At 34.6% G+C, this 72,089-nt stretch overlaps 4 protein-coding genes across 24 annotated transcripts; 3 read left to right on the top strand and 1 right to left on the bottom strand.

The window, feature by feature from the left end:
• Nucleotides 1-14,589: 14,589 nt before the first annotated feature.
• Nucleotides 14,590-15,387, top strand: LOC126728102 (uncharacterized). Its single transcript, XM_050433972.1, has one exon. The coding sequence runs from the start codon at nucleotides 14,590-14,592 to the stop codon at nucleotides 15,385-15,387; it is 798 nt and encodes a 265-aa protein (XP_050289929.1).
• A 4,781-nt stretch (nucleotides 15,388-20,168) lies between these two features.
• On the top strand, nucleotides 20,169-29,999 carry LOC126725784 (protein SRG1-like). 8 transcript variants are annotated; one of them, XM_050430707.1, is made up of 5 exons: nucleotides 20,169-20,602; nucleotides 21,111-21,358; nucleotides 21,937-22,279; nucleotides 22,666-22,909; nucleotides 29,407-29,659. In XM_050430707.1, the coding sequence occupies exons 1-4, from the start codon at nucleotides 20,354-20,356 to the stop codon at nucleotides 22,900-22,902; spliced, it is 1,077 nt and encodes a 358-aa protein (XP_050286664.1). In that variant the 5' UTR covers nucleotides 20,169-20,353; the 3' UTR covers nucleotides 22,903-22,909; nucleotides 29,407-29,659. The 8 variants fall into 8 exon arrangements, 4 of the variants coding, with proteins under 4 accessions (XP_050286664.1, XP_050286667.1, XP_050286666.1 ...); XR_007655596.1 differs by lacking the exon at nucleotides 29,407-29,659 and adding an exon at nucleotides 29,661-29,999 and having other exon boundaries at nucleotides 20,170-20,602; nucleotides 22,666-22,969; XR_007655597.1 differs by lacking the exon at nucleotides 29,407-29,659 and adding an exon at nucleotides 23,153-23,837 and having other exon boundaries at nucleotides 20,170-20,602; nucleotides 22,666-22,969.
• Nucleotides 30,000-30,667: 668 nt separating this feature from the next.
• Nucleotides 30,668-37,313, bottom strand: LOC126725783 (pyrophosphate-energized vacuolar membrane proton pump). The gene is made up of 8 exons (XM_050430706.1): nucleotides 36,915-37,313; nucleotides 34,067-34,641; nucleotides 33,599-33,978; nucleotides 32,703-32,789; nucleotides 32,289-32,619; nucleotides 31,480-31,890; nucleotides 31,227-31,286; nucleotides 30,668-31,114 (listed from the first exon to the last, which is right to left on the bottom strand). The coding sequence occupies exons 1-8, from the start codon at nucleotides 37,162-37,164 to the stop codon at nucleotides 30,908-30,910; spliced, it is 2,301 nt and encodes a 766-aa protein (XP_050286663.1). The 5' UTR covers nucleotides 37,165-37,313; the 3' UTR covers nucleotides 30,668-30,907.
• Nucleotides 37,314-58,656: 21,343 nt separating this feature from the next.
• Nucleotides 58,657-69,011, top strand: LOC126725782 (pentatricopeptide repeat-containing protein At3g26782, mitochondrial-like). 14 transcript variants are annotated; one of them, XR_007655588.1, is made up of 7 exons: nucleotides 58,657-58,982; nucleotides 59,067-59,110; nucleotides 63,248-63,326; nucleotides 63,935-66,144; nucleotides 66,250-66,287; nucleotides 66,745-66,798; nucleotides 68,396-69,011. XR_007655588.1 is itself a non-coding variant. In XM_050430701.1 (5 exons), the coding sequence occupies exons 4-5, from the start codon at nucleotides 63,309-63,311 to the stop codon at nucleotides 66,035-66,037; spliced, it is 2,121 nt and encodes a 706-aa protein (XP_050286658.1). In that variant the 5' UTR covers nucleotides 58,878-58,982; nucleotides 59,067-59,110; nucleotides 61,573-61,617; nucleotides 63,248-63,308; the 3' UTR covers nucleotides 66,038-66,506. The 14 variants fall into 14 exon arrangements, 5 of the variants coding, with proteins under 5 accessions (XP_050286657.1, XP_050286659.1, XP_050286661.1 ...); XR_007655589.1 differs by lacking the exon at nucleotides 66,250-66,287; XR_007655587.1 differs by lacking the exon at nucleotides 68,396-69,011 and having other exon boundaries at nucleotides 66,745-68,088.
• The last annotated feature ends 3,078 nt before the right edge of the window (nucleotides 69,012-72,089 follow it).

The raw sequence follows: 72,089 nt of genomic DNA, 5'->3' as shown, positions 1-72,089 counted from the left end.
ATAGAAAATACAAAGGATTGTAGGGTTTAAAACATCAATACCTTTATGTTGATACACTTCATAATTTGTATTTGTATTTGTATTCCTAAGGGTGCCATATGCACAACCATTTTCACTGCCAAAAAAAAAAAAAAAAAAACCCTACTTACACACCAAAAACCAAAATGTATAGATATGAAATGCAAAAAGAAGAAAAGGAAAAAGTGAGTAGTGTTAGAAGCCAAATTTGTGGATTTTGAAATTTAGGATTTAGGATTTGAATTGAAATTTGTTAGGGATTAGAGAGGTGATAGTGATGGTGATGGTGACGGTGGTGGTGGGACTTGGGGAAAGAATATTGGTAAAAAAATCATTTAATCCACTACAAGAATCAAGGAGTGGAGTGGAATGGACAAGGCTTCTTCTTTTTTTACTTTATCTATTCATTTTTTTAGGATTGAGGATTTGAATTGAAATTTGTTAGGATTTATAGAGGTGGTTATGATGGTAATGGTGACGGTGGTGGTGAGACTTGGGGAGAGAGTAATTAAAAAAAAATTAATCCACTACAAAAATCGAGGAGTGTAGTGGAGTGAAGTAGACAAGGCCTTTTATGGCTTTATATATTTAATTTTTTTGAGTTTTTCTTTTTTTAGGATTCCCGCTCTACTTTTTCATCTGTCTCACACACTCACTCACTCACAGTAAGGCCTATCTATTAGAAAAGAGAGTGAGTGAACTTGTGTGATGGGTTTGTATGTGTATTTGACTATTTGTACGTATGTGTATTTGTTGTTTGCGTGAAAGATGGGAACAAAACATACCCAAGAAAATTTGTATTTGTATTTATATTTGTATGTGTTAGACATATATAATAAGTCCATAGTTGATGGCATGTGGAATATCCATTGGAACAATCAAAGATTGATCGGCTAGTTGCAAAATTATGGAAGTTGGTTTCAACTTGTATGTATGTGTATTTGTTGTCTATGTATTTGATCTTGGAGCAAGTGTGAATCTTTTGCCATATTCAGTGTATGAACAATTAGGTCTAGGCGAATTAAAACCCACTTTCATAATTTTGTAACTTGCCAATTAATCTATGATTGTTCCTAAGGATACTCCACATGCCATCAACACCCTTAGGGTCTAACACATAATTTGTATTTGTAATAGAAAATACAAAGGATTGTAGGATTTAACACATCAACACCTTTATGTTGATACATTTCATAATTTTTATTTGTATTTCTAAGGATGCCATCTACACAACCACTTTCACTATACACAAAACAAAAAACTACTTACACACCAAAAACCAAAATGTGCAGATATGAAATACGAAAAGGGGAAAAGGAAAAAGTGAGTAGTGTTAGAAACCAAACTTGTGGATTTTGAAATTTAGGATTGATGATTTGAATTAGATTTCTTAAGGTTTAGAGAGGTGGTGGTGATGGTCATGGTGGTGGTGGGACTTAGGAAGAGAGTATTGGTATAAAAAAAAAGCATTTAATCCACTACAAAAATCGAGGAGTGTCGTGGAGAGTGAAGTTGGGTGGACAGGGCCTTTTTTATGACTTTATATATTTATTTATTTAGTTTTCATTTTTTTTAGGATTAAGGAATTGAATTGAAATTTGTTAGGGTTTATAGAAGTGGTGATGATGGTAATGGTGACGGTGGTGGTGAGACTTGGGGAGAATAATTGTTTAAAAAAAAAACATTTAATCCACTACAAGAATCATGGAGTGGAGTAGAGTAGACAAGGCCTTTTATGGCTTTATATATATATATATATATATTAGTTTTTTTTTTTTAGGATTCCTACTTTACTTTTTAATCTGTCTCGCTCACTGGCAAATAGCGAAGCCTATCTATAAAATGAGAAAGTGTGTGAACTTGCATGATGGGGTTTGTATGTGTATTTGACTCTATATATATAGTTTTTCTTTTTTTTGGATTCCCGCTCTTACTTTTTCATCTATCTTGCTCACTGGTGAACAATGAAGCCTGTCTATAAAATGAGAAAGTTTGTGAACTTGTGTGATGGGGTTTGTATGTGTATTTGACTATTCGTATGTATGCATATTTATTATTTGCGTGAAAGATGGGTACAAAACGTACCCAAGAAAATTTGTATTTGTATTTGTACGTGTTAGACATATATAACAAGTCTATAATTGATGGCATGTGAAATATCCATAGGAACAACTACAGATCGATTGGCAAGTTGCAAAATTATGGAAGTTGGTTTCAACTTGTACATATGTGTATTTCTTGTTTGTGTATTTGATCTTGCAACAAGTGTGAATCTTTTGTTATATTTAGTGTATGAACAATTAGGTCTAAGCGAGTTAAAACCCACTTCCATAATTTTGCAACTTGTTGATCAATTTGTGATTGTTCCTAAAGATATTCCACATGCCATCAACACCCTTCGAGTCGAACACATAATTTGTATCTGTAATAGAAAACACAAAGGATTGTAGGGTTTAACACACCAACACCTTTATGTTAATACACTTCATAATTTGTATTTGCATTCTTACGGGTGCCATTTGCACAACCATTTTCAACTACCAAAAAAAAAAAAAACCCTACTTACATACCAAAAACCAAAATGTATGGATATGAAATGCGAAAAGGGGAAAAGGAAAAAGTGAATGGTGTTAGAAACCAAATTTGTGGAGTTTGAAATTTAGGATTGTGAATTTGATTGAAATTTGTTAGGGTTTAGAAAAGTGGTGGTAATGGTGATGGTGACGGTGGTGGTGGGACTTGAGGAGAGAGTATTGGTATAAAAAAATTAAATACAAAATTAATCCATTACAAGAATCGAGGAGTGTAGTGGAGAGTGGAGTTGAGTAGACAAGACCTTTTTTTATGACTTTATATATTTATTTATTTAGTTTTCATTTTTTTAAATTGAGGATTTGAATTGAAATTTGTTAAGGATTATAGAGGTGGTGGTGATGGTGACGGTGACGGTGACGGTGGTAGAGGGACTTGGGGGGAGAGTAATTGTAAAAAAAAAAATTAAAAAAAAAAGCTTTTTATCCACTACAAGAATTAGGCAATGGAGTGGAGTAGACATGGCCTTTCTGGAATAGTGACTCTGCATAGTGTTCTGGACTGTGCAGTGAATAGTGGTTTGTCTGCTTGCGGGTACTGTTCTGAATAGTAACCGGTTTCTTGCAGAAGTAGTTTCTGGGACTTCTTCCGGAGGCTGTTCTGGAGCGTCTGGAGTTTTAATCAGTATCATAGCCAGAAGGATAACCATCATAAGGATCCCATGGAGGATCATAGTTATGGTCATGGTACCTGGCAAACTTATCACAAATGCCGCAGAACAGGATAGGTTCATAATCTGCTTGTCGCATTACTATCCGTCCGGGCTCTATGTAGTCAATCCTTTGGGTATTGAGGGATTCAGAATACGGCCTGATGGTGAATACTGTAATTCTTCCAGTATTTCCAACAAAGTGGTAATTCTGCCATAGCTCGTGAGTGACATCTATGATCTCACAAAACAGAAATGAGAAACCTTAAGCAGGAATTAACCATCCTTAGGGTTGATCATAGTCTCTTAGGTTTGAGAGTTAAAAACCTAGAATTCACTTCTTCTCAAGGCAATGAAGATAAAATCTCATTACAGAACCCTTCTGATGAGGAAGTTGATGATACTGTTAATCCTACTGCAGATATGGTAGAACCTGAACCATCCACTGGATCGTTCTTGCAAACCATCAGTAGCATTAACTTTCAAAAATGGCATTCCAAAATCAAGATTGTCATAGGAAACGATTTTGAATTAGAGGTAGTTGCCCTAATGGATTCGGGCGCGGATCTCAACTGCATTCAAGAAGGAATCATTCCCCCTAAATACTTCCTTGTACCTGTCAGATTCCCTGATCTGTATCTGCCAAAAACCACTCTTCATGTCAAACTTACTGAAAACCACTGCTTTACTAAGCCTATTAACTAAGTCTTTCTTGTTGGGTATTGGATACCGAATCCATTCTAAATATATATATATATATATATATTTTTTTTTTTTTTTAATTTTCATTTTTTAGGACTCCCGCTCTACTTTTTCACTTGTCTTGCTCACTTGAGAGTTACGAGGCCTATCTATAAAGAGAGAGTGTGTGAACTTGTTTGATGGGGTTTGTATGTGTATTTGATTATTTATACATATGTGTATTTGTTGTTTGCATGAAAGATAGGTACAAAACATACCTAAGAAAATTTGTATTTTGTATTTGTATGTGTTAGACCTACATAGGTCCATAGTTGATGGCATGTGGAATATCCATAGAAACAACCATAGATTGATCATCAAGTTGCAAAATTTTGGAAGTTGGTTTCAACTTATACATATGCGTATTTGTTGTTTGTGTGAAAGATGGGGACAAAACATACCCAAGAAAATTTGTACTTGTACTTGTATTTGTATGTGTTAGTCCTATATAATAAGTCCATAGTTGATGGCATTTGGAATATCCTTAGGAACAACCACAAATTGATTAGTAAGTTGCAAAATTATGGAAATCGATTTCAACTCGCCTAGACCTAATTGTTTTTACACTAAATGTAACAAAAGATTCACACTTGCTCCAAGATCAAGCAAAGCTTTCTCTATTTTAGAATTACGAATCACACATAAAATAGTGCGACGACCTGGATCTTTAAATTTAGAAGGTCTATTGTTTTGAACAATTGCACTAACTTAATCAGTCAAAAATGTTTTCTTATCTTTGTTGCAAGCGACTATTACTTTAAAATTTTCATTATAATAGATTGCAAAAATAATTGGTATTAAGTTCTAGCAACAATTTATTCATTTTAAGTGATTACAATAAATTTTCCTAATGCGAGGCAGTATTACAACCTTTATTGCAAACGAAAAATTAAAAGTTACTTCAAGTAATTACTATTTATGCAATAATTTACCACTTTTAAGTTAATATTTCAATAAATTTTAACTTGTAAATGCAATATTGTGTTTAATACCATTATATTAATTTAAGTTGCATTAGCACTTAATGTCTCAAGTGTGGGAAGTACTGGTAATGAATAACAACCTTGTCTATCACAACAGTATATGTGCAAAAATATGTTATGTTTTCCAAATAATATTAATGATTTTCATAATTTTGTTATGTACTTAGGGTGTACTTGCAAATATGGAACTATCATAGAGGAAGCGCCAATTTGAAGATTGGAGGCACTTCTTTATTTGACCAAGGCAAAGGGTGCTAAGCTTGTTATAAGGTGCAATACATTGTCTCTATGCTCCCTTTGAAAAATATAACATTACACTCTTCATTTTTGTTGAGTTTTGTTATTAAAAATAAAGTCCTCCATTTCTCTTTTGGGATCTAAATGATCATCTTGAATTAACTAATTTCAAGTGAAATGTCTGAAAAATCTAATATGTTCAGGGAAATCAGTGACTATAGTCATCACTAATGAGTGCCCAAGTGTTCTATGTGCCTCAAAAATTGTTCATTTGGATTTAAGTGAAATTGCTTTTGGAGCTATGGCAAATCCTGGTCATAAAAATCAGTTATGTAATGTTGGTGTTTTACAACTTCAATATAAAAGGTAATTGTAGAGAGGGGCAGAAAAAATCATATATTTTGATGGTCAACTATGAGTATTTTAAAGTCTAGATTGCAAAATATGGCATGGTCTATCAAGTCAAGTGTATTATTGTTTTTTTCTCAAAAAATATTTTCTTTTCGCCATTTTACTATCCTCTTTTCTATAAAATAATTAAAACTATGGCTTGCATAGTCCTATGCAAAAATTTAGACTTGATAATAGCTTTTAAAGTTGACATGGGCTTTAGCTCTTATTACTTTGTGATTCTAATTAAATACCAAACTGGAGAAGATGTCTAATTAGCGATTGAACTTAAATAAACCCTTAACTTCAACACATGACTTCTCTATACATTGAAGGGAGATCACTTCTTATAAACACATCACCATGTGTTTCCCTAGGTGATGTGGGATTCTATGGATTGCAAAACCTCCTTATGGGCCTTTACAATCTACCCCCCTTATGAGCACACGCATCCTCGTGTGTGGAGTCTACACTTTCGACTAGGGCATGGCTTTGATATCATTTGTAACGATCACATTCCAACTATGTAAACATTGTCCACTTTGGGGTTCATACCCCTCACAGTTTTGTTCTCCCTCCAATGCACATATCAGTGGAAAATGCCTCTACAAATTAAAGAGAGATCACTCCTTATAAACACATCCTCATGTGCTTCTCTAGGCGATGTGCGATTTTATGGATTGCAAGTCCCCCTTTTGGCTGTCAACATTGAATTCAAGTTATGTGATATGTTGTAATTATATGGGCTTCTGATTTGTTTACATCATTAAAATTATTTCGAGAATTTTTGTATGTCTTCATTCAGATTCTTGTAAATTTTAGAAAATGTAATTGTGATTGTTTGGAATTTTATTTATATAGTTTGAGAATCTCTAATGTCATTTTGGGTATTTCTGTAGACATTTATTGACTGCTTTTGAAGGATTTGTTGGGTTGGAACAAAGCTTCAAAGAAGACACTGATTTCTGTAAAGTATGCTACTACATGAAATATTACTTTCTGTAAACATTTGAAAGTTAGATTTGATGAAAATGTATTGAGGAAGGCATTGGTCATTGGATTTAGTAATGGAAGTTTGGACTTATTTTGAAATTTATGTCCTTAATATGCTTACATGATTGAAGCCACTTCTAGTTGCATTAGAAATTTTTGTTATGTGCCACATATAATGAGTTATACAGATTACTTACCAAACATATTGCCTTCTATGAAGAATATTTAAAATGATGGAAACTTCTTTAAAATTAGACATTATATTTACTTACAAAGTTGAGATAGAAGGAAAATCTCCCTAATATATATATATAAACCACACAACTTACTAACATATAACCACAACTATAAAGCAACAAGTTTAGGCTAAAAATGCTTCCTCCACGTAATGGAACACCACATAAAATCGTTGACTCAACACCCTTTTCAAATGAGCATAAAAGAGAATCCTACAAGTGCAAGTATAATTTTTCATGCAGTATAACTCTTTTATTGTATAGATTTGAATAAATTATTTTGCCAAAATGTTACTAACTACGTATCATATTTTGCCTAATAGTTACTGTGGCCAACAAATAGAAGAGATGTTGGAATCAATGTACCAAGTTTAAAAAAATTAAGAACAAATGGTCGCATTCTGATAACTATACCTTCCAGGGCCTAAGGAGTTGTGGGTGATAATGCAAGTGTGTTTATTTGATGGGTGGGCTTCATCATTCGTGAACATGCTAATCTTATTTATGATTCTAGGTCTAAAGCCTTAGAAGAATATTGACAAATGTTAAAGTATTGTTTGGTGGTGAGTTGTAATGTTTAAGGTTATGGCATTTTGTAACATTGTTTACTCTTTTCTTAATTGTTTTATTTTAGTTTGATTTCATATTAGACCTAAATTGCTTTATAACCAATATATAGCGAAGTCATTGGCAAGTTGTTATGGTAACATTTGTAGTATGTATGATAAGAAATACAAGTAATTCCAAAAGGAAGCGGAAGCCAATATTTTGGAGAATTTGTCATCGTCTAAATGGATAAGTTTATGTGATTTATTTGAAAATAATGTTTGGAAGGTATATCATCTTAAAACTAAAATGTCAATGATTTTGAACACCAATATATTTTGATATGAAGATGTTATGATTTTCAATTCCCTAAATGTCAATTGCCTTTCTTTCTTTCTTTTTTTTTTTTCTTTTTTTTTATACTAATATTTGTTAGGGTAAGTCAAAACATAAAAAGGTGAATAAGGAAAAAAGAAATTTGGTCACACTTGTCAATCCAAATTATTTATTGCTTATTTAAAGGGGGTTTCAATAATTTAATACAATATTACTATATAATAATGCTAGTGTATAAATGTTGATTACAATTCTTTATGTGCAACAAAAACAAAGAGGGCAAGAGATCGAAAATATGGAATTTTATAAGATGTCCTGCACAAAAAAAGATGGCTCTTTTGTGATTGCGACTTATGAAGAAAAAAATGTAGCTAATTTTTCAGTTTTATTTGATATGGATAGATTAGATGGTGAATTTATATTATTGTCACTGGCGTAAATTATTTAATTAAAGTTTATGTTACTGGTGCATAATTTAATGAAAGAAAAAATAGCTAATAAAGAAGTTTTAAGCACTTAGAGAGAAATTTTTACATAAGTGCTATGGACAAAGTAGGGCTTTGTTAGAGGGAGGGGGAAATTTTTCATTCCTACCCCACCATCTTCTTCTCGTTTGCAATACATGTGGGCACAACGGGGTTTAGGGAATACGCCTTAAAGGAGTGGACCGGAGTGGAGAAAAAAATTGGAGCCGCCACCTAGATTAGGTCTAGGAATCATAAATATAGCACTCTTATGTGGAAGGACTGGTCTTACTACCAAAGTATGGTTTTAGACTTTAGGTACAGCTTAGGAAGGTGTTAGGCACCCAAGACCGCCTAACCCATGCGTCGGCTTCTACTCATTGTGTCTTATGCCTTAATCTTGTTAAAAGCATATTCAACATTGTATTCTATACTCACACACACACTAGCATATATCTAAGCATACAACATGGCATTTCATCCCAAACCCTAACATACATTTATCATGGCATTGCATCATATATCTCATATTTAAGGCAGCAACCAAACAAACATGTATCACATAGGCAAAAACATCACAAGACAGTTTCAAACATTATATTTTTGAGTCCAAGGCATGGCATATTGCACGTATACGTTCATCAAAAATTAGATCAAGGTCATATCACAAACAAATTCATGTTCATGTGAATGCATGACTTACCTTACTTACCTCATTGCATCACTGCACCTATGCATCAATGCATGATCATTCATATGCATGTTCATGGCAGAACAAAGAAATAATTCAAAAGAAACCCTAATCTAACACATGAAGAACAAACAAAGAAACAAAGACTCATAAGCATAAAGAGGAACAAGGCATAGGCATATGATATTAGAGAAATAAAAGAGACAGAACCCGAAATGGTCGGATTAGGGTTTCTAGGCACGAGTATGCGTGCACATACATAGAGCATGCATGTGCAGCTCAATTTTATGCGTACGCATACTTCGAGTATGCGTGTGCATATATAGAAGGCATGCGTACGCATACTCATCCTAAACCCTAACCTAGAAACATAGAAACGCATAACAAGGTAGAAATAAAACTATAAATCTAATAACCTAATATGCTTTAAAACATAAAACAGAGAAAACCTAAACTTAAACAGACATGTTATAACACAAAAATAAGCAGCGAAAATAGAAATAAAGATCAAAACAAAGAGAAATAAAAGAAAAGAGGTAAGAAACATTATACCTCAAAACAAAAGCTCTTTGGCTTAAGGATGTTTTGTGAAAAGCTCCCTCTTTGATTCACTATTTCTAGTGAATCTTGTGTTTTCCCTTAGGATTTTCTATGTGTTTTGAAAAGTTACTATGTATGTCTTTATATAGTGAGAAAATGGGGGTTTGGAACGACTCCCAGATGATGTGGAATTCATTCCAAAATTCATGTTTAATGTAGAAAAACTTGTCTTTCATAGTTTCTGGAACCTTAACATGCATATGCATGCCCGTGTATACATACGCAGAGCTTAAGCATGCATGCCCATACGTGTGTATGCGTACGCATGCCCTAGGGTTTCCTTAGTCTTTATTTTTCAAAAATAGCATTTCAATCTAATTGAGCTCTAAACCAACCTTGGGATTTAAAATTCCAATATTATTGGGGAACGAGAGCCCAAGTCAAAAGGGATACAAAATATGATGTCTACAGTACGATACAAGGGCCAACAATTAGTTAGAAATCTACAAGCCAGATTTATTTAATAAGATGCAAAAGTTGTTCTATACATAACAATAATTGTCTCATAAGAAGCAAGAAATCTCCCATGCAAAGCAACCATTGGTGGAAACATAGGAATGTGTGGCACAAATACAAACTCAATTAGAGGAAACCGGTTGTAAAGCATTTATTTGTTTCGAAGTTGAAAATGATGTTTAGAGGATTACTGCATAGAATTCAGAGCACAATCATGAACTTGCACCACCATTAGAGAGACATTTGTTAAGATCTAATTGTCATATGTCAAAACCTAAGAGAACTATAATCGATTCCATGGTGAATGCATGTATAAGTACAAAAAATGCTTATTCATATCTAACAAAAGAAGTTGGAGGGAGTGAAAATGTGACTTCACTAAAATAAGATTGTTATAATTATGTGAACATGAAAAGATGTCAACGATTAGTGCTAGAGATGCTTAAAGCCTATTGAATCATTTCAAGCAAATGCATGCAGAAGATTCCATGTTTTATTTTTTTACAAGATTCAAGTAGATCAAGAAAATTGCATGACAAATCTTTGCCGGAGAAATGGGAGATCGAGGTTGATTATGATTGTTTTGGAATTTTTTTGGTATTTGACACTACTTATCACACTAATAGATATAATTCAATTTGTGCTCCATTTATAAGTGTTAATAACCATTGGCAAAATGTGATGTTTGGATCTATTTTCCTTTTGGATGAAACCACTACTTCTTTTAAATGGTTGTTTAAGTCATTTTTAGACTCAACGGGGGAATCAATTTCTAGTAACAATTTTTACTAACTTCCAAACACACATCATCGACTATGTGGCATATTTCAAAAAATGCACTTTCCTACTTTGGACAGTTAAATGCTAATTCATAGTTCCAGTCCTTGTGGAATAAGTGCAAAAAATATTGTGATTCAGAATTAGAATTTGTTTTTGCCCCCAAAACATTTGAAAATAATTGCTTTTGCCCCCCTCCCCCCCAATATATATATATATATATATATATATATATATTCAAGTTACACTCATTGTAACTCTAAGCAATTTTACACCACCCAATATTATTTAATTAGATGTGAATTTTGATAAATCAACCGCTGGATTACATTATATTCGTATATTCTTTATGGTTACAAAATTTAAAGATAATTAAAGATCAATAGTTATGTCATCAATCAATTATTTAAAAATTAAGTTTTTTTTTTTTTAATTTTAAAATAATGGATAAAATATGAGTTTATAGATCAAAGGGTAAATTACATCCGATTGGAATGAAAATTGACATGCACGTTAAGAACATATTGAACGAGTAATTAAATTGTTAGATTTTCAAAATATGAATTCAATAACAAGTTATTAGATAATCTAACATTCCTTAGAACTACACTAGGTGTAACTTGATATAAGTCAACACTAACAGCAAATGATAACTCCCTTTAGTTGTAGTTGAAGACTATCTAAAAATTTCTCATCAACGTGTGCAGGATAATTTTGATAAATAATTAGTATTTTTAGATAATTAATTAATTATCTTGTGAAATAGGATATTAATTTATGGCCACCTCAACACCTTAGATGTATGGAATGACCTTTTTCCAAACCCTATGTAATGTTAAGACTATGAATCCAAACTTAGAAATTTAGGGGTCAAAGTCAAATTATTCTATACTTTAAGAGTGGAAATTATAATTTAGTTTGACATTTATCCTCCATTATTAGGAAAGATAAGAGTAGAGGAAATATTGTTGAAGAAATTATAGTAAAAATAATATTTTTGTTACAATAAAATTTGAAATTTTATTTCGAAAATATCAAATTTAGATACAAAAATTTTGATCTCTTTAAGGAAATTCAAGTCATTTATAATTGGTAAAATTCAAACACCAAAAAGTTTATGTACTAATTACTAATTGTGTTTTTTTTTTCCTATAAAAAAATACTATTTTTTTAAGTCGATAATTATAACAAGAGAGGAGAGATTTGAACTCTAAAATGTTTTTGTTGAAAATACTAAAATATGCTAACCAATTTAGTTATAAAGCTTTTTTTTTTTTTTTTTTTTTTGGGTGTGATGTTGATCCAAGTAAAATATTCTAAACCACACATAACATAATCTTCATTCTCCAAGTGGGAGTTGATGGGCCCAGCATCATAACTTCATTTTCCAAGTGAAATGGGCCGTAAGTAATGTATTTTGTACGACAACCTCTTGAAGGTGACAGGAACTTCTCACTTCTCAGGTAGGCCTCCATTTCATGGGCAGTGAAGTCATTTAATTTCTTTTCTTTTTCTTTTTTTTTTCTTTTCTTTTTTTTGGTTAAAGTCATTTACTTTTCATTGTTTAAAAGTTACAAAATCTGGACGTAGCTCTTAAAAACACTAAAAAGTGACAATCAAGCCACTTGCGGACATTTTATGATATATTATTTATGACTCTTTTTTTTTTTTTTTTTTTGGAGAAACACACACATACACATATATAGTCGTGAGTAATACATACAAGATGTCTTTCTCCAAAAATGACATTAAAGTCGAAACCAATGATCACAAAAAAGAATCTTAAATCAAGGAAACCATTATCCCATAAACCAAGCAAAAGAATCCAAATGATGTTGTTGTTCTCTAATGGGCAAATGATATTTGCCTTCATATGGTGGTTTTTTTAAGAGTTTCTCACGCTGCCAAGGTTCTCCTTGCTAGGGTTTTTCCTTGGCTAGGGTTTAGTCTGGTTTCGTGTAGAATTATTGTCCCTAGCTCTGTCTAGGTCATTGTTTCCCTCTTGCTCTCACGAGTTAAGTAGGACGGTGTGTTTTAACAGGTCGACAATGGCAACCTTGGACGATATGTGGTCACGTTTTACTCTGTCTGAAGAAGAAGTGCAAGGGGCGGACATCCCAAGCAGCAAAGAAGCAAATGTCCATCGTCTTGCAGGTAAATTCCTTACCAAACGTATCATTAACGCAGAAGCCATAGCACGAACCTTCAAGCCTTTATGGAAACCTGTGGGTGAACTGAAAATACGGGATGTTGGAAGGAATGTTTTGGTGTTTGAGTTTGATGATGCCCTAGATCTCGAAAGGGTGTTGGAGTTTGAACCTTGGTCATACGACAAAAGTCTAGTGATTTTCCAAAAAACTGAATCTGTGGAATTAGCCCCATCCCTAGATTTTTCGGTGACATCTTTTTGGGTGCAACTGCATAATGTACCTGAGAAAAGCCTAACTCAAGAAACCGGAGAAGTAGTAGGTAATATCATAGAATCCACTATTAGAGTAGCCGACCCAGAGGATGATGGTGAAGGCTACGAATTTATTTGGGTTAGGGTGGCTATGAACATCACTAAACCTTTACCTCGGTGCTGCAAACTCAAGAGTGAAGGTCAACATATTGGTTGGGCCCTTTTAAAATTCGAACGCCTCCCAAACTTCTGTTACTAGTGTGGGAGGGTAAATCATGTTGAAAAAGATTGTGAGATTTGGCTTACGAATAGAGAGAAATTTGGAAAAGATGATCAACAGTTTGGTGACTGGATGCGAGCTAAGCAGTTCAAACCATTCCGTAAATTTGTAGTTGTGATAGCAGGTAGTACCCGTGGCTCTTCAAAGTGGAAGAAAGGTCCTTCTATGCCCAAGGACAAAGCGGTCAATCCCATGGCAGTGAGCTCCAGTCCATCAACAAACTTCCAAGAATCGATAATGGAGACCGAGCCACCAGTGCAATATGAAGATACTAGTCATACGTCATCCATTACATGTGGGGAGTCGAAACTAAGTCATGAGAAGGAAAGGGTGATTGCGGGTTTTTCTGAAGGAGTAGCCAAGCTAGGTCGTGAAACTCAAAAGCAATTATATGATTACAATGCTCAAGCTGAACCGAAACAGGGTGGTGGTGTGTCAGCCAGTAAAAAGGGAGAAATATTGCTTCAGAGAGATAGAACCCCGTTACAAGACATGACCAACTCTCAAATCAACCTACCTGACAATGCTACCCTCAGGACTTGGAAGAAAATAGCCTGTGAGGTTAATCCCCAACAGGAAAATGTTAACAGCCCTACTAGCTTTGAGCGCAAACCATTGATGGAATTGGATGAGCCACAACCAGTGAAAAAGAGGCGCATGCAGATTAGAGAGGTGGTTATGAATGACTATTGTAAGGCGGATGCTGGTTGCCAGCTCCGCCAGGGCCAATGAGTTGCTTAAGCTGGAACTGTCGTGTGCTTGGGAACCCACAGACAATTGACGAACTGGTTACCTTAGTTGGTAAAAAAGATCCCACAGTGGTATTCCTCATGGAAACTAAGTCTAATAATGAAGGTATTGAGAAAGTTCGCAGGAAAATTCAGTTTGCTCATAAGTTTGTTGTTCCTCGCCCAAACCAAGGAGGCGGCTTGGCCTTACTTTGGAAAGAAGATATTCAGTTAGATGTCCAGTCTTCATCTGACAATCACATTGATGCGGTAGTAGACCTAGGGATGGATGACGCCTGGCGGATAACGGGTTTCTATGGAAATCCTGACTCCGCCAACCGGGAAGATTCCTGGTCTCTACTATGCGACTTAAGCCACCGTTTCTCACTTCCATGGATATGTATTGGGGATTTTAATGAAATTCTAAGAGCTGAAGAAAAACAAGGGTGGCTTGATAGACCAGATTGACAGATGCAGGGGTTTCGAGATGCTTTAGATTTCTGTAGCCTTAAAGATTTGGGCTACTCTGGCTTTCCTTTCACGTGGTGTAATAGGAGACCGGGTGATCATAATGTTTGGGTGAGACTAGATAGAGGTGTAGCTACAGTAGATTGGTTGCTGAAATTTCCCACTACCCGTGTGCATCACTTAGAGGCTTTTCATTTGGATCATAGACCACTGCTTTTGGCTTCTGATTTGGAGGCTAGGAGATTTTACAGAAAGTGGCACCCGTTTAGATTTGAAGCTATGTGGCTTAAGGACAAAACCTGTGAAACGGTGATTAAAACTTCTTGGGAAACACCTTTGGGCTCATCTCCAGTAGCTACTTTTTCTCAGAAAATTGACCTTTGCCAAATAAATCTCTGTGTATGGAACCGTAACACATTTGGGCATGTGCGAATTAACCTGGAAAAAAAGCTGAAGGAGTTGCATAGGGCGGAGGAGATGGGGTTGTACAACACCGATCCTGGTTATATTGGACAGCTTCGTGATGAAATTCAAGCTCTTAAAAACAAAGAAGAAGTGATGTGGAAGCAAAGGTCCTGTAACAGTTGGTTAAAGGATGGAGATAGCAACACAAAATACTTCCACAGTAGGGCTACTCAACGAAATAAGCACAACTATATTTCGGGTTTGGAGGATGACAATGGAGTTTGGGTGGAAGAGGATGGCCGGTTGAGTGATTTATTTGTGAACTATTTTTCCAACCTGTTTTCAACCTCTAATCCAACAAGTATTGATACTATTCTGGAGGGGGGTTACTCCTAGGGTCACGGAGGAGATGAATTTGGCTCTCACTTGTAACTTTACAGCTGAGGAAGTCCATTCAGCCATGCAACAAATGGCACCATTATCAGCCCCTGGCCTCGATGGCATGTCTCCGGTTTTCTACAAGACCTTTTGGCACATTGTCGGAGAGGATGTCACAAAGGCAGCCCTTGCTATTCTAAATGAAGGTATTATCCCTGCCTCTATAAACTCCACTTTCATCTCTTTGATTCCAAAAGTTAAGAACCACAAAAAAGTTTCTAAGTTTAGGCCTATTAGCCTGTGCAATGTTTTTTACAAAATTATTGCTAAGGTGTTGGTGAATCGGCTGAAATCTATTTTACCTCATGTTGTGTCTGAATCTCAAAGTGCTTTCCTTTCAGATAGATTAATTACTGATAATGTGCTGGTTGCGTTTGAAACTTTACATTATTTAAAAAGGAAAACACAAGGAAAAACAGGTTACATGGCCCTTAAACTTGACATGAGCAAGGCCTATGATAGGGTTGAATGGAGTCTTTTAGAAAAAATGATGATTCATTTGGGGTTCTCGGTTAACTTTGTGGCTATTATTATGTCATGCATAAAATCAATGTCCTCTGCTGTGCTTTTCAATGGGGAACCTGTGGGGCACATAAACCCCACCCGGGGGCTCCGCCAGGGCGACCCCTTGTCTCCTTACATGTTCCTCTTGTGTGCTATTGGCCTTCAAGGGCTCCCCCATAAAGCTAAATCTGATGGTGCAATAAGGGGGGTTTCTATTTGTCGTAATGGGCCACGTGTCTCTCACCTTTTCTTTGCAGATGATAGTGTTCTCTTCTGTCGGGCAAAGCAAACTAAATGCCAAGTCATCTTAGATATTTTGGCAACCTATGAAAGAGGCAGTGGGCAGAAGATTAACAAGGATAAAACTAATCTCTTCTTTAGCACCAATACTTCCTCCGAAGTGCAAGATAGTATCCAACAACTCCTTGGTGTGCCTTCCATAAGAAATTTTGAAAAATACTTGGGCCTTCCAGCTCTTGTGGGTAGAGGGAAAAAACAAAGTTTTTCTTATATCAAGGAGCGTGTGTGGAAAAAGCTCCAAGGGTTGAAAGAAAAACTCATGTCTCAAGCTAGTAAAGAGGTGCTAATCAAGTCTGTGATACAAGCCATTCCAACCTATGCTATGAGCTGTTTTAAGCTCCCTAAGGGGTTGATCCATGAATTGGAGTCCATGATTCGAAAGTTCTGGTGGGGGTATGGAAATGAGGGAAGAAAAATCCATTGGGTTAATTGAGAGCGTTTGTGTAAAGCAAAAGAAAGTGGAGGAATGGGTTTTAAAGAGATAGAAAAATTCAATGATGCTTTGTTAGCAAAGCAAGTGTGGCATATGATGCACAATCCGGAGTCCCTTTGCTATAAAGTTTCAAGGCGAGATTTTTCCCCAATTGTTCAATTTTAGAAGCTAATGAAGACACTGTGGGGTCATATACTTGGAAGAGCATCCTTAGTGCTAGCGATGTGGTGAGAAAAGGCATGGTTTGGCGGATTGGGAATGGCCAATCTGTTTGTATAAGGGAAGACAAGTGGCTGCCTAATCAAGTTTGCAAAACAGTGATGCTTCCCCCTCCTACTCTTCCACCTGATGCCAAAGTTTGCAATCTCATTGATCCTGAGTCAGCCACTTGGAAGGTGGACCAAGTTCAACAGCTGTTCACGCCATTAGATGCAAAGCTGATCCTTAGCATTCCCCTCAGTGCTAGACTCCCTCCGGATCGTCTTATATGGTCCCATACGCCAACGGGTGTCTTTACAACCCGTAGTGCCTATAAGATGTTGGCCAATTTAGCTTTAGTCAACAATGCTAGTAGCTCTAACCCAAACCCCCAGAAGCAATTTTGGAGAGGACTTTGGAAGCTACAAGTTCCAAATAAGGTGAAGGTATTTGCATGGAGAGCTTGCAACAGAGCTTTACCCACAATGGACACTCTCATTATGCGGCATGTTGTAGATGAGAACCTGTGTCCGGTTTGCAAAATAGTGGCTAAAGATCCTTTGCATATGGTCATGCACTGCTCTGAGGTGGAACTGGTGTGGAGGGAGCATGGTTGGTTCAGCCAAGCCATCTCCTCCCCACCAAGTGATTTTACTGACTTACTCTCTAGATTTTTGCAGGTAACAGAGGACAACAGAGCTGAACTTTTCATATGTATGGCATGGAGTCTTTGGCAGCGACGAAACAAACTGAGGATCGGTCTTCCATATCCTCCCTTGAACCAGGTTGGCCCTCAAGCTGCAAAATTTTTGCAAGACTACCTCGACACACAAGACATCCAAGCTCCAAGCAACTCCACGGCAACTTCCACACATTCATGGACTCCCCCGAACACCAATTCTTTCAAGGCAAATTTCGATTGGGCAGTATTCAACAGCTCCAACTCGGCAGGTGTAGGCGTTATCATTCGCGACAGCAATGGTGAGGTGATTGCCGCCATGGCTGAGCGCATTTTTCTCCCTACCACAGTGCTGGAAGTTGAAGCAATGGCGTGTAGAAGGGCGGTAACTTTTGCTCTTGAAGTTGGCATCCAGGACGTCACCTTTGAAGGAGATTCGCTGACTGTGATCCAGGCTATAAACAGAGGTGGTGCAAGTGAAGCCCCATACGGCAACCTTATTGAGGACATTTTAGTTTATGTTTCCAGTTTTTCTTCAGTCGTTTTTAAGCATGTTAAAAGACCTTGCAACAGGGTAGCAGATGCTCTTGCTAAGAAAGCCAAGTTTGGTGATGTGTTTCAGGCTTGGATGGAAGAATTACCTCCTGACATTGCCCCCTTGGCTGTTCTAGATGTTCATTAGTTTTTGTATTTGGTTTCCAGTTTTCTAATAAATGCCTAGACTTTGGGTCTGGTTTCTCAAAAAAAAAAAAGATATGCAAAATCATCTTTGTCAATATGGCATTGTCAATTTCAAATAATGAGTTACCAAATTATCATCACTCATCATTTACACACTTTGCCTGCTCAAAATATCTTCCATCCCAATAATTGGGGATGGGTAAATAATTTGCTGACCTTTGGGCTCAACACTTACTTTGGCTGCCAAACTATTGGTGGGGATATTACACCCGTAACCCTCTCTCTTTTTTTGGATTTGTGATTCAGGTCCGTTTGAATTGAATTTATTGTTGCTAAAACTGAAAATCGAAAATACTGTAGCAAAATAATTTTTAAATGTGTAAATAGTACCGTGGGACCCATTTTTAATATTTTTTAATACGTGAACAGTATATATATATATACAGTGCATAAACAGTACATACACTGTTCATAACAGTACATTTTGTCTCCCAAAGTCAACAAATGCGGTAAAAAAAAAAAAAAACAAAGGAAAACGCAACACTGGAAAACGTGGATGCAGAATTCTTTTGAATCCAAACGCCCTCTCAGCAAACTAAAATTCAGTCCCTTTATTATGAATGGATCTAGCGAATGGATCTACTAGCTAGAGATACATACCGGGATGTTGAGTAGAAACTATAACAAAGATATTATATATGAAGTGAATTTATGCTCCCACACCCTCATAATGTAGTCATGGAAAAAAAAAATCTTAACATGATCATGATGTATTATAAAAATATCTCCCAACCAATTTGCCAAATTATATATAAATCATTTATATAATTTTTAAGGTCATTCACAATCAATTAGTTCTTTAATAATTATAAATGAAATTTAAGATTAAAAAAAAAAATTGATATTTTTTCAGTTAATTCAAAATAAAAAATCCATACAATGCTTTTGAAAAATCAAGATATATATATAGAATATTTTAAAACGTTTAAGTATATAATCATATTGTTAATACTTCTTAGCTAATTTATTTTTGAGTTTTACATTTAAGTATTCAAATAATTGTTTGGAATATCTTATATTTAGATTAATCTTTTAGATACATATATTAATGACTATTGATTGATTATTTTTATTTATTTATTTATACTTGTTTGAAATATATACTTATAATTAACTTGATTTATGAAGTAGTTTAAGCGTAACAATGATCATGCTAACTCAAAAATAGGCTTGAAAAATAATTGAAACAAGACACAAAAAATAATTATAACTTATATTTACATGATATCTTTTTATATTAATAAAATATTTTGTTTAATTGATTATTCTTGTATTGATAAAAAAAAAATGAACTAATTTTGTTTTCAATATTTTATCTTGATTGTGTCCCTGAACCAAAATTCTAGTTCCACCACTAACCGGTCCCAAAATTTGAGAACAAAGACTTGATTGTTGTCAATTGAACAACTTCAGTCACGTTTCCAAAGAACATGAGCAAAAGAATCTTGATAATTGTATTTGATTTCCATCTCACATAAGTAGGACATTATTGTAAAATTGTTATTTATTTATTTATTTATTTTTATTAAAAGTGGTCTGATAGTGAGGCTTGTCTAGCTTATTAGTCATAGGTTTACACTAGGCTCAGGCGAGGCGATTCAATTCAAACTTAAAGTCAATTAAAATCCACAAAGCCGAGCTTGATCAACCTACAAATCAGTTCAGCAGATTATATATCTCTGGTTAATAGAACAGTACAATACACACAGTCCATATAGATATTCAATTTGCACTTCTTGTCTGCATTTGAGTTGCAATTAGCTGCATTCTGATGCGATTTGTGTATGAGACACATAACCAACAACAATTGGCTGAAAAATAAGCAAACCAAATCCCAACATCTTCCTAGGCCACGTCAGTTTGCCCATTGACAAGTCTAAAATTGCACTTAAAACATTGTAAGCTTGTAACTAGAAAACAAGTGGTTGGTTTAAATTGGCCATAAGCAGCAAAGAGTTCACATATGCTCCAATCATTCACTAATCACTATCCACCAGAAATCACTATATAACATTATCAAGTTCTCAGCGAGATCCTTCCAGCCTGAATCCTATTGAGGAGCTGACAAAATGGCCGGAGTTTCCATTCCATCGGCAGATGTATTGCTATCAAGGCGTGTCCAGGAAATGGTTCTCAAAGGTGAAGAGCCACCACCACTCTATATTTGCAGAGACGGTGATACTGAAGATGTTTCTTCTGCCTTAGCTTCAATCCCTGTCATCGACCTCAGTCTCCTCTCATCTTCGGCAACAATCTTTGAACAAGAAGAAGAACTACAGAAACTTAAATCAGCACTGTGTTCATGGGGCTGCTTTCAGGTCTAAACTCAGCTTTGTGTGTGTACGTATGTAGTATAAATATAAAAGGAAAGTATTTATTAGACGTTTTAGTGACCACTTTTTCTTAATCTAGATTACCAGTATAATAAAGAGTACTAGTATTAGGAACTCTTATGGCCTCATGAGATTTAGAATTTAAGAGTGCATGAGAATCCCATAGAACTAGTTATCAAGAACCATTTTGTAGTTCCTCTCACAAATTAATCGTAATAGAAACTATAATGATCTACATTTTTTACAATTGAATGTGTGATAGCTGGTTATCATAAGCTCTTGTTTGATGGGGATGCTATAGATGCTAAGGAATACCCTGCAACAGGAAAGGTGTCACTTAGAAGATCATACATCTGAATCTATTGTAAAATACAACATATAAATATAATCTGAAACCTGGTTTCTGTTTTATGTTCGGTTTGAAATATTTGTGTTCCAGGCCATATATTTTAAGCTCTCAGTATAACATACAGGTTTTCTTCTGGTTTTGTAGGCAATAGGACATGGCATTTCAACTTCATTTCTAGACGAGATACGTCAAGTAACAAGGGATTTCTTCCAGCAGCCAATGGAAGAGAAGAATAAGGTTGCTAAAGGAGTTAAAGACTTTGAAGGGTATGGAGCTGATCCTGTCCCAGAAGAAGGTCAGTCTCTTGACTGGTCTGATCGCTTGTTTGTTAATGTGTACCCAGAAGATACAAGGAAGAGCAAATTTTGGCCAGAAAGCCCAGCAGCCTTCAGGTGCTTCAACCTTGCCCTTCTTATTGCAAAGAGACCAAGATATGGTTGAATATACCTAAAATGTAGTAAGAGAAATTAAATCCTGAAAGCACACACATCAAATTGTTTTGGTATAATAGTTGTTTATAAATCATTGAAAATGATTAACTAATTAGTCAAATAGACAAAAATACTCAAAAACTTGTAGAAAACTTGCATCATAGATTTTTTTAATTAGTAACTAAAATGCAACCTCTTAAGGTCATTAATTTCTGCATTAACACTAGACTGCTTGGCATCATAGGAATTAAATATTTACCAACCATGCGTGTACGCACAAAGCATCAAAGCAATGTAAATATATCATCTTAATCAGCAAAAGTGCCAGTAGACATAGCAAACAAACAAAATGAAGGGATTCTGAACAGATAAAGAGCATGCACTTTAGCATCAGTGCTCTATGTTGTTTCACTCTCATAACCCCCCAACACCACCCCCCCCCCCCCCCCCTCCCCCAAACCCACCCCCCACCCCTGTCCCCTCTTAAATTGGTTTTGTAATTACACTGAGAAAAAATTGACAATATAAATATGCTTGAGGTACTTGCAATTGTGCAGAGATGTTCTAGAAGAATACACAGTCAAGATGAAGACATTCACAGAGATTGTTTCCAAAGCCATGGCAAAATCATTGAGTTTAGAAGAAAATTGCTTCCTGAATCAGTTTGGTGAAAGAGGACTTCTGAAAACACGTTTCAACTACTACTCATGTTGTGAAAGGCCTGATCTTGTTTTAGGCCTAAAGCCCCATGCAGATAATTCAGGATACACCATCATTTTGCAAGATGATGTAGAAGGCCTTCAAGTCCACAAAGATGGGAAGTGGTTTACCGTTCCCACAATCTCTCATGCTCTCCTTGTTCTCATGGGTGATCAAATGGAGGTACGGTATATGTGCAGCTAAATTATTGTGTAATCTAAAAGGCATACTCATGAATTTGCATGCGCTACAACAAAACGAAATTCTCATAGAGATCTTCTATGTGAAAACTATTATTGCTAGAGCTGGATTTTGCTTAGGCAGAAGTTTGCAGCATCTATTGAGTACTGAAACAATCTCTAGCGATTCACATTTAACTATCAATAAAATAACTCAAGCAGTGTCAGTATCATCATGGATCTTTCCTTTAATGAAAGAAAATTTACCTCTATATCACTGCAATTTGCATAATAAGAAGTTTGAACAGTTGAAAATATACATGGTAGCATTTTATGTAGAAGTGTAATACATGGTAGCATTTCATAATTGGTTGTTTACTATAATGGCAGATAATGACTAATGGAATGTACAAGAGCCCTGTACATAGGGTACTGACCAACACTGAGAGGGAGAGGATTTCTGTGGCTATGTTCTATCACCCTGAACCGAAAAAAGAGATTGGACCTGAAGAAGGATTGGTCAACCAGGAAAGGCCAAAGTTATTCAAGAAGGTGAAAGGCTATGCTAATACACACTGGGAATATTACCGGCGAGGAATGAGAGCTCTTCATGTGGCAAAAGTCTAGAATTGTACTATCTTAGTCTTGCGTGCTTTATGAACAGATAAGGCATTTCACCTATGTTACTTCAGTGGTAATCTCTGTTCTTTATATAAACAATTTGTATACTCCTTATTCCTACTTATGGCTTGGCTGCACGTTGGAGATATGCTTAATGTTAATACTTTGAACTTTGATCTGGATAATTGTAAACTAGTGTGGAACAACGTCATGTTGTTTCTTTGTACAATTATGGTTACAACAATATATTTTTCAGTATTTGTTTTGTGCAGATATCAGGTTACAGGTAACTAAGGAATTGAATCCTAGGCACCAAACGAAGGGAGTATTATTTCCATGTATCAAAAGGGGAGCTACTATGAACTTGGCCAGTGGGCTGTGGGACTTACAAGAGTGTGTTTGGTAGGGTGGAAAGTAAGATTGATAGAAAATGGTAGAGAGAAAATACAAGAAGGCCACCATGTGTGGCGAAGAAAGGAGCAAACACGAGCGACTCAACTGCCATGAGCTTAATAAGGATGTTGAGTGATGGGCCGGAGGTGTCCTTGAGTGGGTCACCAATGGTGTCACCAATCACAGCTGAAACTAACAAAAATGCTAACTGCAATGGCAAAGATTGGAATGATGACAGATTTGTATCCTAGAGCAAGGCCAAATATAACATTAGTGGCAGCTCCAGTCCTGCAGGAATCGGCAACATCTTGCACGGGGCTGCAATAAGGAACTTTGTGGGTAAGTATATGCAAGTAATAAGCAAAAAGAAAGAATCATTGTCATGTTAATAATTTTAATACCTGTAGGCATTGCTAGTATAGTACTCTGTAACAAACCCAATAACAAGTCCAGCCCAAAGACCAACACCCACGCACAAGAAGAGCTCCCTGTTAGCATGTTGGATGTCAGCAGTTGCATATCAATAATGAGATGTTCATTATTTCATATATCTGAAAACTTAGGGTAGCCAAATAATGAAATTCAAGTGGATTAAAGCAGGATGAATTCAAACAATGTGTCAACTCGGTAATTAATCAAATCACTGAGCACATCACCAGGAAGTACATGGTCTTTTGTAGCTCATAATCCATTATCGATGTTCATTTTACAATCTAATTACTTATACAGCATATAATAGACTGGAAAGCACCTCCGGAGGATATAAAGTCAACTAACAGTAGAATATGGGTTATAGATAGCTTGTGTTAGGAAAATCTCTGACCCAATGTTAAACAACTCCATGTAAAGAAAAAGACCTTCCTTTGTGAACCTTAAATAATGTGCAAAAGTATAGTGCAACCAAGAATGTATTACACCTGGAACCTAACAACTAAAGACCACCCTCCCCCAACGAAAAAATGAACATAAATCAAAATTAGAAATTATAGTCAGATCTTTAAATTAAAAGTGCATGAGTAATATGTTTGAAAACGTATCTAGAGCTAAGAGCCTTGTAGTTCAACTAGCACCTTTTGATGTTTCCAACAGAGACATCTAGAGTTCAAATCCCCCCTCTCCAATTGGGCCATAATGCATTTTGCACGTCAACCTCTTGAAGGTGACAGGGACTTCTCACTTCACAGGTAGGCCTCCATTTCATGGGCAATGAAGTCATTTAATTTCTTCTCTTTTCTTTTTCATTTTATTTTTTTCGGTTAAAAGTCATTTACTTTTCGTTGTCTAAAGCCACTTGCAGACATTTTATGATATATGATTTATGACTCATGAGTAATACATACAAGATGTCTTTCTCCAAAAATGACATTAAAGTCGAAACCAATGATCACAAAAAAGAATCTTAAATCAAGGAAACCATTATCCCCATAAACCAAGCAAAAGGATCCAAATGATGTTGTTGTTCTCTAATGGATTGCTGAGTCAGATATGCGAAATCACCTTTGTCAATTTCAAATAATGAGTTACTAAATTATCATCACTCATCATTTACACACTTGCCTGCTTAAAATATCTTTCATCACAATAATTAGGGATGGGTAAATAATTTGCTACCATAGTTTGAGCTCAGAACTAACTTGGCTGCCAAACTATTGGTGGGTATGTTACACCCGTAAGTCCGTAACCCTCTCTCTTTTTTTGGATTTGTGATTCACTGCCAACAAAATAATATATGACACTATGAATAAAGAACATACTAAAATTCATTCACTTATTAATTATTAAGAATGGATCCACTAGCTAGAGATACACACTGGGATGTTGTTTAGTAGAAACTATAAGAACAAAGATATTATATATGATGTGAATTTATGCTCCCACACCCTCATAATGTAGTCCTGGAAAAAAAAATCTTAACATGATGTATTATAAAAATATCTCCCAACCAATTTGCCAAATTATATATAAATCATTTATATACTTTTTAAGGTCATTCACAATCAATTAGCTCTTTAATAATTATAAATGAAATTTAAGATTAAAAAAAATATTGATATTTTTTTCCGTTAATTCAAAATAAAAAATTCATACAATGTTTTTGAAAAATCAAGATATATATAGAATATTTTAAAATGTTTAAGTATATAATCATATTGTCGTGGAATTGGGCTTATCTGTTTCTGAATTTGAAGGTGATTCCGAGGTGGTATGGAGGGCTTTGAGGGCAGCGGATGGAGCTCACTCATCCATTGGTGAGACTATCAAAGACACAATGTCTACTGTAGCTTCACTTAGAACTTTTTCTTTCTCTCATACTAGGCGGCAGGATAATTGTGCAGCCCATACTTACCAAGAGACCAATTATTTCTTTTCCTTTACTAGTTTAGATAGAGCATGTTCCAACAGACATCAGTTATGTTGTTATTTTTGATTTTCCAACAACTTAATAATAATACTCAGTTTTGACTCTCCCAAAATAAAAGAAAAAGTGTTCATAATTGTTTGGAATATCTTATATTTAGATTAATCTTTTAGCTACATATATTAATGACTATTTATTGATTATTTTTATTTATTTATTTATTTTTACTTGTTTGAGATATGTAGCTATAATCAACTTGATTTATCATACTAACTCTAAAAATAGGCTTGCAAAAATAATTGAAACAAGCACAAAAATAATTATAACTTATATTTACATTTTATCTTTTTATATTAATAAAATATTTTGTGTAATTGATTATTCTTATATTGATTAAAAAAAAATTAACTAATTTTGCTTTCAATATTTTATCTTGATCTTGTCCCTGAACTAAAATCCTAACTCCACCACTAATCGGTCCCAAATTTTAGAACAAAGACTTGATTGTTGTAGTTGTTGTCAATTGAACAACTTCAGTCACGTTTCCAAAGAACATGAGCAAAAGAATCTTGATAATTGAATTCGATTTCCATCTCACATAAGTAGGACGTTATTGTAAATTTTTTTTTTTTTAATTAGAAGTGGTCTGATAGTGAGGCTTGTCTAGCTTATTAGTTATAGGTTTACACCAGGCTCAGGCGAGGCGATTCAATTCAAGCTTAAAGTCAATTAAAATCCACAAAGCTGAGCTTGATCAACCTACAACTCAGTTCAGCAGATTATATATCTCTGGTTAATAGAACAGCACAATACACACAGTCCATATAGATATTCAATTTGCTAAAACATGTTTACTCCTTGTCTGCATTTGAGTTGCAATTAGCTGCATTCTGATGCGATTTGTATATGAGACACATAACCAACAACAATTGGCTGAAAAATAGGCAAACCAAATCCCAACATCTTCCTAAGCCACGTCAGTTTGCCCATTGACAAGTCTAAAATTGCACTTAAAACATTGTAAGCTTGTAACTAGAAAACAAGTGGTTGGTTTAAATTGGCCATAAGCAGCAAAGAGTTCACATGTGCTCCAATCATTCACTAACCACTATCCACCATAAATCACTGTATAACATTATCAAGTTCTCAGAGAGATCCTTCCAGCCTGAATCCTATTGAGGAGCTGACAAAATGGCCGGAGTTTCCATTCCAACCGCGGATGTATTGCTATCAAGGCGTGTCCAGGAAATGGTTCTCAAAGGTGAAGAGCCACCACCACTCTATATTTGCAGAGACGATGATACTGAAGATGTTTCTTCTGCCTTATGTTCAATCCCTGTCATCGACCTCAGTCTCCTCTCATCTTCGGCAACAATCTTTGAACAACAAGAAGAACTACAGAAACTTAAATCAGCACTGTGTTCGTGGGGCTGCTTTCAGGTCTAAACTCAGCTTTGTGTGTGTATGTATTTAGACGTTCTAGTGACCACTTCTTCTTAATCTAGATTACTAGTATTATAAAGAGTACAAGTATTAGGAACTCTTATGGCCCCGTGAGATTTAGAATTTAAGAGTGCATAAGAATCCCCTAGAACTAGTTATCAACAACCATTTTGTGGTTCCTCTGACAAATTAATCCTAATAGAAACTATAATGATCTACATTTTTTGCAATTGAATGTGTGATAGCTAGTTATCAAAAGCTCTTGTTTGATGGGGATGCTATAGATGCTAAGGAATACCCTGCAACAGGAAAAGTGTCACTTAGAAGATCATACATCTGAATGTATTGTAAAATACAACATATAAACATAATCTGAAACGTGGTTTCTGTTTTATGTTCGGTTTGAAATATTTGTGTTCCAGGCCATATATTTTAAGCTCTCAGTATTACATACAGGTTTTCTTCTGGTTTTGTAGGCAATAGGACATGGCATTTCAACTTCGTTTCTAGACGAGATACGTCTAGTAACAAGGGATTTCTTCCAGCAGCCAATGGAAGAGAAGAATAAGAATGCTAAAGGAGTTAAAGACTTTGAAGGGTATGGAGCTGATCCTGTCCCAGAAGAAGGTCAGTCTCTTGACTGGTCCGATCGCTTGTTTGTTGATGTGTACCCAGAAGATACAAGGAAGAGCAAATTTTGGCCAGAAAGCCCAGCAGCCTTCAGGTTCTTCCAACTTGCCCTTCTTATTTCAAAAGAGACCAAGATATGGTTGAATAAACCTAAAATGTAGTAAGAGAAATCAAATCCTGAAAGCACACACATCAATTGTTTTGGTATAATAGTTGTTTATAAATCATTGGAAATGATTAACTAATTAGTCAAATAGACAAAAATACTCAAAAACTTGTAGAAAACTTGCGTCATAGATTTTTTTAATTAGTAGCTGAAATGCACCTCTTAAAGTCATTAATTTCTGCATAACACTAGACTGCTTGGCATCATAGGAATTAAATATTTACCAACCATGTGCGTACGCACAAAGCTTCAAAGCAATGTAAATATATCATCTTAATCATCAAAAGTGCCAGTAGATATAGCAAACAAACAAAATTAAGGGATGCTGAACAGATAAAGAGCATGCAGATTAGCATCCCCAACCCCCCACCCCAGTCCCCTCTTAAATGGGTTTTGTAATTACACCGAGAAAAAATTGACGATATAAATATGCTTGAGGTACTTGCAATTGTGCAGAGATGTTCTAGAAGAATACACAGTCAAGATGAAGACATTCACAGAGATTGTTTCCAAAGCCATGGCAAAATCATTGAGTTTAGAAGAAAATTGCTTCCTGAATCAGTTTGGTGAAAGAGGACTTCTGCAAGCACGTTTCAACTACTACTCACGTTGTGAAAGGCCTGATCTTATTTTAGGCCTAAAGCCCCATGCAGATGGATCAGGATACACCATCATTTTGCAAGATGATGTAGAAGGCCTTCAAGTCCACAAAGACGGGAAGTGGTTTACCGTTCCGACAATCTCTCATGCTCTCCTTGTCCTCATGGGTGATCAAATGGAGGTACGGTATATGTGCAGCTAAATTATTGCGTAATCTAAAAGGCATACTCATGAATTTGCATACGCTACAACAAAACGAAATTCTCATAGAGATCTTCTATGTGAAAACTATTATTGCTAGAGCTGGATTTTGCTTAGGCAGAAGTTTGCAGCATCTATTGAGCAGTGACATGTGAAGACTGTGGAAGCTATCTAAACATCTCTAGCGATTCACATTTAACTATCAATAAAATAACTTAAGCAGTGGCAGTATCATCATGGACCTTTCCAAAGAAGACAGAGTCATACATTTCCAAAAAGGGACAAAAATACCATACTAGAAAAATGGTTATAAATTGCATAGGAAGGCCTATTAATGAAAGAAAATCTACTTCTATATCACTGCAATTTGCATAATAAGAAGTTTGAACAGTTGAAAATACACATGGTAGCATTTTATGTAGAAGTGTAATACATGGTAGCATTTTATAATTGGTTGTTTACTATAATGGCAGATAATTACTAATGGAATGTACAAGAGCCCTGTACATAGGGTACTGACCAACTCTGAGAGGGAGAGGATTTCTGTGGCTATGTTCTATACGCCTGAACCGAAAAAAGAGATTGGACCTGAAGAAGGATTGGTCAACCAGGAAAGGCCAAAGTTATTCAAGAAGGTGAAAGGCTATGCTGATTCACACTGGGAATATTACCAGCGAGGAATGAGAGCTCTTCATGTGGCAAAAGTCTAGAATTGTACTTAGTCTTGCGTGCTTTATGAACAGATAAGGCATTTCACCTATGTTACTTTAGTGGTAATCTCTGTCCTTTATGTAAACAATTTGTAGACTCCTTATTCCTACTTATGGCTTGGCTGCACGTTGGAGATATGCTTAATGTTAATACTTAGAACTTTGATCTGGATAATTGTAAACTAGTGTGGAACAACGTCATGTTGTTTCTTCGTACAATTATGGTTACAACAATATATTTTTCAGTATTTGTTTTGTGCAGATATCAGGTTACAGGTAACTGAGGAATTGAATCCTAGGCACCAAAGGAAGGGAGTATTATTTCCATGTATCAAAAGGGGAGCTGCTATGAACTTGGCCAGTGGGTTGTGGGACTTAAAAAGAGTGTGTTTGTTAGGGTGGAAAGTAAGATTGATAGAAAATGGTAGAGAGAAAATACAAGATAGATTAATATTCTCTCTTGTATGGTAAAGTAGACAAGTGGAAGGACAAAAAACAAAAATCCACAATTTCTAATCTTTCGAAAATAGGAGATCATGTCTAATATAGTTGATTTGATCATCTTATCAATTTAATACAAAAATATAATAGGAATTTAATACTCTGTGCTTTGCTTTTCTTTTATCCCTCCTACCAAACACGATTCAAGAAAATTAATAATCTCCTCTTCCCTCTATTTGTTTCATCTTTCTCACATTTTCTTTCCTCTCTACCAGGAGTTACATTACCGCATTCATGATCTATCTCATTTCCCTCATTTATATGGGTAAAATTCTGAAGTTCTAACGGCCAACTTTTGTAATGTTTCCTTAGATTCCATGTGATTATCCATTTTAAGGGTGGGCAAATGGAGTTTCCCTAGTTTTTTAAACAAACTTCTGAAGGACATTGATGAATTTAAAAAGATAGGTTTTTTTACTAAAACCCCACAGCAGAGGTGCTAAAAATACAGCCTAAAATGAATGCCGGGATAGACATCATGGTCTAAAATCTTTGTTAAACCCTGCTTTTTTCGGGAAAAAAGGTTTCAAACTAAATGATTGCAGAAACTCAATAGATCGTCACTCCATGTCTGATCATGTGAAGTGCATCCAAGTTGAAAGCATTTTCCCAGTGAACTTCCTTGAAGGCCTGATGCACTCAAGTCTTAGGAAGGAAACTTGAAAAGGCACGAGTTGAATGCGTTTTCAATTTCTATGAAGTACGAACCCTTCAATAAAATCATTTTCCACAAGATTTTTGTAGTAAGCTTACTGCATAATGCAAATATGTAGTCAATATGAAATTTGCGGCCTGTGTCAAGCGCAATTTTCAAATGTTATCCTCATATTTGGAAAAATCATTTCGCAAAATTAATTCTCAAAGTTCATGATTGAATCAAACACTACCTAAGGGCGGAGAAGGATAATGATACAAGAAAAGAGCAAGTTAATAAACCTCTTCTGGCGGACAAAATTAAGATAAAATTGAAATAAGCTTCTTGCCCGCAGTGTTCTTTTTTGTCAATCCTCAGAAGATCTTGAAAAGAAGGCCACCATGTGTGGCGAAGAAAGGAGCAAACACGAGCGACTCAACTGCCATGAGCTTAATAAGGATGTTGAGTGATGGGCCGGAGGTGTCCTTGAGTGGGTCTCCAATGGTGTCACCAATCACAGCTGCCTTGTGTGGATCAGACCCCTTCGGGCCAAGGCTCCTTGCATGCTCTGAAGCACCAGCCTGACAATTCAATCCCAGAAAAAAAAAAAAACTCATCAGTACCCTGAATTGGTCAAATAATGATGACCAGGAACTTGATGTAGAGAGAACAAATTAGCTACTTGATTTTTACCTCAATATACTTCTTAGCATTATCCCAAGCTCCACCGGTATTAGATGCAGATATTGCTATCTGTAAAAGCACAAACCCAAAGCCAAAATGCAAAGTAAAGTCAGCAAACAGTTACACTAATCATATGCAACGTGAAGACCTATTGGGCATTCATAACATTTCTTCCACTAAATTACAAATTTATATTAGTTACTACTATAGTATATAATTTGAGAAGCACAGTTACTGCAATGTTTCAATAATTTAACATTACCTGCACACCAGAAACAAGGGAACCAGCCAGAACACCAGATAGGGTCTCCACGCCAAAGAAGATTCCAACAATAAGAGGTGTAAGCATGACAAGGGCACCAGGAGGAATCATCTCTTTGATGGATGCATCAGTGGAGATCTTCACACAGGTAGCATAGTCGGGCTTGGCAAGACCCTCCATGAGACCTGGAATAGTGTTGAATTGCCTACGTACCTCCTCAACCATTTTCAAGGCTGCACTTCCCACACTCTTCATGGTCATGGCAGAGAACCAGTAAGGAAGCATGGCACCCACAATCAGTCCAATGAAAACCTTGGGGGTCAATACATCAACGGTTGAAATAGCAGCACGGCTCACAAAAGCACCAAATAGAGCCAAAGACACAAGTGCAGCAGATCCAATTGCAAATCCCTACAAACATATGAGAATTGAAGCTCAGTGAAATCCATAAGGAATAAAACTTCGTAGAAGACATGTAATTTGTAGTTTTAAAAAAAAAAAAAAACTGATCTTTTTTTTTTTTGTTGTTGGGTGAAAAAAAATAACTAATCAAGGTAAAAGGAAACCGGCACAGACAAGCTGGCACAGTTGGTTACGAGAAACAAACAGGGGGTTCAAGGTTTGTGGGAGGCAGCAAGCAGCTTAAATTATGTTTCTATAGTCATGTTGGAAGTCACACTGAGGCATCTTCCCAGACCATATAAGACTAGTTCCATAAAAAATGAATCTGCAAAACTCTATACTAACAAATCATCATTTGCAAAATCAAAACGATAACAAAACTCAAGAACAGGCGGGTATCACAGTACCTTGCCAATGGCAGCAGTGGTGTTACCAGCAGCATCTAGGGCATCAGTTCTTTCACGGATTCGGTGGCTCATGCCCGCCATCTCAGCAATACCTCCAGCATTGTCACTGATGGGTCCATAAGCATCGATAGCCAACCCAGTAGCAATGGTGCTCAGCATCCCAAGAGCAGCCACTGCAATTCCATACATTGCAGCAAAGCTGAAACTAACAAAAATGCTAACTGCAATGGCAAAGATTGGAATGATGACCGATTTGTATCCTAGAGCAAGGCCAAATATAACATTAGTGGCAGCTCCAGTCCTGCAGGAATCGGCAACATCTTGCACGGGGCTGCAATAAGGAACTTTGTGGGTAAGTATATGCAAGTAATAAGCAAAAAGAAAGAATCATTGTCATGTTAATAATTTTAATACCTGTAGGCATTGCTAGTATAGTACTCTGTAACAAACCCAATAACAAGTCCAGCCCAAAGACCAACACCCACGCACAAGAAGAGCTCCCTGTTAGCATGTTTGATGTCAGTAGTTGCATATCAATAATGACATGTTCATTATTTCATATATCTGAAAACTTAGGGGAGCCAATTAATGAAATTCAAGTGGGTTAAAGCAGGATGAATTCAAACAATGTGTCGACTCAGTAATTGATCAAATCACTGAGCACATCACCAGGAAGTACATGGTCTTTTGTAGCTCATAATCCATTATCAATGTTCATTTTACAATCTAATTACTTTATACAGCATATAATAGACTGGAAAGCACCTCCGGAGGATATAAAGTCAACTAACAGAAGAATATGGGTTATAGATAGCTTGTGTTAGGAAAATCTCTGACCCAATGTTAAACAACTCCATGTAAAGAAAAAGACCTTCCTTTGTGAACCTTAAATAATGTGCAAAAGCATAGTGCAAGCAAGAATGTATTACACCTGGAACCTAACAACTAAAGACCACCCTCCCCCAACGAAAAAATGAACATAAATCAAAATTAGAAATGATAATCAGATCTTTAAATTAAAAGTGCATGAGTAATATGTTTGAAAACATATCTAAAGCCAAGAGCCTTGTAGCTCAATTGGCACCTCTTGATGTTTCCAACGGAGACATCTAGAGTTCAAATCCCCCCTCCCCTATTGCAACTATCGAATTAGAGAGAGAGAGAGAGAGACATATCTAGAATGTTCCTGAAGATTATATGCATGGTTACCAGTTAGTGTAGAATAAGAACTTATATGTGTGGAAAACAATATACTTAAAACAGCACCTTTCTACATAACACATTTGAAAGGAAAAACGAGTAAATCTTACCAGTTCTTCACAACTTTTTGAACCCCAAAATTGTAAATTGTGAAGGATGATGGCAGAGCAACCCAGCTAACAATCGCAATCCCCACAGTCATGAGAACAGTGGAGATGATTAGTTGCTTTTTCAGTGCTGGTTCAATTTCCTTGACAGCCTTGATTTCAAAGAAATCAGTTGCAAAGAGGGTTGTGATTAAACAGACAAGGATACCCATAGAACTGATGAGAAGTGGATAGCACATTGCAGTGAATTCATGGTTGATACCAAAGGAGGAGATGGAAGCAACAACAAGGGCAGCACAAGATGATTCAGCATACGAGCCAAAAAGATCAGATCCCATTCCAGCAATATCCCCAACATTATCACCAACATTGTCTGCAATTACCTGAATGAATGACAACATACCTTAATCATTACAAACCCAAAACAACAGTGGCTAAAACAGTTAATTTTAGAAAAGAGACATGGCTTACAGCTGGGTTTCTTGGGTCATCTTCTGGAATGTTTCTTTCAACCTTTCCTACAAGGTCAGCACCAACATCTGCAGCCTTAGTATAAATACCGCCACCAACTCTTCCAAAGAGTGCCATGGAAGATCCACCAAGACCATAACCAGTTATAGCCTCAAAAAGGCCTTCCCAATCATCACCATAGTACAGCTTAAAGAGATTGATAGTAACGTAAAGAACCAAAAGACCATTTGCAGCAAGTAGAAAACCCATCACTGCACCGGATCTGAATGCAGTAATGAAAGCCTTCCCAACACCCTTTCTTGCTTCCAGTGTTGTCCTTGCATTGGCATAAGTAGCAATTTTCATTCCAAGGTAACCAGACAAAACTGAGGTGAAAGCACCAAGCACAAAAGAGACAGTGCTAAAGATTGCAGTTGCAAGTGCTGGCTTGCATAACTTTTCTGCATCATAAGTGCAGGGCTGGTTTTTTGTGCTGAAGCCCTTGACGGACCCCAAGAAGAGGAAGATCAAAATTGCAAAAGCAACCATAAAGACCCCAACATACTGATATTCGGTAAAGAGGAAGGATGTCGCACCTGTTACATGAATGCATACAATAATTTTAATAAAACAGAGATACAACCATATCTGGTGATAAACTGCAGCTTAAAATCTGAACATATGCAGAAGTAGCTTATAAGAGAATTGCCTAAACCATATGAGACTGCAAGCAAAGATTATAAACTGCTCCAAATAAATCAGGGATCATAATTATTTGGCCATTAACAACAAAGTAGCAAGTCTGGCAATATCAAGTCGCAAACAGATACCCATTGTCACATAGAATTATGCAGTACAGTGGGAGGAAAAATCTAAAGATGAAAATTCAGGGATTGAAAAGACTGGTGCAATAAAAAAAAAAAAATTATCATCAATGCTAAAGCTACTACCAATTTTAGTACAAAAAGCTTACAGAATTGTATGGCAATGACTTTCATCAACAACAAAAAAAGGTTGTACCCAATGCCACATCAACAACATAATAAATAAATTTCTTGATTACTTTTTTGTTTTATGTTTAAAGTTGACACATAAGTTTGTAAGATTTACATAGTAAATTTGTAATAGCCCTAACTTGACAAATAATCAACAAATGGGAAATGAGCACTGGTTGTAAGGGATTCCATCCAAGACTTTTGGAAAATTAATACATTATGATCAGATCGTTTAACCCTGTAATAGCCCTAACTTGACCAAAAAAAAGGGGGGGAAATGAGCACTGGTTGTAAGAGCCTATATATATATATATATATATATATATATAAAACCAAGCCAGACTTTTAGTTGACTTCATAATAATATGTCACGTAAGCTTTTGAGGTCTCACAATTTTATACATAATTATTTTAATATATATTTTTAATTAAATTTAAATTTCTATTCTATATTTAAAATCTCCATTAAAATCTTAGCATATCATGTTAAAATATATACTTCCCTATACAAATGCAATCATAATGAATATCTATTAATAATTATCATAATTATCAATTTCATATTAAAAATATACATATTATATTACCAAGGGTTATTGACAAATGTGTATATATATATACACACAAGAGAATCCTACTTTCTCAAACAAACTTCATTAGCATTAGACAGAATGCAATGCCCATGATGTTTTGCAAAAAGGAAGGGGCATTTTATCCCTGTGGCATCGCATTAGGAATATTCTTTTCAGCCACAAAACTATATCTTCTTCTTTTTTTTCCTAGGTAAGTCGAACCATTTCTTATACTGACACCATTCTTATACTACCACTAAAATCACTTGTTCAAAATACTCAGAAGTCAGAACGTAGATCCATTTCCACATGCCATATTCTCAGTTTTTTTTTTTTTTTTAAATAATTAAGAAATACTCCTGAAAATCCTTCATTTACATAGGACAAAAAAAATTAACTCCTAGTAACACGACAAGGTAAACACGAATAACATTTACTTTCCCAAACAACAACACGAAAATCGAAACAAAAAAGAAGAAGAAAACAACAAAGAATAAAACAAAATTGTTTTAAATGTTTTTTCTCTTTTTATAATTAATACACAATAATATCTTTGATCCCCAAAGATGCTACAACACGGTAAATAAAGCCACATACATTGAATGACAGCATTCACGTGTACCACACGAGCAGTGCACATTTAGTAAACAATGGTAATACCCAAAAAGCCAAACGTATTTACACAGAAAAAGACAAAAATCATTAACATCCATCCCAGTAATAAAAATCGAAACTTGAAAATATACATTATCTTCTAGATCTAAAGTAAACACGGCAAAATAATTAAAAACATTTACTAATAGTAATAACAAATTAAAATACGTCAATCCCAAAAGCTAAAAAAAAGCAGATCCAATAGTAAAAGCTTAACGTAAAGAAAGAAAAAGTCCATAAAAGGGTACTCTACCTCATACGTAGAAAAATTCAAAAAACGCGAAGGTTTCGTCAACTTTTGTTGACGTGTGAAACCCTATAATACACCTTGTTTGGTTGCGAATTTCCAAAGCGTAAAGTTCACAACTTTCTTAGTTTTTTTTTTTTTTTTTTTTTTTTTTGAAAACAGAAAAAACTACCAGTTCAGCTGAAAAACCATTAAAAAAAATTCAAGTTCGAAATTTCACTTTCTTTTGCTCGTTTTCTTAACAAAAACAAGTCAAGAATATTATTTAGTAAGCTCAAAATCTGACTTTTCTTTTCTTTTTTTTTAACTTTCCTTCATTTTCTTAGTTGCCAAACGAAATCCAAAAGCTCATAATTTTTTGTCAAAAAACTACAAGAACCGTTAGATCTCAGCTCTCTCACCTTCGGAAATGGCGTTCTGAATCTCAGCGCACTTAACGACGACGTTTTGGTCGTTGATGCCGTCCTCCTCTTCGATCAAGTACTCGCCGTAACCATTCTTGTTGTTGTTTCCGGACTGAGGCGGCGCGTGGCGCTCGGGCGTGACCTTCACGCGCGAGACTAGTATAAACTGCACGAACGAGAAGGCGATCCCGATCACAGCGCAGACTGGGATCACGATCTCCGTCGCCAGCTCCGAGAGCAATGCCATCCTTAGCCGGAACCCTAGCTCCACTCGCGTGTCCCCACGCGCCGGAAAGTGAAAAGCCTAAGCTAAACACAGTACACACGCACACACTGTGAGAGAGAGAAAGAGAGTCACACAGAGAGTGAAAATCAGTGAGTGAAGCTCTTTGGGCTAAGGTTCAAGTGGTTTTATAATAAGAGGGTTAAGGATAAAAATTGCTTACGTGTGTTTTGTTGTTTGAAGGTGTTAAAAATAAAATATTTTTGGTCCTCGTGTTTGGAATTATTTTTAATTTTAGCGTGCGTTTGCTGTTTGCAGCGTTTTGCATTTTAAAATTAGTTCCCACAGCACTATAGCAGTTTCAGCCATATCATATGAAAACTCACAGCGGATTATTTGCTACCGTATCTTTTTACTATTTACGTTTTAAAATTATTTTATTACAGTGTTTTTAATTTTCAATTTTTAATAAAATAAACGATATTTAAATAGACCCTTAGTATTCAAGTTTTCATCATTTTTGTTTCGATCCTTCTATATTGAAAGAGAAGGTTAAAAAATAAATAAATATCTTATTATTGGGACACATTTAACTCCAAACTTTTAAATAAATTTTTTTGTGTGTTCCAAATAACTTAATTAGTAAAAACTTTTATAATCGAAGTTTAAATCTCACTTACATCAAAAATCAATTGATGTATCAATTATCAAAAATTGATTGGTGTTTTAACTTGATGATAAGTTAAAATTTCATCATACATAAAATAAAATTTAAATTTAAAAATATTTTAAAACACAAATTGCTAATTAAAAAATGGGACAGTTAACGGATAACCTTAAATCAATTGTAAAGTTTTGATATCATTTTTAATAAAAATATAAAAAATGGTCAAAAACATTAGTTTTTCTTATAATAAGTTTTTAAAAATATTTCATAAATCAATTTTTTTTTATTGCATTCATTAACTTTTCTATTTAAAATTAATCTCTTCCTTTATAAAAAAAGAATAGTCTTTTTCTAAAGTGAAATGACGGTTATGGCTAAAATGATAAGATTTAAATAAAATGCACAAAAACTTGAGGGTCAAAATGTAAGGACAAGAAGGAATTTTTACCTAAAAAAGTGCGTTTTAGATTTATGATAGTGGCCGTTGGATTGAGGTTTATTATGTGAGATTTGAAAGGATCGTACGGTTGGTGAGTGGTGATTATCATATCTAGATGCGAGATGTGGGACCGAGGAATTGGTTAAGAAAACCCTTTCATTTTACCCAGATTATTCGAAGCATCTATGTCGGAATCGCTTTTATTTTACTCTCGATTATTCGCTTTTGATGCCTTTTTTATGGAATATATTCCCTGCACCGCACCACTACTAGATATGATGCGCCATCAACTCACCGATATATGTATATGTCTTGTCTCTTGTCCTTGTAAAGCTGTGACTGGGTCCTAATAAATACTATTACTTTTTTTTTTTTTTGAAACTCCTAATAAATATTACTAATTTTTATCCAAGATTAATAGTTAATAAACCGAACATATCAGGTTGAGGAGTGAAATTTCCTAACTGAATAGTAGCTTCTTAACAGTGTAGATAAATTGTTTTAGGTAACCCATTATCAAATTATCTTCAGCAAAATAATTAAATTATTATTTTTTTAGTATTAGAAATTTTGTAGACAATATGTCTCTAAAAAAAAAAAAAATTTTGTAGACAATAACTTCTTTTTCAAAAAAAAAAAAATTAAGAATGTTGTTCCCTCAATGATGATTTTTCTTTATCATCAAATTAATATGTTCATAAATTTTTTTAAAAAAAAATAATAAATCAACCATAAAAGATCTTATCTATTATTAGTGAGGTTACACAAAAATAAACTTTTAAAAAACTAAAATTTAGAATTTAAAAATGAGTAAACTGTTGGATTTAATGGTGCTAGTTTTAAAATTCACAATTAATTTTTTAAGACTGAAATCCATAATTAAAGTATAATTTTTTGGCCATTTAATCAAAACAAATATTTATTTTAAAGCAAAATAATTTTAATGTTTTTATAATGTGCAAAAGATTAAAAATAACTAGCCTCATCATATGCGCTCCGCATGTGCAATGAAGCATTTTTTAAAAGTTTAATGTAATTTTTCTTTTTAAATCTATCTATTATTAATGAGGTTACATAGAAATGAACTTTTAAGAAACTAAATTTTAGAATTTAAAAATAAGTAAACTGTTGGGTTTAGTGTGTGCTAGTTTTTAGGAAGAAAAAAAATGTATTAAACATGCTTGAGGTATATTCAAATAGAGAGTGTGCTAATTTTTAGGAAAAAATTTTATGTGTTAGTTTTTTTTTTTTTTTTTTTTGAATTTTGTTGAATTACAATTTTAACCCTATTTTTTATTTTTTATGAATAAATATTACTAATTATATTAGGAGTATTTTTGACTTTTTCTTTAGTCATAACTAACTTTCTAAATCTTCTTAATATATAGAAATTATATAAAAATACAGTGGAATTATTCATTACATTATGCATAATGTATTGGGTGTGCAAAATATTTTCTGGTAAATAAGAAACAATTCCAATTTCCTAACACATATGATTTATTGAAATCCTTGTCATTTTGCAAGGAGTAAAACTTTTAGAGCACTGACAGCTCGTGCCATTGTAAGAAACAGGAATAGCTTTGTATTTACCTGTAGTTTAAAAAGTTTGGACAAAGCGCAGATCCAAAACGTTTGAATTGATCTCAAACAATCCACTATGTCGCAACTTGCGATTTAGAAAGTTATTTTAGGGATAAACTAACTACTAAAGTTACCGTAACAAACTATTTTACAAAATGTTGATGTGATCAATTTTTTATTAATTTTTATCTAAGTTCACTATTACTATCACTTTTTCATTTACCAATAATTGCTTACCACATCAGCAGTTTATAAGATTTTTTGTAAAATAATTTATATCTCTAGCATTATTCTAAACTACTCCATATTATTTTTCATAATTATCTTATATGGTAGATTGTGATTATTGTTTGTCACTTACACGCGAACTCATCGCTTATTGTATGCCGCATCAAAATTAATGAATTATAACAAAATTGTGGCATAAAAGGTTGTTGTCTTCAAATTTTTCTATGTAACATTTAAATGAGTTAAATAAGTCACTACGATCAAATGACTAAAATTATACGTTGATAATATCTTCTGCGTAATGAATGGGAAAAAATAGCTAACGTGGGGCCAACGATTGAAGCGATCATGACCGTCCGTGGACAAGTAAAGGGGGAGCATGGGGTGTGTTGGGTGGTATTACATGGAGCAGGGGATGATGGCTCTATATCACATTATTCACATCACAGTAGAGGATATTGTGTTTGTGGGTCGTCTTTTGAATCGTGTTTTTGAATGGCGTGCAAAAGCCTCCAATCGGATAATACGACTTCATTTTTTTTATTCTTTTTTCTTTTTTCCCTTTTTTTTGGACAACCCCCACTCCCAACTAGTATATATTATCTTCTCGCACTCCGGTTTCCAATTATGTTGGGGGATAATACTCAACAGTAAAATATGAAAATACAATTCTTTTGTGGTTTTTCATTTTTGTGATCAATCATTTTTCTGGAGATTTTATAGACTATTAATAAAAAGTTTAGTTTATTCTTAGTACTTTTTTTAAATGGATATATTTTTTTATTTTAAATATACAATGACAAATGGTAGTAAATTTTAATCTTCATATTTTATTTAGTTAGTAAATTATGTGACAACCTTTCATTAAAATAAAATAAAATTAAATCCGTTAACAAATTGATTTCTTCGTGACATCTAAAATATTCCATTTTTACACTCTTTCTTGAGGTCCGTACAAAATAGTAATCTTTGTTTCCTAAAAGTTAAATATTATGTTAGAGTGATGGAGGGTATTGGCAGGTCTTTGTCCAACAAGCTGGCTGGTCCTTTTGTTTTAGACTGCTCTCACGTTTTCTTTGATGTAGTTATAGTTGAGCATGAGTTAGTTAAAAATTTAGTGTAATTTGTTCAGTTTTTGTCGTTTCAGTAAAAAATATTTGATTTACATTATTAAAAAGAAAGTACGTAAGTGTCACTTTGATAATGTTAAAGAAAAGTTTGTGTAATTAAAAAAAAAAAAAATGATTGAACATTTTGAGTGTACACAAAGTGCAAACACTATCTTTTAAACATTTTTTTAATTGACTTATTATATTTTGAGTGCCAACAAAAACAACTCCATATTCTTCCAGACATCAGTTTCTTAGATAGTAAACATTGCAATGTTTAATTGGTTATGTTCAATTAAGGTATTTCAATAATTTTTATTGGAAATAAGGCATTTCAATAATTTTTATTTGAAAAAAAAAAGTTTCCTATTTTTTGTACTGCTTGGAAGGCAAAAAATATAAATTCTATGTACCATTTTTTGTGTTCCATTTTATACTCCATCAATTACAACTTGTCATATATTTATTTTACTTTCATTATAAATTAGCCAAATTTTAAAATGGAAAAAAAAAATTAAAGACATGACATAATATGATTGGAGATTACAAAAAATGGAATAGAGAATTTGTATTCTCTTGCTCAATGAGTTTTTATAAAAAAAATTCCTGAATTTTATAAATTTCTAATCATAGTTGGTTATAGCGATCTCTCATATAGTAATTTTTCTTCATACTTACTCATGTTCTTTTGATTAAGTTTATCTTCTTCTTAAAACAGAATATACAGTATTTAAAAAGCGTTAATCTATTTCAAGTTATAATTATATTTTTGCAAAATAAATTAAATAAATTAATGATATAATTGGTTGCAAAATAAACAACACTAATTAATAATATAAGTTTATCCAAATATACACATATGTACAAGACCATAGTTGGTAATGTAGGGGATTAAATATATATATATATATATATAGTATGGAATAATTGCATGTTTCATTCAGCTCAAGATTAAAAAAAAAAAAAAAAGGAAATTATAAATATACAACATAAAAAAAAAAATGAAAAAACCATAAACAAATGTATTGTATGCATATATTACGATTTTGAATAAAAATTTTCAATTTAGTAACATGCTTATATTATCTTAATGTAATTTTATAAGATTAAAGATATTATAAAAATTCAACTAATTAAGAGATTAATGAATTTAGTATATATTTTTCTTCAAATTTAATTGTGTTTTTAAGGAAAAAATTATAACAAGTTAATGAATGGAATAATGCTTAGTATATTCTTTCATTCACTTACTTAGTCCAAAAAAAAAAAAAAGTATTTATTGTCTTGTGTAATTATCATTTCAAATGATTTTATTTTATTTGTTTTAAATCAAGTATAAAAAAGTATATAGATTATATATGGAATTAAAATCAAATAATTCAAATTATACAAAAATATTAATAGATGAAAAAAATTTCAAGATTATAACAAAAACATGAAAAGGTTGATGTTTAATATAAATAATAATTAACAAGGAACTAAAAATATTAATTTGGATAATTTAATTGTTTTTTTTTTTATACAAGATAGAATTTCTACTCTGACATAATCTAAGTATATATATGTGTGAAACTCTCTCCTATAGACTTGAACCTCAGCCCTTACCCTCCACACCCCACAAGCATTTATACTTATAAAGTGACCACTACACCAAGGGTGCGCGATGATATTTAATTGTTATATATAGTGAAACATCTTAACAAAATAAACAATTATATTCATTATAAAAGCATTGAAGTTCAATTAAATTGGAGCATTTTTGTACAAGTATAATATTGGAAATGTTTAGTGCATGTTTAGTATACTTAATTATATAATATATAAAAATGTGTGAATTCTAGTTTACTTAACTGGTAAAATTTTTAATAATTAAATAAGAGATCTAGAATTCAATCCTCATTTATACTAAAAATCGATTGGTGTCGTTCTCTTAACATATATCATAAAGTCTTATCTTATCTAAAAAAATAATAATAAAAAAAAAGACCTATTATTTTAAATGCATGGAAAGTTGGAATGGAGTCGGGGTGGAAGTAGCAAAAGTGAAAGCGGTAGTGAGACCTTTTTGGAAGCTTGAACATAATATATAATAAATAATAGCGGGAGGTTTTTTGCTTTATGATGAAGTGAGGAGTCACAAAACACAACACAACAAATTAAAGCAGTGTGGGACGTTCAAAGTTAAGACTTATTAGGAGAAGTGAAGGTTAAGACTCGCCTCTCAAGGCTCAAGATTCAAGGCTGGTCCCCCCCACTCTACAATCTACACATACAACTCATCAGCTGAGGCCTAGTGAGGAGTGAGGACCCATCAGCGATCTCGATTGGGTCACTCAACTCCAACATTTCAGCTTTCAGCTTTGCCTTTTTAACCTAACTTAAACCAGGACTCCCCACCTTACTTCTGCACCTCCTAGCTTTGCTGATTGGATTTCCCACTTCCCAGCTAGCTACAACTCTAGTTTTTGAACCACTGGGACCATGATATCTTATACCAAACATCTCCAAAACCTGCTTGTAATTTAAATCATACAACGTACTAATCAATTAATATGACCCCATCTTTCTTACTTCTTTTGGAGATATGTACATGATGCATGATTAGTGGAGGGTGTTATGTATAACACAAAAAGTGTGAATTGAAAGAAGATTTGCATTCAATACGTCTATACAACTATAAAACTTTTGATCCATCTTTCATCTGTTCTAGAATCCTATGAGTTCTTGCTGGTGCATGTATAATTTTTGGAATTATTTAATGAGGGAAATTAAGTTGGAAAGCATAGTTCTTTTCGTATAGGGCTTTATTCTTTATTTCTTTTCCCTTTTCAATGTTTTCTTGTGTGATTTTTTTTTTTTTGACATATTCTATTTTAGTCTAATCTAAGTGTATATATGTGTGAAATTCTCTCATGAAGATTTGAACCTCAGTCTTTCCTCCCACACCCTACAAGCACTTATACTTGTAGAGTGACCATCGCATCAAGGATATACGGTGGTTTATGTGATTCTTATAATGACTTTCATTTTTTCTTTTTCTTTTTCTTTGGAGGTTAAAAGAAGGCATTCAACTAATGCCAGAATTTAATCTATTACGTTAGTACGCTAATAAGTATTAAGTAGTAACTATATACTTAAAAATAACTAAACAGTTCTTGTTAATGATATGATATCCAATCTTGCAAATTTGCTTATTTCTTATAGGCTTTTTCTACCTGCTATTACGTGACAACCCACAAACTATAATAATTATATAAAAATAGTTGTTGTCATTATTTTTTTTGTCATTTAGATCATCATGGTTCACATTGTTAGTTCGATAAATAATTATTATCACTCATGCACTCTATTATGTTTTATAGGTATCAAAGTAACCATGTGACCATGAATAAATATGCTAATCATTGTAAAAAAAAAAATCTATATTTTGACAAGCTTTTCCATAATTATTTCAGTTCCACTGAACCTTGCTGTCGGCTCATTCGAAGCATCGGTTTTAATTAATACGCCATGACTTCAATTATAGGAGCTCATCAACAATAAGTGAAAATGCCAACCCTACCTAAATATTGTTCGAATAAATTTCTATTTTGGGTGAGGCACAGCAGTTAGCCAGTAAATGCCTTTATTTCTTGCCTTATGTGTGCAGAAGATGGATTTCATCGACAAGCCCAAGAGGAGAAAGGGAAGATTCCCATCTATGAATGGAATATTCCTTTTTGAAATGCAAGATAATCGTTGGAAAAAAACAAAGGAGAGAGCATAACTCTCTAGGAGTGCGTGCGATTCAGTTATGTCGGTTTCTTTCTAAATTTATCACCGAACTAATAGAGATCGGTTTTTTCATAATTGAAACCGATGCACACCGCCTAAGGTCAGTTTTTCAACCTATAGTGGTGCGGTTTTTTGTAGTCGGTTTAATCGGTTTGAAAAAAAAAACTATTTATTTATTTATTTTAATCTAAAAATTGGGTTTTCAAGCCCAATGTACACAACCTGTTCAAGACATGAGTACACTTAAACATGTCCATTTATGACATGAACATGAACATAAATGGACAAAAACACTTCACCCAAGCCTAGAAAACTTGTCCATTTATCACGTGAACTTCAATGCTAATTAGTTTGTGGAAGTATGTATTGGAAGTGATAAACAAGGGCCTAGAAAATTTAGTGTCATCTCATAAAATATGCCAAGAAATTTCACAAAAGTCTTGACATTTTCTCAATCAAGATAGCTAGGAGGACCAATGGGCTTTTTCCCATTTCCATTCGCTTCATAAAAATAAAGTTTGTAATGCCCATCTTCCTCTTCCAACCTATCAAATGCTCTCACAAATTTCAAAGCACAATCTAACATGAGATAAGTCGAATTCCATCTTGTTGGCACATCAAGGGTCAAGGGACAACAAACATTTTGCTTCAATTTTCTCCTTATCAACACATTCTTGAGACTTCTTAAACATTGTAAGGGAGGCTCTCATGTATTGCACCACATTCCGAAAACCTTGGCAATTGATTCATGAATGGACTTCAACCCACTTTGCACTATTAAATTCAAGATATATGCACAACAACGCATATGCATGAACTCATATGCTATTATCTATTTCTTTTGTTTCTTCTTCACATAATCAATTGCCACATCATTAAAACTAACATTGTCCGCGGTAATTGTAAACAAATGGTCTATACCCCACTTCAACAAACATGACTCAACCATCCTACCTATGGTGTCCCCTTTGTGATTAACTATAGGGCAAAAGTTCAAGATTTTCTTTTGATAAGTCCAATCACTTTCAATGAAGTGTGCAGTGATTACCATGTAGTTCAAGTTTTGTATGAAGGTCCAAGTATTCGTTGTCACACAAAATCATTGCCCAACAAAAGCCCTTCTCAAAATATCCACCTCACTAAAATAAATTTTCATACAAGCCCTTGTAATAGTAGTGTGATAGGGAATAGGAAATCTAGGCTCAACTATTTCCATAAATTCTTGAAAGCCTTAACGCTCCACAAATTTAAAATGTAGTTCATCACTGATGATCATCCTTGCCAACACCATCCTTATCCTCTCTTCACTATAGTTTGCAACCAGTAGCACATTTGAACCACTTTCCCCTTCCTTCTTAGCTTGGAAAGACAAAGTTTTTTACTTATCATCACAGGGAAAAGGCCACTTCTTACGAACATCCATGTGGTGCAACATTCCTAAAGTATCATTTTTCTTACTGTGACAATTATATTGATTTTTACAATAATTGCATTGTGACTTTGGTTTCTCAGGATCACCACCGGGTAACTTAGTGAAATGCTTCTATACTATAGATGAGTCCTTACCACCCTATTTAGGTGGCAGTAGGGGAAGTGATGCATCAAGTCCAATTGGTGCTACAAGTTCAGGTGAGTTAGCACCACCAGGAGAAGGGGGGTCTCTAGGTGCACCAAATCCAGGTGGAGCATCTACACCCATCTAAAAACAATAATAATAGTCAATCAGTTTTTTCTCAAGATCAAATTTATTTTTTCACAATCAGCCAAATATTAAACTAAAAATTATGAATAATGAGTGATTAGAGATTACCTCTCGGAGAAGGATTGAAGAAGAGTGAGAACTCCCTCAGTCTCAATCTCCCTAAAAAATTAAAATACAGGAAAAAAAATGAGTACTTTTCACAGAGAGAGAGAAAGTGATTAGTGCTCAGTGATTACCTCTTGGTGAAGGATTGAAGAAGAGTGAGAACTCTCTCAACTCAATCTACCTAAAAAATCAAAAGGCTGAAAAAAAAAAAAAAAGTTAGAAGACTACTAGACTCACTGTTTGGAGAGAGAGAGAGAGAGAGAGAGAGAGAGAGAGAGAGAGTTTGTAGGAGCTATAGTGACTGATGAGGCAAAGAGCCAGTCGTTCCAAGAGCGGCGAGCTAAGAGAGAGATTGAGGCCTAACCGTATGAGAGAGTTAGGGTGTTTGGAGAGAAAAGAACATATTTATATTCTACAATACCTAGCTTAAAATGATGTTGTTTTGTGTTTTGTGTGTGTGTGTGTGTGGTTTTTTTTTTTTTTTTTAATAATTTTAACCTCTAAGTGAAATGATGCGTTTCATTTTAAAAAATAAAAACCAAATCTTTTATTCCTCATCGGTTTGGTTCGGGTGTTCATCGGTGAAGGATCACTGGTCCGAAGTCAGCACCACACTGGCATCAGAATGGGCTTTGCCTTCCGCTTACCAGCATCGGCTTAGTCAGTTGGTGCCAATGTTAGGACAAAATTGTCGACGCCAGTCGGTTGGGTCGGCACTATTCGGGACTTGCATAGTCCTATAACTGTCATGATTAGAAAATTATACAATAATGTCATTTTTTTTTGTTGAAAAAGAAATGGATAGGCCTCCCATTACCCACATCTGTTAAAAATAGGAGTAAATTTGTATTTTTGTTACCCTTTTATGTCTTTATCTTCTCAAAACATAAAAAAAATAAAATAAAATAAAACAAATCAAGAGAAAAGAAGATTTGGAAGCTAGGTTTTGTAAAAACTAAAACCTAACTTTTACATATTCTTTTCACGCATTAAAAATTGAAATTATGGACAAGAACTAATAATAAAGAGCCATACCATAAGCCCGCCCAAAAGGCCATCAAGTAAAACCCGGTTCCAGCTATCAAAGTATGGGGAAATTATTGTGTACTCCCGGAGTATCATAAATGTGTACTCTCTCCTCTCACATGAATTGTGAGTCTCACTAATTAAATTTATGGTGAGAATTCATGGTAGGACCCATCATTCATGTGAGAAGAGGGAGTACATATTTATGATACTCCAGGAGTACCTAATAATTTTCTCAAAATATGAATGAACTGTAAACCTTGCCTACGCTAGTAGCCCAACTGAAGTAATTGCCATTATTAGGAAATAAAAAATAAATCCAGTCAAGCATGTGAACCCCATAATTCCAGCAGTGAACCCGCCAATAATTGACAGAAAAGTCCGGCAGCACAAAAACGTAAATACTTATGGATTCTACCTTCAAGAAAAAAAATTTAGAAATGATTTTTTACTTCATATATTATTTATTATTTTTTTTTTTTGGTAAACTTCTTCTTCATATGATACACCCAACAAGCCTTATATTTAAACTCAATGGGTAAAGCAGAAAATCATCCCATCCATCATTTATTAAGTCACGCCTTAACATTAAAAATCGCGGTGAACTTAACTGATTTTTTCCTTTCTCTGGTTCAGGTGAGGAAATGCATAATTTCAATTTTAATGTATTAAAATAAAAGATTTAAAAGTTGATATATGAAAAGAAAATGTAAAAGTTAGGTTTTATTTTTTTTTACAAAACCTAGTTTTAAGATCTTCTTTTTCCTTAATTTTTTTTTTATTTTTTATTTTTATTTTTTTATGTTTTGAGAGAGGAGGGACATAAAAGGGTAACAAAAATACAAATTTATCCTTATTTTTAATAGAGGTGGGTAATGGGAGACAAACAGAGCTAGTTTCAAATAGGTAAAGTGCTAATTTTTAAACCATAGGTAGGTAAAGTGTTTTTTGGACAAACCGCAAATAGACAAAGTATAATTTCCCATTTTTCTTTTCAACCAAATAAAAAAAAATTTTATCCCTTAATTTTTCCATCCTCCTAACTAAACACAAATGAAGGAAACTAAAATCTCTTTTATCCTCCTACTTTTTCACTTCTTATTAAAAAAGAAAAGAATTTCCTATATAGAATTTGTTTGGTTTAGAAAAGGAAGTGAAAGAAAGTTGGTGTAATTTTTTTTTTTGGTGAACTAGTTGGTGTACTTTTACCTTATTTGAATTTCCATCGAGAGTACATAGTAGTGTTTGAATTTTGAAATTTGCTTCTAAAAAGGTAAAGGGTATTTCAGTAAATTAAATTCATATTCACTTTCTTGAGTTATTTCCTTTTTAAGAGTATCTACAGCACTGAAGCTAAAAATTTAGCTATTTAGTACCACAAAAAAGTTACTTTATCTATTTTACCTACTCACTTTACAAAACATCCAGCAGTAGTGAATTTATTTTAGCTTTCAATACAATAAAATAATATAAATATCACAATAAAATAACATATCCACTACAATAAATAACAATTACAACCACCGCAACCGCTACCACGGCCACTATTGCCACCGACTCTTCCATTGTTGCCGCCATCGACTCTTTCACGGAAAATGAATAAATGCACAATCTATTTGACCAATTCTACAACTTGCCCTCATTTTTATATTTTAGTTTTTGAAGTATTTATTTATAGAACATGACACACACACACACACACACACACACACACACATATATATACACCAATCAGCTTAAAAAATTGACAAATCATGAAATGGAAACCAAAAAGAAAAAAGAAAAAAAAAGGATCCAATCGAAATTCAGCAAATGTACAACAAAGAACACTCCAAAACCACTAAATCATAAAAAGAGAAGAAACCTATATGAAATAAACTAATGCAGGCTAGGATTCTTAGATCTCAGCTAAAATCCTTCATCAAATTAGCAAGAAGGGAAAAAAAAAAAAGGATATAGAAGAATGATGCATACGAGAGAGAAGTGTGTTCTGCTGTAGACTGTGGTGCGAGCTTTGTGAAACTAGCAAGTCGATGGGTAGGGTTCAAGAGACCGTGGAGACATCGCCAGGGAAAGGAGCGAGAGAGACGTTGAGAGAGGAGGGGGTTTCTATGTCTCTGAATGAAAGAGAATAAGCTGAAATGGGTCGGTGACGTCGACAAAGGAACAAATATTATTTTAATCGGTTGGAAAATAAAAAATGATTTTTTTCTTTTTAGCTCTCAGCTATGGCTGTGCACTGTACCAATGAAGGTAAAAATTTTACCTTCAACTCCACTATTGCAACCCTCTAATCCCTTCTTAACGTCTTCTCTTCCCTTGTTTCCAAACAAAGTGTTAGTATATCATTTGTGCTTCACTGATAATAATAAGGGTAAAATGCAAAATTGACCCTCTAAGTTTTTTCAGATTTCATTTCAATCCTTTAACTTTGCTTTTATTCATTTCAGTCCCCTAACTTTCAAGTTTATTCAATTAAGACTTTTCCATCAACTTTTGTAACATGTTGTGGTTAATTTTTCAATTTTATAAATTTTTCTTCAAATTTTTTAATTAAAAAAATTCAATTAATGATAGACAAATATTTTCCAGAATTTTTTTTTTTCAAAAAATTTTAACAAACGTTGACGGAAAGACCTTAATTTAAAAAAATCTGAAACTGAGAGAATTGAAATGAACAAAAGTAAAGTTACATGACTGAAGTGAAATCTAAAAAAAGTTAAGACAACCAGATTTGCATTTTATTCTAATAATAACGTAGCTACCTCGCGCATAAACCTAGGCTACATGAAAATGAAATATTAGGAAATTAAGGAAACAAACTTGGGTGTTTGCCTTTGGGAGCATGACAGGGGATTGGGCTAATCCCAGGTGGAATACTGAGCAAGCAGTTGGAGAAGAAGAAGCCAACAGATTAGCAGTTCAACAAAGTGCCGTTTTGTTGAGAAATCCACAGTTTCCTCTCCCCATTCCTCTTCCTCCTCCAAGATTTGAATGCAAACAGCCTTCACTATTTTCTGAATGCAAATCAATCCTTCTGTTCCACCAATACCGCATATAAACCTATTTAATTAAATTCAATGCAAACAGCACCTTTTTACTCTTCCCCCCAACCAAACATAAAGTCTTTGCTGCTGAAGAAAGTTTAAAGATTGCCGAACGGACACGGATAGGTATTCGTATATTTCTTGTTGGATAACGGTTTGTTTAGTCTTTAAACTTTTGGGTTTTTTTTTTTTTTTTTTTGGGTTGATGTGAACTATTGCTCTGCTCTGTTTGTTTCAATTTAAAATATTTTTCAATTTTATAGTATTTGCAGTAAAATATTTGGTCAAAAATATAGGGCCCGTATGGTAATATTGTTCTAAAAATGTTATTTATATTTTGGGATAATTACACATTACCCACCTGTTGTTTACCTCTAATTCTAAGTGCCTACTCGTGGTTTGAATTTTGACACTTTGCCCACCTGTGATTATCTCTGTCTATATGCCGTGTGCCCACCTCTCCCTCACCGTTACTCTAACATAGGAAATAGATCAAAGTCACTCCCATCCAGATCAAAACACTCACTTTTCCAAAAACCACTCAGTCACTCTCATCCGCTTGCTCACCAAAAATCACTCAGTGTCACTCCCAAAAATCACTCAAAATCACTCACTCACTCACTCACTCACTCCCATCGTTCATGCAAACCGAACCGAGATAGACAGCTTCTCCGTTCATCTGTGGCAGGAAGACTCACTCATGGGTATCGCGCTTCGCTTCACTTGAGTGGGAGTTGAAAGCTTGAGGTCGTGCATGCAAACCGATTTGAGGAAGATCAAGATTATTGCTGTTCTGTTCAGCCGTTGCAGGTAGATTAGGATTTTGCGTTTTAATCTTTGAAATCTAGGGTTCTGAATTGGGTCTTAAAATGCCGGTGGTGGGTTTTAAAATGCCGGTGCCGGTGGTGGGTTTTAAAAACCCATTTTTGCCGATGGTGGGTTTTAAAATGCCCGGTGATAATTGTATTTCTTTCTTCCTCACTTAATATGCACGGTCACTTTGTTAAAATTCCTATGGGTTTTAAAATTGGGTAGTCTTTCTTCCAAATTCGGTTCTTGCTTAACCATGGAACTGGTTTATATCTGCATTTTCTTATTACTGGCTTAACAATTATGAATATATATCTGCATTTTCTTATTACTTTAAAATAAAGGTCTGTGGCTCATCAACTTTTTTAACAATGTGGTTGTAGCATGAGTAGTTGTTACTAAATTTAGATGAGTTGATTCTTGCCGCTCTTAACAGATTTGTTGGTCTATAAGCTTGTAACAAATTTTTGCTATGTCTTCATCAACTGGCAATGGCTCTACAACTAGTGGTTTCTACCGTGCTGGAGATGGTCATTTATGTACCCTTGAGAATTGTGCCTAAGAACAAGTCGAAAAACTGGTAACTATGGAAGAAGATTCGTTGGTTGTAGTCAATTTAATGTAAGTAACAATTACATTGTTGTATTTGAATTGAGTTGAATTGAATTATTAGTTGTGATTAATTGTGAACTGTGAAATTAATTGTTATAATTGTAATGCTCAGGTTGGTCCCAAATGTGGCTTCTTTCAGTAGGTGGATAACGAAACTTGTAAGAGTGACCGTGAAAGGATAAGTATGCTTGAGAATGAATTGCAGCTTGCAAATCAGAGAGAAATGACAACTAAGGAAATGGAAGAAAGATGTAACTGGAGGGAAAGAGAAACTCATGAGCTTTATGTAGAAATTAGAGAGAAACTTAAGAGAGTTAGAGAGAGTGAGAGATTGTACAAGATGCCATTAGTTTTGTCATGGTTATTTTTCATTTTTGTAATGTTGTTGTTGTGTTTTGCCTCAGTGAACAATAATGTAAGAGCGAGAAACCTTAATCTGCCATGATGCTTGGTGGGATGTTGAAATGTTATTGGGTAATTGAAATGGAAAGTGTTGTTTTTGTGCAAATATTGTTTAGTATAATTTTTTTATTCCTTTTTACTTCATCCTGTGATTGATATATATTGGCACAAAGTGTTATGTGGAAATATTAATAACATAATAACTTGAATGGAATATGTTGGTTCAATATATACACCTGTGTTAATGCACATCTGCCTATAAATGGAACATGTTTTACACATATACATGATTTGTTGCACACCTGTCTATAAATGGAACATGTTTTACACAGACACAGGATTTGTTGTGTGAATACATACACCTGTGTAAATCCACCAAAAGAACAAGACAATAAAAACAGAGTCCACCAAAAGCACAAGACAAACACAACACAACAAAATACTTTATCCTATTTCAATGCACATTACCATTAATAAAAGTGAAGAATCATTGAGCACATCCTGTGACTTCACAAAATAAAAGAAGAGCAACCTATTCAGTGACTTTACAAGATAAAAGTGGAGACATTAACAAAGTTTTATGTCACATGCATACAAAATTGCCAACATTGTTTTTGGCACATCCTGTGACTTTACACATCTTCCAATTAAAACCCACCAACTAGTCCACTAGTGCTCAGACATACATATTTCCAACTGAAATTGTCAATATTGTTTTTGACACTTGACATATACATTAAACAAGTGAACTATAACAAAAAAGTTGTTGAAACTTTAACATCTTCCAAGTTGTCATTTACTACTTTAGGTGCCCTTGCCAGCTGCATTCTTGCTCTTGCCAGCTGCATTCTTGCCCTTTCCACCAACTGGTTGAAACTTTCTGCCTTTAAACCCCCTAGCAGATGCACTTGACTGCATAACCAAAATCCAACAGTTAGCAAGATGATCCAACAATAGCAAGTAAGAGGAAAAAAATAAACAAAATAGAACAAGCCAGAGGTGCCTGAGATGGTAAAGAATCTCATGTCTCTCTAGGGGTATGGAAGCTTGGTTGTGAGGATGAAGAGAACCAGTTAGCCTTAGATCTAGTTGCAGGTTGAGTTGCAGCCTCAGATCTATTGTTTGGTGCAGGTTGAGATGCAGTTTGACCAAAAGCTCTGTATGCACTCTGAGATCTAGCACTTGGTGGCTGAGATGCAGTTTGAGGTGTTGCAGTCTGCTTTGTTTTGTAGATTTACTGCCTTGTGCCTACAAAGAGGGTAGTACAAGTTACACACACGAAATACTTGAGGAAATGAATATAGTTCAAAGCATGGAAATACTTACAGCTGCTGATTTAGCAAGTCTATCTCTTCTCTGCCATGGAGTTTCATCAGTGATACCTGCCTTGCACCCTCTTGCATTATGTCCTTCTTTCTTGCATTTCCCACACTTGATTGTCTTGTTCATCCTAGAAACTCTATAAGGGTTCCTTGGCTTTTCAGGATCTCTTTTTCTTTGCTTTGGTGGTCTGCCAGGTGGTTTATACACATGAGGAGCAACAGGAGCAGGTTCGTTAGTCTTAACCCACTCAGACTGGCCAGGCATTGGCTGTATTATCTCTTTGTATGTTTCAGCAAATGTCTCTTTTAAGTAACAAGGATGCACATAGTCCTCCACTTTCTCCATGTTCTTAACAATAGCAGAGATCCCATGTTTGCAGGGAAGTCCTGTCAAATCCCAAATCCTACAGCTGCATGCTTTCTTAGCCAAGTCAACCACATGTCTCTCACGACCATTATCAACCTCATACATGAAGCTGCTTGCTGGAGTAGCACTGAAAGGTATAAATTCATGTTTTAACTTCTCTAATTTGTCTTGAATATTAGGACAAACTTTTCCAGTGTATTTTGCTATACCTCTCATCTTTTTGTATTGTTTGGTCATGAGCCTAACTCTAATCCACTCCAACATTGCTAAAATTGGCTTATCCCTAGCTTCTAAAATCATGGCATTAAAAGACTCACTCAAGTTATTAGCTAAACAATCACACAAAACTCTACTACTAAAGTGAGACTTAGACCATTGTGCAGGGTTGATGTCAGCAAGATACTCCCATGCCTTGACATCCAAATCCTTCATTTCCTGCATTCTTCTTTCAAACTCCCTGACTGTTGTGGCTCCAGCACATCTCCACAGTGCATCCTTCAACTCCAAGCCCTTATGATCCACTTTGAAATTATTATAGATATGCTTCACACAATATCTGTGCTCACAAGTTGGGAACAACATCTCAATTGCAGGTATAAGGCCCTTATACAAGTTACAAAACAGAACAAGTAAATATGTTAGTACAATTGTTACAAAATAGCATCTCAATTATTATTGAACTTTAAAAATGTCTACTAAATATGTTAGTACAATTGTAGGTCATACCTTTTGTCTATCATTGATGAAGACCAGATTAAGTTGCTCTGGATCCCCAATGTCATCTGAAAACTGCTGCAGAAACCATACCCATGAATCTTTGTTTTCTTGCTCAACAACAGCAAATGCAACTAGGAAAATATTGTCATTTGCATCTCTAGCTATGGCAGAAAGTATTTGCCCCCCAAAATCTGCCTTTCAAGTGGCACCCATCTAAACCAATAATTGGTCTACAACCTTCCAAAAACCCAAGTTTTTGTGCATTATACCTAATATACATTTTCTTAAATTTCGGCTGTGCATTTTCATTTTCCATTTCAGTTTGTAAAATAACCCTACTTCATTTATCAGTCAATCTTATCATCTCTGCATAATCCCTAAGTTTCCCATATTGCAGCTGTTCATCCCCAGTAACCAAGTCAGTAGCTTTCCTTTTTGCCCCATACACTTGACTGTAACTTATGTCAACTTCAAGTGCTTGCTTCACATGATATTGAACACCAACCACTTTCCAATTGGGGTTTTTGTCAAACTTCTGCATAAACTTCTTTGCAACATAAGTTGAAGTCACTTGGCTGTGTTTGAAGGATCTAGGGCAAGTGCACTCCGGATTGAATGTTTTTATTTGGAATGTCAACTTTTCAGGTAGTTGAAATGCATAACACCTCCATCCACATTCATTGATACAATAAACTGATATCTTCTTCTTCTCATTCAGTTTGAACTTGATATTTACTGGCTTATTTATCGCATATTCCCTCAATGCCTCCCTAAATACTTTAGAGTTTGGAAACTTCATTCCTTTCCTTAACTCTGGCTTTCTCATGTCAGTTTGGACATTAAACTCAGGTTCTTTTGCAGCTGGTGCTGGCTGATCATCATCAGACCCTACTAGACTTTCCATGTCATCTTCAAGAGGTGGGTCAATCCATTCACCCTCTTCAAGAGGTGGGTCATTGTTAGCTGCAGTATTCCTATGTGGGGTTGCATACACATGTACATCCTCATGGGTAGATGGCCTATCATCTCCTTCAGAGGGCCTATGTGGGGCTGCATGTGTAGATGACCCATCATCTCCTTCAGAGGGCCTATATGGGGCTGCACGTGTAGATGACCCATCATCTACATTTCTAAAAACATCATCATCAAAATCTGGCCCCTCAAACCCTTCCTCTAACCAATCAATATCACCTCCTTCAGCATCCACATTACCTCCCTCATGCACCTCATGCACATCATCATCACTCTCACCCACCTCATGCACATCATCATCATTATTTGCTACTTCCTCATTACCAAATGGTTGTTCAACAGCAAGTGGCTCCTCACCACCCTCAACATATAGTGTTATCTTATCTGTAGGCCATGCAGCATGGATCTCACACATATAAACAACATCATCATCTTCATTTATAAGCCTTAACCCTTACTCCAAATTACCTCCAGGAATAAGATAATGATATCTACTTGTACTAAGTGCCCCCACATCACAACAAATATCTTGTATTTCAAAATAACTAAGTCTATTTGGGTCAACATTATCAACAAAAGAAGTACTACCTCCTAAATATACCAAATCTGGGTTCCACACAAACTGCCCACCATGATGAATCTCAAAATTGAATACTAAGTCAACCATCTGCATGTAAAACACAACAGAATAAATGAAGATGATAAAACTTATAAATGAAAGATGATCAAAGCCTTAAAGCATACATATAAAAATGAGGCATCTAGTTCTATTGTTAATAAAGACTCAATACCTATATGGATAAGAGTAGTAATAAGAGCAGCACCATTAGTTAACTGGTCGATTATTATCACAAACTTATTTCAAAACAGAATTGAGCAAACAAGAGAACTCAGAATGCAGTTGGACTTATTTTAAAAATGCATATATAACCATCCAGCTTATATCATAATTGACTGAATAATTATTTCAATAAAATCATGAGCATTATTCAACTTTTAAAGGGAATGGAGGGTTTTTAGTTCACTGGTCCATTAGTTCACTGGTCAAATTCATAATTAGTTCACTGGTCCATTAGACACTAACTATAACATGCTGTCCACAACAGACTCAACCAGTAACATTCTAATTAATCTGAAAATCAGAACCAATGATCAATTTGGTAACAGAAGCAGTAAATCAAACTGATTTCAAATTGACAGAAGCAGTAACCAATGATCAAACTGATTTCAATTTGGTAACATTCCACAAAAACAATTAAACAATACAAATCACGGCAGAGAGAAAGCCTACAACAGAACAATCATGAGCATGATCGGGTGAGGGAGAGGCGGGTAATACTAAACAGAACAATCATCAAACCCTACAACATACAAAAATGAGGAGCAACTGTAAAAACAAAATTGGGTTTCAGCTGGAAATTTCTCCGACTCTGTAAAAAAAAAAAGAAGGATTTTTAAAACCCACCACCGACACCGGCATTTTAAAACCCACCACCGGCATTTTAAAATCCACCGGCATTTTAAGACCCAATTTAGAACCCTAGATTTCAAAGATTAAAACGCAAAATCCTAATCTACTTGCAACGGCTGAACAGAACAGAGGCAATAATCTTGATCCTCCTCAAATCGGTTTGCATGCACGACCTCAAGCTTTCAAATCCCAGTCAAGTGAAGCGAAGCGCGATACCCAGGAGTGAGTCTTCCTGCCACAGCTGAACGGAGAAGCCGTCTTCGTCGGTTCGGTTTGCACGAACGATGGGAGTGAGTGAGTGAGTGAGTGAGTGATTTTGAGTGATTCTTGGGAGTGACACTCAGTGATTTTTGGTGAGCAAGAGTGACCGAATGGGAAATGGGAGTGACTTTTCAACTATTTCTTACGTTAACGGTGAAGGGGGAGTGAGTGAGTGATTTTGAGTGATTTTTGGGAGTGACACTGAGTGATTTTTTGTGAGTAAGCGGGATGAGAGTGACTGAGTAGTTTTTGGAAAAGAGACTGTTTTGATCTGGATGGGAGTGACTTTTGATCTATTTCCTATGTTAGAGTAACGGTAAGGGAGATGTGGGCACACGGTACATAGACGGAGATAATCACAGGTGGGCAAAGTGTCAAAATTCAAACCACGGGTAGACACTTAGAATTAGAGGTAAACCACAGGTGGGTAATGTGTAATTATCCCTTATATTTTTTAGAAATATGTGTGGATAAAAAAATGTGTAAAAAAATGTGTAATGTTGTTTAAAAACTAAAAACATATGTTTAAACACATGTACCAAATGGGTCCATAATATTTTCAATCAATTAAGGGTCCGTTTGGATAGAACTTATTTTGTTGAAATTGAAAACTGAAAATACTGTAGCAAAATAATTTTTGAATGTGTGAATAGTACCGTGAGACCCATTTTTAATGAAAAAGTTACTGAAAAGTGAGATTTGTAGGTCCTGTAAACAATACACGAACTCACTGATGTGCTGAAAAGGGTTGAAAAATCAAATAATACGGCTACTGTTCATGAAGAGTAGTTGCTTGTCTCCTGCATCGCGTGCCCAAAAAAAAAAAAAAAAAACGCAAGACTCAAAACGCCAGACACTAGACGTGTATCCAAACCCACACTAAATCATCCTAAACAAATTTATATAAAATAATTTACGCTTAAAATATTTAGACAAAGATAAAATATCTTCAGTCAATCAAATTAACTTAAACAAATTTACGTAAAATATGTTATGCTTAAAATTTTTGGAAAACATTTTACATTTGGTCAACAGCCCAATACTTATCACTCTCGCACTTTCGCGCTAAAATTCTCCCTCTCGAATATCTTTCCAAAAAAAAATCCAGCCACTCTCTCAGATTTCTCTAAAAAAAACCCAGCCACCTTCTCCCGCCAATCTCCAGCTCCAAGGCATCACCGGCCAGCTCCAACTTCCGCCGGCGCCGCCCATCGCCGGCAAAACCAGGTACTTTTCTGCCTTTTTAGATTAGATTTCTCCTTTTCTTTTCTTTTTTTTTTTCATCTCTAACCCTTCTCTGGTTTTTCTTAGGTTCGATTTCTACTCCTTGCTGGAAAAACAACTCAAAGTTTCAGGTTTTATTTTTGATGAATCATAATTTTTTACACATATTTGATTTCTTATCATTTTTCATAAGGGTTTTTCGGTGTTGATTTGGTTGTGTGAGATTTATTTATTTTTTTTGATGACTTTGACATTGGTTGTTTGATATGAGTTAGGGTTTATGATTTTCGGATTTGGGTTTTTTTTTGGGGGTTTTATTTATGTGTGGCATTATGATAATTTGTGATGAACTTATTGTATACTAGTTTATGATATATGTTTGAGATCCAAGATTCCTAGTTAGAATTTGAAGTAGCAGATCTGATATGAATTCAATGTTTGATTCCCTTTGAGGCCATGTTTGCACTTTGTCTCACAATGTATGTATTGATAGGAGTTCTCGTATACTTGGCCTATTCATTGGGAGCTGTGACTTTAACATAAGCAAAAAAAATGCTGATTAGAATCGTGGGACACAGGGACTCGATGATTGTTTAAAACAATTCCCCACAACCATGCTTAACTAATGGCCCTGAAGCACTGTATATTTGTATATGAGATCATAATCATGTTAATCAGTTTATGTAAAAAATACTAATAGTTCTTATCTTGGTCAATTATTTTTGTTTAGTTTTATTTATTTTCCAGAATGTATGAACAAGGGTGTGAAAACTATTGATTACATCAAAATAATGAATATGACAGCACCATTGTTCACTCCTGGGTAAATTCCAGCCGTTGTAATTGCTGGAATAATAGCAGCTACTGCTCTAGTCTTGTGGGACTTAGCACGCCATGCATAGGTTGTGTCATCACAAACATCGATATAGGCTGTCTAAGCAAAGATTGAAAACATTATCTGAGATAATGCAAAATGTGTGTGTGCAGGCAGTATGCTAATTTGTGATGAACTTATTGTATACTAGTTTATGATATATGTTTGAGATCCAAGATTCCTTGTTAGAATTTGAAGTAGCAGATCTGATATGAATTCAATGTTTGATTCCCTTTGAGGCCATGTTTGCACTTTTTCCTTGGATTAAAGGCTGTTGTTTATATTTTATACCAACCAAAGCATTAGCTAAAATAATCCAAAATAGGTCATATCAATCAGGTGGGTCTGAGTTAATCCACTGTTTATATTTTATACAACCATAATTATTGGTTAATTCGTTACTCCTTAGTTTAGGGCTACTTGACAATAAAGCAGCAGGGTCAGTTAGAGTATTTTTATACCTCAACTTGCTGAGTTATGAAGTTGGGAGAGTATTCTGATATATGTGTTTTGAGCTTTCATTTAATAATGGGGTGATTGTTAAATGAAAATACTAACAGATTCTCTCTCTCATCTTTACTGCTGCTTTATTAATTTTTGTGGGTTTGGTGATTTGTCACTTACCTTCTACAAAAGTAGTAGGAGGAAACCTTTATGGAGGGGCTTGTACCTGGAATGGAATGCCTTTGGCAAGCAACAATTATATTGAGTTGAATTCTGCTGGTTCATGGTCTATAGACTGTAGAGTTAGTATTGAATACTGTTATGGTGTAGGGGGTGAAGGTCGAAACTGGAATGGAATGAGTGAAGTAGTTTGACTTAAGGGTGGGAGTCAAAACTCAAAGGGATTTAACTTTTTCCTTCCGTCTTCTCTTATCTTACCAAAGCAGTAGGAATAAACATTGTTCCAGAGGCTACATGTATTGGAATTATGCCAAAGTGATGATTTTGCTAAGTTCATCACGCAGAATAGCAGCTGAACTCTACCACTTCCGCCTTTAATATAGGGAAATCGGGGTTTGGGTCTGATATAGAAAGGGCTAGAGACAATTGCAGTTTGCTAGTGGAAATTATCCAAAATCAAATTAAGAGTTTAATTGACTTATAATTTATTCACAGATCTGATTTAATATAATCTTTAGATTGATGAGAGAGAGAAAGATTAAAGGGGCAAGTCAGAGTAATAGAGAGATGGTAAGGAAATCATATGATAACCTGAGCTGTCAATTCTCAATAATCTATCTACCACATATAGTCAGTTACCTTGGAGGTTTATTGGACCAAATAGTCTTATTGAATTGAGTAGGGGCCAAAAGACTAGTTTTGGGGTACAATTGTGCATAATTCTTCTCTGACCAGCCCATTGCTACAGCATCAGTTGAGCTGAACTATTCATTTTTTATAATTAAAGAATTTATACAGCCAACTCCAATTTCTTATTGTTATACCACTCAAATAAAAAATGTGGCTGGAATTATGATGATGCAAGGATCTAATAGTTAATGGTCATTTTGTGGTCATTGTTTTGATTGTATGATACAACCTGATGCTAGCCTGAAACTTACACATTTTTGCCTAAATATATATATATATATATATTCATTGAAAAGTTAATTAGTGATATGCTTAATATAATTGTATGCTTGTCTCCTTGTTTTGGTCAATTGCTTATTGCACAAAATTTTGTGCACTAGCTAATTACACATTTTCTCTACACAGCTTTCTACAACAAAAGAAGTTTACAAGATGATTTACAAGCTTCAGGTAAAGCTCAAAGAAGTGGTACTATAAGTAGATTAACCTTTTTAACCATTGGTGATGTCTCAGTGCAATTTATCATAGTATCCCTTAAACGATCATAATCAATGTTATTCATTATTTTGAACTTGTATAAGTAGATTCAACCTTAGCCATTGGTGGTGATGTCTCAATACAATTTTAAAGTTTTACCAGTTTTTTTATTTCCATTTTACGTTGTGCCAAACATTGGAAAATATTTTACACAACATTTTCATATACACTGCCATACACTGTAAAATGAAAATATTTTCCTGCAAATATTTTACATGTAAAATATTTTACCTTTGCAAATATTTTACATCAAAACAAATGGAGTGAATAAGAAAAAAAAAGGAAAAGTTCAACCTTTGAATTTTCTTCTAGTTGTTTGTGTTTGTTTAAGTTATTTACATATGTTGCCCATGATTTGTGTTACTTTCCCTAGAAAAACAAAAAGAGGGGAAAAAGAGAAGAAATAAATGAATTATTAAAATTTGAATTTTGTTTGTATCCATTACTGGGAAGTCTAATTATTTCAATGTTTCTGTTAAATTTTATTTATTTATGTAGTTAATGAAATTAATGTGTTCTCATTTTTCAATTGTCTGCTTGTATGGAGTATTTTGTCTTGTTGGGGGGGTATTATCTTCAGCTTGCATGAAGAGTGGGAAGTAAAACATGGTTTCATGCTGATTTGTAGGGTGATGTGGTGCAAGAAGTTCTTGAGATGTTCATTATAACCTAATGTTGAGAATACATGTGTGAGTGAAGTCTCACATTGAACAAGAATAACAAGAGTGAATGATTAATGTAGCATAATTGGGCCCAAACTCAAAGGTGGTGTCCATATATGTTTGAGGCTTCCCAAGGTGTTATTTCCCCAATACCTAAGCTCCATGATGCATCGGAATGCATGGAGGTTTTTATTTATTTATTTTTTTTCACAATTTGATATATTTAAACTAATTAGTTTCTTCCCTGAAAATTTAAGTTGAGTGATAATTCTTAATCATGAGTTAGCTATAGTGCTACTAATTTGGACCAAGATATAAGTACTGACTCAAGTTTGGGAATTAGCCTCTCTAAAAGTTGAGGGTAAGGCTGCATACCAATCACCTCTTCTAGACTTGGCATAAGCAGGAGTGTTGTGCGCAGGGTATGACCTTTGAAAAAACTGAATACGAGGAGAGAAAAGAACTGGATTCCAATGACTTATGAAGTTGAAGAAAAAGAAGAAGCTAGAAAAGAGAATAATTTAAGCAATGAAATGATAGTGTAATAAGGATTTTAAAAATAAAAAGAATTCTAATAAGAAGGATTGCAACAAAAAAAGAATTTGTTTGTCTTTCATGTCATGTTTGGGTGTGATCTATATAGTTTATGAGGTTTGGTGCTAGTTCTGTTGTATTTACTAAAGTGCATAGGGCTTCCTTCTCAAAAAAGAAAAAGAAAAAAGAAGTGTATAGGGCTTAAAGTCATGTTTTTATGACAATAGAATTAGCTTACTCACCAATTAAAAGTGAATTGTGAGATAATTGATCAACTGCTTTCCTAAATTTGGGAGTGAGTGGTTACATATTTATTGTCTTAAATGTTTTTCTTCCTTTGTTTTTAGGGGATGTTTTGGCGTTAACATTGCTGATTTTCTGCATAGACCACCATTTCCAGAATTCTATATGCGAATTTGTGTAAAGGTATGGGAGGTTCTTGAGCACACTAATAGTAAAATTGCTCTTTTATGTATCTTTCTTATGCCAATAAGTCTCATGTTGTACATGAAGCCTATTAGTGAGCAGTTGTAAATTTACTAAGGCATATAATTCCCACATCTCTCACCAATCTATTATTATCATCATAGCATAAATGTTTTGGTAGATTGGATAAAATAGTCTGGGTTTTCGACAAGTGCATCCCTTAACACAGTTCTTTCAATTCCTTCTCTTGGGGCAGTGAAAGGATGAATAAGTCATACAGGAGTTGAGTAATTAATTAAAGTAGATAAAGTAATGAATTCAGAAAAAATTGATAGTAGTTCTGGAAAAACAAATGTAAACAAATGGTGCTTAATTGAAAGTCCCTAATACACAATTTGAATCTTGAACATGATCACTGAAAGAAAAGCAATGCTTGTTATTTTGTTAGCAAGCTTCATCGTCCTTCTAAAACCCTATTATTATCTTGTTCTCTTAAAGATAATTTTAAAGTGAAGATAATAAAACATAAATGAATATGATAGTCTTAATGCTGGAGAAATAACAGGAACATATAAATCATTGATCCTAAGGACCTTTTTTTTATGCAGAAGCTAGCTGCATTGAATCCTCCACACTGTCAGTTACGTTTTGTCTTCTACCATGCAGAAGCACAAACCAAGTTCCTTCTCCAACCAATTGAGCCGGACACGTGTGTCTCATTGATCAAGCAATGCAGGACCTTTCGATCTTTGCAATCTGTCCACACTTCCATGCTCAAATCACATCTTCACCTAAACCTCTTTTTTTCAACCAACCTCATTGCCCAATATGCCTCTCTAGGATCCATGTCTCATGCCTACACCCTTTTCTCAACCTTCCAATCCAATGATGTCTTCCTTTGGAATGTAATGATCCAAGGCTTTGTTGACAATGGCCTATATTACCGTTCCATGCTTCTGTACAGCCAAATGCGAGAACTGGGAATTCAACCTGACAATTTTACTTTTCCTTTTGTTCTCAAGGCATGTGGATGTGTTAAGGATGTCAAATTTGGGGTTATAGTTCATGGCAACGTGATGGAATTTGGCTATGTATCAGATGTTTATGTTGGTAATTCACTCATTTCCATGTATGGTAAGTGTGAGCATCTTGATACTTCTCGGCTAGTTTTTGACAAAATGCCCCAAAAAAATATAGTCTCTTGGAGTTCAATGATTGGTGCATATGCTCAAAATGGGCATTATGAAGAAGGAGTGTTGCTGTTCTCACAGATGTTGGGTGAAGGAATCAGACCAAACAGGGCTGTTATATTAAATGTTATGGCATGTGTAAATAGAGGAAATGAGGCTGATGATATATGTAGAGTTGTGATAGATAATGGACTTGATTTTGATCGATCTGTCCAAAATGCAGCAATGGTAATGTATGCACGATGTGGGAGAATTGACATTGCTCGAAGATTCTTTGATGGAATCCTTGAGAAGGATTTGGTGTCTTGGGCATCCATGATTGAAGCTTATGCTCAAGCTGATTTGTCTCTTGAAGCCTTAAAGCTCTTTAAACAGATGATATTACAAAGAATTTTACTTGATTCGGTGACCCTTTTGAGTGTGATTCATGCTTGTTCAAATTTAGCATCTTTCCAGCATGCACGCTGCGTTCATGGGATCATTACTCGTAGATTTTACAAAAACCAAATAGCACTTGAAACTTCTCTAATCGATCTCTATGTAAAATGTGGAAGTTTGGTATATGCTAGAAAATATTTTGATAAGATGCAGGAAAGAAATATAGTCTCATGGAGTACATTAATTTCAGGATATGGAATACATGGCAATGGTAGAGAAGCGCTCTACCTATTTGATCAGATGAAGTCCTCAATAAAGCCAGACCATGTTGCATTTTTGTCGGTCTTGTCTGCTTGCAGTCATGGTGGATTGATTGTCGAAGGATGGGAATGCTTCAATTCCATGAGTAGAGATTTTCAGGTTACACCAAGACCTGAACATTATGCCTGTATGGTTGACCTCTTGGGTCGAGCTGGTCGACTAAATGAAGCCCGTGATTTTATTGAGAGAATGCCTACAAGGCCAGATGCTGGTGTCTGGGGAGCCTTTCTTGGGGCATGTAGAATTCATTTAAATGTAGAACTAGCTGAAGTTGCTGCAAAATATTTATTTGAGTTAGATGCAGATAACCCTGGTCGGTATGTTCTCTTGTCCAATATTTACTCATCATCAGGCAAAAGAAATGATGCTGATAGGGTTAGAGCTCTAATGAAACGAAGAGGGGTGAGGAAAATTGCTGGCCATACAATTATAGAGATTGAAAACAAGGTCTATACTTTTGTGGCTGGGGATCAGTCAAACCCCCAAACTAGTTTGATCTATACAGAGTTGGAGAAGATGATAAATAGAATTCGAGAAGTTGGGTACATGCCTGATCTGAACTTTGTATTGCACGATGTGGAGGAAGAGATGAAGGAGAAGATGTTAAATGTGCATAGTGAGAAGCTGGCAATTGTTTTTGGGCTATTAAATACAAGACCTGATAGTGTCATTAGAATAAAGAAGAATCTTAGAGTTTGTGGGGACTGTCATACGGCTACCAAGTTTATCTCTAAGGTTACAGAAAGGGAAATCATTGTTAGAGATGCTCATCGATTTCACCATTTTAAGGAAGGAGCATGCTCTTGTGGAGATTATTGGTGATGATATTTCAGTCTGATTTCTAGTGAAGGATTTTTTTGTAATGAAGATGAGAAATGCTGCTAAGATTAGGCGAGAACTCAAACAAGCATGACCAATAAATATGTTAGGTAATTTTGAGAAAGCTCTCATCCCTCTTTTTGTTACATTCTTTAGGAAGCTTACCATTTTGAGCTCTCCTTCTTTTGAATAAAATACATTATTTTTCAAAACAGAAAAGAGAAAGCTCTCATCTTTCCTAGGATGCTGGCTGGTAAGGATTCTCCATGTTAAAGATGTGATGATGTAGGTTTAACATGACCACTTATTAAGAGATTTTTTTTCCGTGGGCTAACTAAAATAAATTTTTTTATACGTACTTCCATAAAAAGTTGCAAATTTGTTGGTATTATTATCAATTATTTTTTTATCTCCATTCATGCCAGGAGATGTTGGTCATGTTGGGATAATGCTTGATTGCCCTTGAGTTGAATTATAGATCTTTTGTATCTAACAACCTCAGTTTTAGAACAATATCTTATACGTATTCGTTATGTACTACAAGTCCCCCACTCCCCACCCCCCCCTCTCCCCCTCCTTTTAATTAATGTTATATAATATATGATTGCTCCTGTTGTTTCCCAATAATGTTTGGAATTGGAATAGTACATGTGGGTTCTTTAGACCTCCTTTTTGAGTCAGGACATTTAACACTTCTTACTATGTTGTAGGAGCAAGGTATAGACTGAAAAGAATTAAAAAAGGAAAAAAGGAGAAGAAGCAAGGTATAGACAAAAATGCAAGGCACCTGTCTTTTATCATGGATTTGTTCATAATCTCCATGATCTATTTTAAGCTCTTCTCAGAAAAAGGGGAAAGTGACCCCACTTGTTTAAACGGTTGTTTGAAATAAAAATTATCTTGTGAAATACTCCAGATGTTTTATTTAAGCCCGATCTATGTCTAAATAATAAAATTTTCTAGTGAATTATGCTGGATATTTTACCAAAAGCTTGATCTTTTAGGTGTGGTTTGGTATTGGGTGATTCTCTTGCATGTACTCAAGTCATCAAGGCCAACCTGGGTAGACTTTAAGGGAAAAGATCTAACTGCATAACTGAGTGGATTTCTTAGTTGAAACAGTCTAAATTAGAAAATTAAATTGATTAGGTATGGGCTGTATGGCTTGATATTTTCTTGAAATAGACTGAATTTGACCATTTGTTTTTGTAACTAAAAGCTTTGTAACTCAACTAGTACTTCTCGGTGTTTCCAATTCAGATGTCTAGGGTTCAAATACCCCCACCCCCAACTATTAAATTTTTTATGGGTCATGTTAACGGGATGCCCTTAGGGCAAATGTTAATAAATTATATTAGGAAAGTTTTTAAGACCACTTTCATGGGAAGTATAAAAAGTTGTCAAAAAAAATTAATTGCTTTATCATTTTTTCATAATATATTTCTAAAAATAGTTTCTAAACCAATGTTTTTAAGCCATTTGTTAACATTTCCCATTATTTATTCATTTTATAAACTGTCGGTTTAAGATACTATCCTGAAGGTCTCAGATAATTTTTTCCTTCTTAATAAGCTACTATATTGGAATATCAAAAATTTTTAGTTCAGCTTGCACAGGAACTGGTTCAGTGATGTGGTCCTAAACAAGATCATTTTTTTTCTTCCTGTTCCTAATGGAATTTCTGATACGTGAACTCATTCTTGTTTTGCTGAGGATCTATTACTGCAACTCTGTAATGTGAATCAATAATTCTATTATGCATCAGCCATATATAGCAGGTCTCAATGTGTACGAGATATTTCTTCCATGTGTGAAGGGAAGCCAGAATGGTCATTCCCTTGAAGACATTACGTGGAAATTATGTTGTTTAAAGAAGAATTAGGGGTCTGTTTAATTTATATATATTTCATATCTTTGAACAAGAAAATGTCAGGCATATGCCTTTTCTTACATGAAAGCTCGTCCATAAATCTTCGAGAAGTACTATTTTCATTGTTTATGTTCTTATTTTTAGGGTGCTTAAGAAATTGGAGTTTTGGTGTCCGTTTAGATCATGTCTGCGTTTTAGCCTTTTTGCCTTTTTTTTTTTTTTGACAAGTGCCTCTTGCGCTGTTCATGGGACATGAACAATGTATTAAAGCAAAGTTATACTGTTTTCAGCAGTGAACAATAACCTAGAAATTATTTTTTTTATTGTTTTCAGCAATAAGTTTTCAATTTTCAGCAAAATAAGCAGTATCCAAACACACATTTGATCTTTTTCAAATTGTGGCATGAACTTATAAGTCTAAGGTTGAAGTGATATCTAATTATCTGAATAATACCTTGCTACTCATCTCTTGTATTTGGGGTTTGAATCAGGTTGTGCTCCTCCAATTGATAGATCCTGGGGGAAAAAACACCCTCATCTTTGGGGGAGAAACTATATCCATTTTTGGGATTTTCTTGCTGAGAGCACCAAAGGAGTACTAGTAGTTCAAGCTTGAGCATACTGTAAAACAATTCTTTTATGGACACAACTTTTGTTACAATTTGTTGAGTGGTGGAGAATCACTTTTACATGAATCTACTACTCTTTTCCATCACCACCAACCATCCATCCCCACCACCAGATATAGAGGAGGAGGAGGATGAGGGCAGTGAAGAAGCCTATTCTCTCATACCAAATCCATTACAATGCTTCACAAAACTAATACATACTCTTCCAAGCAGACTTGATATACAACTCCTGGACCACTCTCTTCTCACCTATCTCTTGCTCTCTGTCCATTCTCCACGAGTCCTACAACCGAGCTGAGGAGACCAAAGACACTGGAATCCACAATCCACAAAGTCCCCTCCACCATCTGTACTTGACTAAGAAATTAAGAAAATCCTCTCAAAGAAACATGCATCTATACTTGACCACTTGTAGATACTTTTTGATTCAGAAAAAAAGACCCTAGCTATTATGATATATTGATTTTACCTTTCTCAATCTTATTTTTTTAGTTAGGATGAAGTTATCATTTCAACAACTTAAATTTGTATTTCTTGTCTACTAGGGAAGGCTCATTCAAGCAGGCCAAATTTGCTCCAAAAGGCTTTTCAAACGATAACTTAAAATATTTGGCATGTGTTTCATGCAACTAAGTATAATTCCCTTTAAAGAGCGATACGCATGTGGTACTGTCTGTGGTACCTTCAATTTTAATATTATCCATGTGTTCTGTCACCTATCTTTAACAAGTATTTTACAAAAAATAATAATAACCCCAAGAGATTCGTCTAATGGTTACCAAGGACCAATGAGAGTTTGGATTCAAAAATCTAAAGTCTTAGGTTGTAGGTTGTGTTTGAGATTTGATGAAAAGCTAACTTATTTTATTTTTTAACTTATTTTTCTCCTAAAATAAGTCCCATTGCACTGTTAGTGTTGGCCCGTGAATTGTGTAAAAAGCCAGCTTCATTTTTGTTCATATTATGGTATTTTTTTTTTGTCAAAATCTAAAAACTTCTTGTTATAATTACCATTAACATTATGGTATTTTTATGGTAACTCTAATTGATGATTTTGATAAAATATGTATCTTAATTATGATATAACAAACTTGATAGTAAATTATAGCTAAGCCAAAAAAAAATTAGTTATTATTATTATTGTTGTTGTTAAATATTTATTTTTCATGTTTGGAAGTCATTTTGCATATCCAAGCATTACAATAGGGTTAAAATTACACACAATTTGTTTTTTCTACAGTACTTCTAGCAAAAAAACAATCAGCTAGCTTTTAGCTTGTTTTTCTACAGTACTTTCAACAAAAAGTTTTTAGTTTTAACTAAATTAGTGGTTTCTAAATGGACCCTTAATTAGCATTTTGGGGTCACTCCATGTAACTATTTTATGTATATTGGGCAAAAGGACTACACATTCTTGAAGAAATTCTCGAAGAGTTTTGGATACCCACATTAGTCAGGGGTGGCTCCACTTGGAGTCTAGGGGGTTCAAATGAACCTCCTAAACTGTCCCCTTTTTTTTTTTTTTTTTTTTTTTTAATATTCAATATGTTGGGTAAATTTCAAGTTTAGTCCTTATCATTTTCGCTAAATGTCAATTTGTTCCCTAATGTTTCAAATGTGTGAATTTAGTTTCTAACCTTTTATTATTGGGTCAAATTGGTTCCTATTGTTAAGTGATGGATGAAAAATACTGACATGGCTAACAACCAAAATAAAAAATAATTTTTACGCCAAATCAGATTGTCACGTGTATGACTTACTAAGATTATTATTATTATTTTTATATATATAAAAAACCAGCTTAATAAAGGTTTCACATTGGGATCAAAATTCCTAAATCAATCACGCCCATGGCCCCATCCCCAATCTGCTACACGTTTTGGTTCAGAGAGGAGAATGTGAATCTTGAAAACACATTTAGTAGATATGCTCAAACAATGCCAGACAAGCTCACGCTTGGAGAGATTTAGGACATGAAAGAAGGGAATTGAGTTGCAAATGACTTCTTTGGATGGTTATGATCAGAGCCCTCTATTAAACTCTTTTATCTCCAACTCAAATGTTTGCCCTTATGGGATTTTTATCTACAAGGTATGGGTACTGTTGGTGTGGGTGAAACAGATTGGGTTTGGGAGTGTGATTGATTTAGGGATTTTGATCCAAATGTGAGACCCCTTAGTTTTTATTTTCATTTTTTTAAGTTTAATAAGCATACTTGGCATTTGAGTTATCATAAAAATTATTTTTCATTTTAACTATTAGCCACGTCAGTATTTCTCATCTATAACTTAATTGTAAGGACTAATTTGACCCAATAAGAAAGGTTAAGGGCTAAATTGACATTTAGTTAAAAGAAAAGGGAAAAAATTTGTAGTTTATCCTAATATGTTCTACCTTTTTTTTTTTTTTTTGGTTGGTTTTGACCCCCTAAAATTAAAATTTGAATACATTGACCCTATTTTTTTTTTTTTAAACCTAGTTAAAATAAGTTTGAATATGATCCTCATAACAATATCTTAGTCTTTTTAAACACAAAAAAAGGCCAATAACAAACCAATTTGATCTAAAATCTTTTTAAAAAAATTAATAAGCCTAACAACAAAAGTGGAAATTTGCTAATCTTAAACCTTAGAAAAAGCACATTTACATCTTAATAAATTTGAAATAAATCAATCAAATGAGAGATCAATGAATGAATCAATGATTGTTTGGTTGTGTACATTGAAAGAGATATAACTCGTAGGATTAATAATGAAGACGTCATGCAACAATTTCAAAATATGAAACATTGTAGAAAGCAATGTATTTTTAGCTTTATATTTTTGTTTTTTGTTTTTTTGTGATGTCGATTGTGGGGTCATAAAGCCCAGTGACATACATCCACCTTTCGTACTGGGCCTGAGGCCCATGCCGAGGTCCAGAATCGTGTATGAAGAAGACAGTGGTAATCATTGCGACCTAGAAAATCGTGCCGAAGACAACGCTGTCCTCGGCTAGCAAAAGTTGAGGTAGAAGAAAATTGATTTACCGACAAAGACAATCTTCCAGAGCACCTCAAGGAAAAGATAAGTACAGAAAGTAAGCACACTAGAGTATGGCGATAGAGCAATTCTAGGAAAAGCTGCTGCCTCCACATTAAATGCTCTACAACTAACACTCTGGCCGCATTAATGTAGAAATGATACCTGAATAGTGGCTTTTCAGACTCACAGCTACTACCTAAGAGCTTTGGGAGGAGGTTGATGTGACAAAGACCAACAACATCAGATCCGACCTGCATGTGTACGGTGAAGATAAGGAAGGAAAGTAGTATATAAGGAAGAAGGAGCCTTGAGGAAAGGGATCAGATTTTTGACCAAAAGATACATTGTAGCGATCTGAACTAACTTTGTAACCATTACCATTGTCACTCAAGAAATATATAAGTTGAAGCTCCTCGGATCAGTGTTGAGGATTGAATTGCTTGTTTAAGCCCATATTTGTTTTACCTGTTCGTCCTTTAAATCATCTCCAATTATTGTTACACTCATTATAGCCCAGTTCTTCCATCCACTCT

Source organism: Quercus robur, chromosome 5 (genome assembly GCF_932294415.1).
Source record: "Quercus robur chromosome 5, dhQueRobu3.1, whole genome shotgun sequence".
NCBI lineage: Eukaryota > Viridiplantae > Streptophyta > Magnoliopsida > Fagales > Fagaceae > Quercus > Quercus robur.
Note: the sequence above shows the minus strand (reverse complement) of the source record. Positions and strands in the feature narration are given on the sequence as shown.

Coding starts and splice junctions, on each gene's coding strand:
- LOC126728102 (XM_050433972.1), top strand. CDS start 14,590: ATGCAGGGGTTTCGAGATGCTTTAGATTTCTGTAGCCTTAAAGATTTG.
- LOC126725783 (XM_050430706.1), bottom strand. CDS start 37,164: ATGGCATTGCTCTCGGAGCTGGCGACGGAGATCGTGATCCCAGTCTGC. Junction 33,979..34,066: donor ATGACCCAAGAAACCCAGCT/GTAAGCCATGTC, acceptor TCATTCATTCAG/GTAATTGCAGACAATGTTGG. Junction 31,115..31,226: donor ATGCTAAGAAGTATATTGAG/GTAAAAATCAAG, acceptor TTGAATTGTCAG/GCTGGTGCTTCAGAGCATGC.
- LOC126725782 (XM_050430700.1), top strand. CDS start 58,749: ATGCTTAAAATTTTTGGAAAACATTTTACATTTGGTCAACAGCCCAAT. Junction 59,111..63,247: donor AAAACAACTCAAAGTTTCAG/GTTTTATTTTTG, acceptor CTTTGTTTTTAG/GGGATGTTTTGGCGTTAACA. Junction 63,327..63,934: donor ATATGCGAATTTGTGTAAAG/GTATGGGAGGTT, acceptor TTTTTTATGCAG/AAGCTAGCTGCATTGAATCC.
- LOC126725784 (XM_050430707.1), top strand. CDS start 20,354: ATGGCCGGAGTTTCCATTCCATCGGCAGATGTATTGCTATCAAGGCGT. Junction 20,603..21,110: donor GTTCATGGGGCTGCTTTCAG/GTCTAAACTCAG, acceptor CTGGTTTTGTAG/GCAATAGGACATGGCATTTC. Junction 21,359..21,936: donor GAAAGCCCAGCAGCCTTCAG/GTGCTTCAACCT, acceptor AATATGCTTGAG/GTACTTGCAATTGTGCAGAG.